This window comes from Ambystoma mexicanum, chromosome 7q (assembly GCF_040938575.1).
Source record: "Ambystoma mexicanum isolate Mex_15411 chromosome 7q, UKY_AmexF1_1, whole genome shotgun sequence".
Taxonomy (NCBI): domain Eukaryota; kingdom Metazoa; phylum Chordata; class Amphibia; order Caudata; family Ambystomatidae; genus Ambystoma; species Ambystoma mexicanum.
This window is the reverse complement of record NC_090941.1, coordinates 256,100,040-256,172,128: the sequence shown is the minus strand read 5'-3', so window position 1 is coordinate 256,172,128 and position 72,089 is coordinate 256,100,040.

Below are 72,089 nucleotides of genomic sequence, written 5' to 3'. Positions count from 1 at the left end.
TGCTACTTAGTCGATGCATGGGTCATTTAAACAATCACTACAATTGTGACAACTACTTAAAATGTCTCCCTAGTATCTAGCATGTTAGCAGTTTCCACTATGCAGACTGCATTTCAACCATTTCCATTGAGCAGGGAGAGTTCCACAGGCTCCTGTTTGGGCCCTGCACAGGTACAGCTGGTGTGGTGCCCCGAAACAGGCGTGAGTTGCTGAATATGTGGTATATATGTGGCAGAAGAAATCTATGAGGAGCAAGTGGTCCAGAATCATAACTCAGGGCGTTCTCTGGACTATATGTCTGCAGCTAAAGTGATTTTGCTGTAGTGGGCATGGCACACATGCATGCAGATGCGGACGAACAACAGAGAGAAAGAAGTGCTGGCAAAAGAAATATTAGCGTCTGATTCCTGGGAGTGCAACTAATCAAAGGTTAGCAGTGAGTAGCAGGGGGCTTCAGAAGGAAAGTGGATTAAGAGGATCTTATGCTGCACTGAGATTAGTTGTGCCATGAATATAGGCTTGGCATAATGTCAGAGGTTGGCAGAGATTTGTTGGTGGACTCTTTTTCAGGAGAGGAGGCACTCCCCGTCTCGAAGCCAACCAGAGTAATGAAGCAACTAGAATTGCACATTTGGGTTCCAAGTATGGTTCCTTATGAAGCCAGACATTTAGTAAGGTATATTTACCAGGCAGAGACTGGAAAATCGCAGGGGTGGTAACATAAGCATTCATTTTGAAGAGAAATGTACAATCAAAACCGCCAAAAATAATACAATAACTAAACTACAAAAATAAATATATCTTATGGGAATATATCACCTAACATTGGTTGAGTGAGAAATTGGAGTTATGTATTTCTTAGCGGAGAAATGGGAATAGATCAACCAAAGATATATATTTACTGTGGGAATATCAAAATCCTATCTCATCTAATGTTAGTCTAATGGAGGGGCCATCTTCTGGCACTGATATCTTACGAAGGAATGGTTGCACCAAGGAAATGGTGCATAGCTCTCGTCAGTAGGTGTATGATATTCTTTCATGCCACCCAGAGCTGAAAAGAAATGCTAAAACTGCATCAGATCCAGATACAACAAGTTATTTCTAATTGCCAGAAAAAGGTTTAGGTTCTCCTGAGTAGGTATAACTTTAGATATAACTGTATAATTGAAATACATTCTAATGTATGCATAGCCTCAGACTGGCACAATAGACTTCACCATGGAAAATCCTGCCGAGTACCTGAGCCAGCCCTATGGAGATAAAAGGAAATATTCCAAATGACTTAATGATCTTAAGCAAGACCTTACAAAGAGTATAACTAGGATGCAAAGATATATTGATGTTCTGGAGAAAAAGTTAAAACATTGGAAGATGCAGCAGAAGGGAGCAGTGAAACATAGTAAGGCAGGGACGTCATTTAGGGTAGCCAGGGGTCACTTCTAAAACCCCTGAGGTCCAAGCACCAGCCTGACTCAGTTGTATTCCTCTTGTAATATAAACCATTAAAAGATTGTTATAAAAGAAAAAAAGCCCATATGACACATTTCGCAGCGTGCTCGCTGCTTGTTCACATACAAATGTTTCAAACACCAGGGTGATACATATACTCTTTCACATTGTTAGTCTCCATGGTTTCCACTCTGTGATTGTGCTATATCCATTTCCTCTTTTCTCCACATTATACACACGAATACCATGGCGGCCATTTTGAGCTAGTTTTCGAACCAATACTGGTGCGCTTGTATAAATTTAATCATGGCATATTTTCTCGCTGGCAAATATGATTAGCCATTTTCAGAGGCTATTTTCCTGTATAGAAAATATGGTTTTACAGAAAAGGACAATTACATGTGTGTTCCTAAAATATATCAAAGCCATGACTGCAATAATTATTGTACATTTAATAAAAATATTTAGCACTTGAGAAATGCTTTACTCATAAATAAAACCAAAACAGCAGTTTTTTTCGATATTATGATCATAAAGTGCTTAATGCATTTAAGAAAAGGGTAAATAATACTGTTCTTGTTTTCATTAAAATTGTAAGGTGCTTAGTGCATCAGAAACATAACAGTGACAATCGCTATTTCCTTGATAAAGTGCATAGTGCTTAAGAAGTTGCATAATTTGTTAGCAAAAACATAGCAGCAATTCTTATTCTGCTTATAATTTTAAAGTGCTCAGTGCATTAATATAAAAATGTAGTTGCCGAGATGTGTTCTTTTCTAAATGTAAAAGTGCTTAGTGCCTTCTTTTAGATTATAAATCATACAATGCATCATACATAATCATTGTCACTGCATTAAAGGTTTGTATTAAGATGGGATACTCTGTGTCATTGATGCCTATCTATAGCAAATATCATACAGAATAGACTAAGCTTGCCTTAAAGTTTAGACAATGGTCTTATATTTATACTCAGGATACCAACTATCACCAGTATTGCATTTCTCCACCACATACATGTATGTCATGACTCTTTTTGCGCAACACTAAAGGATTCAAAATAAGGAACACACACAAGACTGTGCTTTACCACCTAATCACCAATAAAAACAAAATATTCTGAAGTAAAACTACAACCAGACTGTAAGCAAAAATTCTGACAATTACATCAGCATCAATTTGCTATTTGATGATGGAACACACTTTTTTCCTTTTTTGTTTGCTTTTTTGATGATTCTGAGCCATGCTATATGTTGACGAAAATAGAGACCTGTTGGGAAAAAAAGATGTTAGAAACAGCTACTCTTGCTTCAGACTTGTATGTCCATTTTAAGTTCCTAAAAACGTGTACAATTCTTCATCCAAATTGTGTCCCTTTGGCTTTTTGGTTTCAAAATCTAGAATAAATCTTGTTTCCATTTGTCGAAGTTCCAATTCTCGGTTGCCCCCTCTGGGGTTTTCATTCACATAATGTACACCGAAGAATCTGAAACTTTCAATTTTGCCTCCATGGGCTTCTTTATAATGTACTGCCATTGGATATGCAACTTCAAAGTTCTTAATTGCTCTCATGTGCTGGAGAATTCTCAATTTTAACTTTCCAATAGTCCTTCCAATATACCATAACTTGCACAAGCACATGAGGGCATATACTACAAATTCCGTGTTGTATGTAATTCTTGCCTTTGATTCCACCATATGGCCCAATACTGGATGTGTGTAGGTGGTACTGTTCATGGCGTATTGGCAGGCTTTAAAGAAACCATTTCCGTTTCCGGTTAACCATGTACCGGAATTTGGTGTTTTGGTTACAGGTGGCATATAACTGCTAACAAGTAGATCTTTAATGGAACAAGACTTTCTCTACGTAATGTTGATCCTTTCTCCAAGGTGTGAGGCCAGAACTTCGTCTGAACGTAGCACATTCCAATGTCGCTGGAGTATTTTACATATGGCACCGGAATGTGTGCCATACGTTAAGATGAGCCGAATGGCATTTTCTTGATCAGTTTCTTCACAAGCTCGATTTGTTGAAAGTAATTCTGTACGATTAAGATTTCGAGCCTTTAGATACGCTCTTTCCAATATGGCTTTTGGATATCTTTGTTTCTTAAGGTTTGTTGCAGTTAGTCTACATTCTTTATCGAAGGAGTCCAGATTTGAACAGTTTCGTCGAATTCTGACAAACTCGCCATATGGAATGCTCCACTTCAAAGCAGTAGAATGGTTGCTGCTTGCTAGTAGCGGCATATTGGAGCTCATCGGTTTCCAATGGAGTTCAGTAATTATTTCATGTTGATTTACTTTTACTACCACATCAAGGAAAATGATTGACTCCCGACTATGTGTTTCTGTGAAGTGTAAGTTCAGATTGTTGATGTTCAAAGTTTTCACAAAGTCAGACCAGTCTTTATCATCTCATTTCCATATATATTTAAATGAGGCTCCAGGGCTGTAGCCAGCAGCATGTGGCTCTTTGTGACTGGTTTTCTGATAGCTATAGCCGGTAGGACAGCTCATTGGGTTGAGCGCTCGCTGCTGCAATGTGTGTGTGATCTGCAGGTTTCAGTGTCGACTCCCAGCAAGGCCAACTCAACCTTTCATCCTATTGAGGTTGATGAGTACCAACACAGGTTGGGTGATATTGTATGTATATTTGTCCTATATGAAGCACTTGCGCGTAAGTGCTATATAATAACACATCATTATGGTTTGGCCTTGAACGTCTGATTGCATTCACATTAATTTGGTAATATGGGCCTATACGCACTGATATTAATGATACATATGGTCATCCATTCCTGTATGAAATGTATATCACTTTACAGTGATATCGTAACCAAACAATGCTATGTTATACCACTTCCTGTTTTATCAAGGGGTGAAAGGTCATGTTCCATCTCTTCCCATGATGTTACTTTGGGGTAGGTTCAAACGGCATCACTTCCTGTGATGTCATCATAGGTCAAGGGGCATGTGATGTCACTTCTGCCACACCTGGCATTTTAGTGAAATGACATCCCTTTAGTAAGGTGCAGGAGAGGCTTGAGGAGATGGAAAAACAAATGGCAACAGTCAAATGGGGAAATATTGAAATTTGATTGAGAAAAGATATCTTGCAAAATAAGGAGGAAGATGTTGATTGTTGAGCTGGGAAAGGATATTGTCTTAATTCTGATGAAACAAAGCTGTACAGGCATCTCCACCGGAAACTAACCATAATTGCATAACCTAGAGAAATGTTCTGCCAACTTCCAGAAGCCCTGGTGCAAAAATTCATTGAACAAAGCTAATACCATACAACCTTGCACTAGTAATGGTGCAAAAGCTTCCGAATATGGCCTGATTTCTTTTTTCACTAGGGTAAACATTGCGCTATTGCTAATACCATTCAAAATTGCACTTGCACAGTGCAAGGTTTCAGCACTATGAGCCTGGTTTGTACTTAATAAAATAAATAGTCTTCCTGTACCTGAGTGTACTATTTAGGGTATCACCTGTCACACCTACCTTTCACACCTACTTAGATTGCCATGTCGACCACTCCTCTTCTATCCACGACCCCCAAAGAAGGGGAAACTCCCCCTTCTGTAATTGCTATTCTGCTTTATACTCAGACATCATCCTGGTCCATAGACTTTCAAACATGGGAAAACTCCATACCCTTTTTCTACTGTCAAGTTTCTTTCAATCCTTGACTCCACTGAACCAATAGCGATCCAACTACTTAATTAGTTTTCCATAAGACAGGATCCTTTCCAAAGTTCTCCCAAATCACCTCCTTCAAGTTCCTAGCTACCATCTCTTCTAAAATGTGAGTCAGTCCTCAGGCATGAAGGCATGAAGGCAATCTAGTAATGCAAATCGTCCTGGTTTGATTAGACTTTTTCAATGTAAGCTATATTTTCATTTGTTTCAATCACTTGTAAGTAGTGAAATTACAATTTTGTAAATTATATATTTTGGAGTCACTGTGAGAAGTTAAATTTTCTAACGTTTAACCTCTCAGATTCATTCTATCAATTATGAAAATAAGATTTGCAGACAATGGTCGATAGAGAAGTTCCAAAATGTGAAAAAGGTCAATTAACAGAACATTTTAAGTCATTGTACTGTTTTTATGTCACTCAAAACCAAATGATTGTTAATGCTTATATATGTCTCTATATTTATTAGTAATTCGTAGGTGGAAGTCAATACACAAATTATCTGGGGATAAAATGAATGTATTCCATTATCTGAAGTGTATTCGTGTATGTTCATAGTTTACGTTCACTACATCAGGATTTTGTGAGGTTCATTTTAGGCCAACAGATTTCAAGTTGCTCACCTAACAGGATAACAGGAAATGCTAAGAACACAATGGACATGTGTTTAGCAGCTGGAATGTTGAAATGAAATCACTGGTGCATTACAAAGTTGCATTCCATTACTTGAGCAGTTCACGAAGATGGGAAACTAGAACCCCAATAAATACACTCAGGTATGACATTTCACATGTAATGTTACCCTATTTATAGAACTTACAAAGTTAAGGGCAGATTTACTCATATTGGTTGCAAAGCAGTAATTACAAACTACACACAGATATTTGATACAGGTTCTTCATTTGCTGCGCCATCTTACTGATGTTAACAATGACAGCTCGATACATCAGATCAAACGGGTGTAAAATAACAACTACAATACTTTGAAAGCAGAAGAGATCGGGGTTGCCGCCAGAAAAGAAAAAAAGATGGAACACAATTGCAAACTTTAGGGAGACTAGAGTTAAAGAGAATTAAAGGGTATTTACAAATGAGGCAAACTAAAGTACAGCCTCAATAAGAAACTTAATATAAGAACTATGTGAAACAGTTCTGTGACAGATTTCCCTCTACTAGATAATGCCTCCCTGGTTTTTATAACAAAACAAAAAATGGCAGGATCTCAAATTAATGGATTTTGCTTGAAAGGTAGACCTATTGATCCACCTTTCATTCGTGAAAAAAACATCTCAGGGAATGTTATTTTTGTTTCTACATTATTTATTTAATTAGTTATGTATTGTTTATAGTTCAAGCAAACTTTTACAACAGTGAACAACAATCATCAGTGTTAGTACATAAAACATTTATCATAAAACATAAAACATAAAACATCATCAATTACAATGCTATAATATAATTCATTACATACATATATTGTTCTAACATGGTGATTCCCGGCATAAATCAGATTTCATCAACAATTATCATAAACTCTTAGAGTCCAAGGATACAAAACATTGTAACTTGAAATATGCATTTTTCAGCTAATACAGGCATTTGATACAAATTTAAACCCCAGTCTACACCAATTATATAACATGAGAGTAAAGAGCCAAAAGTTAACAGTTCTTATTTACCTGTAGTAGTGTTAATAATGTCATAGTCCCTATCCAGACATGATATAATGCAATAATCAGACCTTCTGATGATGTTTTTAGGCTAAAGAGCCAAAAATAAATGAATGCAATGGAAGCATATTCGTGCACATATTTACCGTACATTTACCGTACATACACCTGTAGAGTGGAATGAGTTTCGGACATTCAGTCAGTATATGTCTAAAAGATTCAAAATGTCCTTGAATTTCAAATATACAGCAGTATCTTAAATGAGGCACCAAATTCCATTGTGTGTCAAAAGTAGCTTGCACCGGAAGTTGATTAAGCCGCATTAGAAGTCGGAATGTGTGTACAGCTGGACATGGGCATGTTACCAAGTACTTTTGGGGACATTGGTAGGTGTGCATAATTCCTTCTAGGTGCACATAGTTATGTTATCTAGCTATATGCTCAAAATTGTCAGTCCAATCTTTCATCTGCGATTTATATTTGAAGGGCTTTTTTAATTGCCTTATATATACCACCAGTTAATTGATCTAATGACAAATTAAGTGCCGTATAAGATTCCATGCATAAGACCTCATGCCTTCCGTGGTTATTTTTATTTTTAAAGTCAAAGACAGTGTTTCCCATTATACTAAGCATCTTGCTAACCGGATGATACAATGCTTTCAAGGGAAGCAAGTCTCTCTGGTATCAGAGAATTGCCTTTATAGATGTGATCCCAAATTTCACTCTTATATATTATATTTGGCACGAGGAAAGGAGATTAAGTATAGTCTGCCAAAAGAAACCCTCAATTTTATCAAGCCACAACATGTTTTCAAGGGAGAGAGCTTCAAGGCCATAAATCAACAATGGAATACACCATTGGGTGTAGAGTACCAAAATGCCCTTCAAGGTATACCCAACATACTGATGAACATAATTACATACAAGCATTGTAATATGTCTAGCACATTGGGTTTTTCTCTCAATTAAAGATAGATAGCTAGGTTTAGTATCCATCTCTACTCCGAGATATTTATACAAATTCGTATAATCAATTGTTCCCCAGTTTATGTTCATTACAGGCCTATTCACTTTCTTAGATGTATTAAACATGGTCTTGATCTTTTTTAGATGTATATTCATACCATGTTCAGTAGAGAATCGGTTGAATTGCTTTCATACCCTTTAACGTATGATCTACTATCACAAGGTCGTCAGCATACAATAGTGCCGTGACCTTGGTAGTGTTGAATCTAAACGGGCAGTAAGCATGTTTTTCAAGGCGCCAAATCAATTCTGCCATATACAAATTAACGAGAAGTGCAGCTTAAAAACAGCCTTGTTTCACTCCCTTATTAATTTGTATTAGGCCAGATAATCTACCTTCATTATCAAGTCGAACACGGGCCAAATTCTTTAGGTGTAACTTTTTAGGATTTCCAATAACCATGTCAGACACCCATTGGACAATAAAATCTCCCATAGTTTATTATGGTACGGTAACATAAACAGATGGGTTTGAATGCTGCTTAGCCACAATAATAATGACATAGAGAAGTCTAATATTACATATTGTGCTGGACACAGCTCTAAATCCAGACTGAAAATGATGGAGTATTTTATTCTCATCCGTCCAGCTTTGCAGATGTTTTAAAAATATAGCTGCAAATATTTTTTTCGTTTTGTCCAATATAGAGAGAGTCCTATAATTTTCAGGCCTGTTTCTAGAACCGGCTTTGAACACAGGAATCAAAATGGAGCGTGTCCACGACTTAGGTATTAATTTTTCAATAAACCCCTTTTTATAAAGAATGGTTAGGCCCAGAGACCAGTTTATAGGATCATGCTTAACAACAATTGAAGCTAGGCCATTAGGCCCAGGAGCCCTCGAGTTATTAAGCATGATTATGATTTTAATTATGTCACTTCTATCAGAAGCCAGGCTTCTGGTATGTGGACTACTTTTTCTTCTATTTTATTATCATACATGTTCTCTGAGATGAATTTAGCCCATATATCCTCTCCAATTGCATTTAGGGGCTGGGGCAAACAATCGCCTCTAACCTTATTTAGTACTTTCCATATGGATCTGCTGTCTCCTTTTTGCATGGTTCTGATCAGTTTCTGCCATTTAGAATTAATGTTTTCAAAGCGGTGACGCTTACACCAGTCTCGAAACCTATTTTCAAGAGTTTTCTTTGTGTAATATATTCAACCCACACAATAGAAGACACTTTTAATTGTCAAAGTTTACAGGGATGAACGTGTTTTTTAACCACAAACTCTCTATCATAGGGAGATACATGTAACGCTCACCTGGTATCCACGGGGACGTCACTCAGCCTGTTCTGACCTCTTACAACCTCGAACCCTTCCCTGGAGTCTACTCGACTGGAGACTGGGCCTGAAACACGGGATTGGTAGAGTTTAACTCCCTATTGTCTCTTTGTGCTTGAACCCCTTCTTCCCCGGGGTCCAACCCTTCCCTTTCATCCACAGCTCACCTTGTTTTCTTGGAACGTGTGCTCTCCATCCTGCTTTCAGTGCATGGGGCGCGTTGATTGATGCAGGCTTGTTGCTGCCTAGTTACTTCACTGGCAAGAGTCTGACAGGTAAGTATAATAAGTCTTTTGAACAGTTCTCTAACTTCATTCCTTTCCTTCCTTAGATGATGGCCGGCGTCCAGGGATGGCGACGTGCTGCTGAGATGAGTAGCACTGAAGGTGAGTGAGAGCGTGATGCGCAATGCAACCCTTTCGTATTTGTATTGAACTGAGTTCTTTTTCTGTGTCTTTTAGGTGCCGCAAAGTTTTCAGCATGGATGCCGGTTATGAAGAAGAAATGCGGTGAGTAAGCGCGGTATGCGACACCTCTAGATGTTTCCACGCTAAACTGAAGTGTCTTTTCCCTCTTGCAGATGGATGAGAAGTTCCGGAGACAGAGTTCCCGCAGAGCAGCTGGGATTCAGGTAAGCGTTTGAAGCTCGTACAGTCTTTAAAAATAAGCGAAGATTTGCTGAATGCTTACTAATGCATTTTTTCTGTTCTTTTCCCTTTTCTTTAGGAAGCAGCGTGCCGGGATGGGAATGACACTGCCGAAGATGCCCGCAGAACTGTTCCTAACAGTGTTCTTGTTCTTGTAGGAGATGAGCGCAGAAGAAAGATGCAGGCCTCGGGGGCGCTTTTGCGCACATCTAAGATGGCCGCCTAGGTGGAGAGCTCTGGCTCGATCAAAATCCTTTCATCTATAAATCCTTCCAGTTCTGAATTGGCAGACGTACGGTTGCAGAATATCACGGGGGAAGGTTCGTAGAAGACACCCTGTGAAAATGGAGCACGTGGACCCCGGGCCAACGGAGATATCCGCAGGTGCAGCTGCAGCGGCTGTAGAGCCGTGGAGTGACCGCCCATGGGTTCCAAGCGACTTCCACTCGAGCCCGGGGCTCGCAACGGCGGGTCGGCCAGGTGGGGGAGGGGCAGCCTGCCAACACACAAGCGCTGCCGGAGGGCGGCGGCGCTCTGCTTTCTCTTCTCGCCTGTGCGAAGACAAGTACTCGAACATTCCTGCACCAGGCTCGGGGCGAAAATATCCTGCCAAGTGCTCGAGGGTGCGCCGCGACAGCAACGTGTTCCCCCTCGGATCCGGATCCCACCTGCGGCTAAGTCCAGCTGGGACGTTGCTGATGAAGTAAGTGGGCTGCTGGGAAGGGGGGACACCAGGGACCAGTGCCTCTGTGCATGATACATCTGGGTCCTCACGAGAGTGGGGGAGAACGTTACAATATTGATATAGAGGAAGCTTGCCACCACAGCACCATTGAAGGTGGGGGAGACGCTGCGGGAGGGAGCGCAGCCTGGTGCCGATGATCATTTTTTGAAGCGGTACACCCTGCCCCCGGTGTCTCCCGGGGATACAGATTACTTGGCGCTGTGGACGAATACTGCGGGAGACTAACAAAAACACCCCTGGGGGTGAGAGTGTACGTCTGGAGTGAGGCTGAACCTATCCCCACACCTGCATTGCGGTGCTCCCGAGCCTGGATGTGGGGCACAGGCTGTGCTGCCACCATACAGCATAATCCGACACTGGTCGCCAGCAGCATACATACGTGGGAGAACACAGCCCACCCCAAAAGTGACAACGTCGCCGAATAGGCCGCACTGAGAAGAAAGCTGTAGGGGGAAGAAAGACTGGCCCAATGGATTCCTTTACCAGCTCCCAGCCACAGGAGGCATCAGGAGGGGTGGCACAAACATCTGAAAATCAAGACGCAGACCCTTTGGACCGCTTGGCAACAATTGTGCAAAATGAGTTCCTGGCTGTCAACGTCAAGTTGGACGATATAGTGGTGACGATTGGGTCCCTGAAGGCCCGGGTGCAAAAGGAAAGCGCACGCATTTCGGAGGCGGAAAACAGAATAAGCTCAAATGAAGATGTGATTTCTCAGCATGGACAAGATATAGCCCTGCTTCAGACCGAACTGCGCAAAACCCAGAGCAAGTGCGAGGATCTTGAATCTAGGTCCCGCAGAAATAATATTCGCATTGTTGGGGTCTCGGAATCATTTGGCAAGGGCTCCATGGAAAGACAGGTGGAAGAACTACTGAAATTGGTGCTGGGAGCGGAATCCCTTTCGAACCACTTCTTCGTTGAGAGAGCTCACCGTACACTTGCACCTCTTCCGAAGCCGGGAGCTCCACCCCGCACCATCATTGCGCGCCTTCTAAACTACAGGGATAGGGACACAATACTCCGTCTATCCAGAGAAAAAGGAACAATACATTTCGAAGAGAACAGAATTCATATATATCCTGACTTCTCTGCGACCATACAAGCGCAGTGCAGGTCCTATGAAATGTTTAAGAAACAACTACAGCTCCGTGGTGTCCCTTATGCTTTAATTTTCCCGGAGAAAATCAGAATTCAACACAGAGGGAGAGCCCACTTCTTTGAAAACCCTTCCGAGGCCATGGCATATGTGGAGGTCTCCATTCAGCTGCCCGCTAGAGACCGAATGAGGGATCAAAATGCGAGACCCAATCCTGGCGAGAACTGAACTGATTTGGCGGGCAGATGAGTCTGCGCCTTCCCTGCAGTGACTCTATGTCTTCATAAGTCAGCACAACTGAACTCGGAAGGGGGAAAGTTGCACTGTCTTGGAATGTAAGAGGATTGAACAACCCAATGAAGGCCAGGAAGGTTGGCAATTATGTTTCTAGACATCACCCTCAAGTCGTGATGCTGCAAGAAACTCATGCAATTGGTGCAGTGAACGGAAATGTGATGCCCAAATGGGGGGAAGACACGGTATTATACAAATTACTCGTCTCAGTCCAGGGGGGTTATCACTCTCATACATCCCTCCCTGGGGTTCCCAGACTTCTACTTAAATATATATGACACCCTTAACAAACTTGACACTTCTTCCATAATATGGGGGTGGGGGGGGACTTTAACATGGCCCTGGACCCTACAACAGATAGATCTACTGTGAAAATGAGGACACCAACTAGAATGGCGCTGACGCTGGGGCAGCTTCTTTCACAAATGGCACTAATAGATGTACGGCGCACATTACACCCAGACGTTAGACGGTATACCTACTATTCATCCGTCCACGACAGTGAGTCGCGAATAGACTATATTTCTTTACATCACAGGGCCTTTCCGAGACGCTGCACAGCTGTGAGATTTTACCTGGTACACTGTCTGACCACTCCCCAGTCACACTGGAGCTTTGGTTGAGAGATGTTCCCAGACCAGCTAGGAGATGGAGAATGCCGGGTGGGATGCTTAGTGACCCTGGGGTAGTAGAATCCCTACGCAAGGAAATAACAGAATTCTTTACTAATAACCTTGGGTTGGTGACGCGGGTCTCCACTGTCTGGGAGACTTTGAAGGTCTGGGCTAGAGGGGCACTCCTGTCGAAATCTACTGGCTTCCTGAGGGGAGTGAGGAGGGAGCTGGAGGAGGTAGAAAATGGCCTAATCAACCTTGAAGAAACCTATAGTCGCACACATGATAGGAACATCCTAGCCGAAATCCATGAACACATCCGTGATTTCAATGACCTGGCCACCAGAGAAACACAGTATATGGCATCCCCGTCCAGAGCACACAGGTATGGCGTGGGCAATAAGGCGGGTAGAACACTGGCTAATCTGATAAAGCAGAAGCGACAGCCACAACCTATTACTAGTATTCAAAATGTGAATGGCGAGGTCAAAACAAGCGAGGTGGATATAAGTGGTGAATTTGCCCAATTTTATCAAACACTGTATTCCGACAGGGATAGCAAAACGACCACTGAGATAATGGCATACTTAACATCGTTAGGGCTCCCACAACTTCCACTTGAAAACAAATTGGCCCTAGATCAACCAATCACTGTGGAGGAAATGGAAGAGGCAATCATGGGGCTGGCTTCAGGCAAAGCACCGGGTTCTGATGGGCTGGGGCTGAATTTTATAAGGAGTTCCGCAAGGAGCTAACTCCCGTGCTACTGGGGACTTGGGAGGAAGCCCTAGAGAGAGGCATACCACCACCGACAATGAGGGAAGCCATCATACCTGTATTACCTAAACCCCGACGCCCACCTAGCGACATGTCATCATACAGGCCCTTATCACTTATCAATGTCGATGCCAAGATATTTGCCAAGGTTCTGGCGAACCGGATGGCACCATTGGTCTCGACATTGGTCCATCCTGATCAGAATGGGTTCATTCCCCTGCGATCCACTGCATTGAACCTCCGTGGATTATTTGGTATAATGGCCCAGATTCATCATGGGAGGAGTGCAGCTGCCGTTGCCCTTGATGCCGAAAAAGCGTTCGACTCTGTGTCCTGGAAATATCTCTTTAGTGTATTGGAAACATTTGGGGTGGGACCTACTTTCATTGGGTATGTGCGGCTGCTCTATGCCGCTCCAGGAGCCAGAGTATGCAAAAACAGAACCATCTCCGAGATGTTTCAATTAGGGAGGGGCATAAGACAGGGATGCCCCTTCTCGCCCATTTTGTTTGCCTTAACAATCAAGCCAATGGCAGCTGCTGTTAGACTAAGGCATAGGGACAGGGGAATAAACATGAAAGGCGCAATCCAACTGATTTCGCTCCATGCGGATGATACGCTCCTATACGTCCGCGAACCAGAAAAAAACATAGAGCCCATTATGACAGACATACATGAGTTTGCAGAGTATTCGGGGTATATCATCAACTTAGCCAAATCGGAAGTATTTCCTCTCACGCCCTCCACTGAATGCCCTACGAATATGTGTGGCCTGAAAAGATCAGAACAGCGTATCAGATACCTTGGGGTGCTAGTGTCCAGAGATAGGCAAACCCTTTATGCAAATAACCACGAGAAGGTGCTGCAGACGTTGAGCACTAAGCTAAAGATCTGGGGATGCCTCCTCATATCCTTATATGGCCGAATCACCTTGCTCAAAATGATAGTCCTCCCCAAACTATTATATTTTTTTGTAAACATACCAATATGGCCAGGCAGAGACTTTTTTACTAAGCTACAGTCATTAATAGTAACCTTCATATGGAATGGTAAGGCGACGAGAATTGGGTGGGAAAAAATGACAGAACCCTATGACACCGGAGGTATGGCTGCTCCAGACTTGGAGCTTTATTACCTGGTTGCCCAGGTGCAATTTGCAAAGTATTGGTATGAGGACTCTGGGGAAACACCACATACATGGGTGGAGGCACACACTATATCCCCAGTGGACATTAGGTCAGTCTTATTTAATACAAGACACAGGGACACTTGTGATTATGACCCGGTCAGCTGCACGGTCCGTGCTTGGGGCGCATTGTTTAAGAGGCTAAAGCTGGAGACACCATATAACTCAGAGGTCTCCCTGTGGACTTTACCGGGTATTCCCCCCACGTTTGATGTGGGTATTCAGGAGGTCTGGGACCCCCACATGGAAATGAGGGTGGGCGATCTGTTTATAGATGGCAAATTTGCAACTAAGGAGGACTTTGTGAGAGCGATGGGGGGTGGACCACTCAAAATATTGCAATACTATAGAGTAAGGGCCGCGTTTCAGAAGAAGTGGCCAATGTTCCCAGATGAACCTCCCCAACACCCCTGCACACAGCTCATCACCATGAATGCCGGTCTGGGTATCTCTAAATTGTATGCAGCAGTGCAAACCCACACCCCTATAATAAACCAGGTCAAAGACAAATGGGAAACGGACCTGCAAATGCCCATCCCGGAAGATAAGTGGAGCAGATATTGGGCACTGACGAAAAAAGTTTCATTAGATGCGGGTCTACGCTTGATAACATTTAAACTCTTAAACAGGTTGCATTACACACCGGCTAAGCTGGCAAAATTTGGTGCAGAGCATGGGGGGGGAGTGCCCCAAATGCGGGGCTCAGTCTGCTGGCTCCTTTCACATGTACTGGGAGTGCCCTGCCCTTCTGAAATTCTGGGGGGAGGTGGCTGAGCTATTGGCTGAAATCACGCAGATGCCCCTGCAATTAACCCCCCACAAGTACCTGTTTGGAGACATTGGCAAGTACTCGGAGAAAACCAGGAGACTATTTAATGTGGCGTGCGCAGTGGCAAAGACATCTATCCTACAAACCTGAAAAATGTCCACACTGCCAAGCATGACCACTTTCCTTCGCAAACTGACATATGTCAACGAGTGTGAGGAACAATATGTTTTGACTCTCCCGGGGGCAAGCCGGCCTAAGGACATATGGGGTCCATTCCGTATGTATCTATGTGATTTGCGCTCAGATGATGAATCCCTATAATGTCAGTTGCAAATGTCTTTTTCTTTTTCTGCTTGTCGATTTGTGTGAATTGGTGGGAGAGAGTTGCTGTAGCTGTCGAGACCACAGTTGTTGAACAATAAAAAGAGTTTAACAAAAAAAAAAGAAAGATGCAGGCCTACTGGAGACCGATCCAAACACGGTGAGTGTCACGCTACAGGTGCAGAAAACACAAAGCATGTTTCTCAGCCTGGGCGTGGCTTAAATAGTCTCTGGGTATCCCAGGTGTCTCTGGGCTGAACCACACCCAAAAGACTAGACTGCACATGCAGTTCTGGGAACCAAAATATGTGGGGACATCCATCTTGTCCCCATCAATGCACTACATGTCCAATCCCCAATGTTATCCTACGGGAGTGAGTGAGTCTGGTGCCACAATTGCCAAGTCTGACTCCAAGTGGGTCTTTGGAGGGATGGAGAGTCCCTTGAGGACCATGTAGGTGATTGTGGCCTGGCTCCAGCCTGACATCTTGGAGAGCTGGGGACATGAGGGGCAGGAATAATCATAACAGCACTACCCCCAAGGCCCCTCTCAACGTGGCTCTTCTGTCTGGTCCTGGTTTGTTTGGATGATTTTGATGAAATCGTCTAAGTAAGCGAGGTGCATAGATGTACTCCCAAGGCTCCCATGTCCTGTCTTGTGGACCATATCCCTTCCAGTCTACTAAGTAATATAATTTGGATCTGATGTACTTTGAATCCAGGATGTCCTTGACTTCGAATTCTGGCTCCCCGTTGACTACTATTGGCTGCAGTGGCGTTGCTACCCGGGTCCCAGGTTGAACACGTTTAAGGAGAGACACGTTGAACACAGGATGAATCTGCATGTCTGACGGAAAAAGCTAGTCTGACCGCCCCAGGATTTAGCACTGAGGTGACAGTGAATGGACCCAGGTATCTTGGATGGAAGGTTCGGGTTCCTTTAATGGACACGTGTTTAGACGCCAGCCAGACTTTGTCTCCCACCTGGTAGTTGGGGGCCTTTGCTCTGTGTTGATCAGCAACATTCTTTTGGTGATTCTTAGCATGAAGTAGGTGTTCAGCTGCCCTTTTAAAGGTTTGAGAAATGGTCGTCTGCAAGGTTTTGACTGCTGGCATTTCCAGGTTTGTAGGAACGTCCAACTCAGAAGTACGTGGGTGCCTGCCATGCATGGTATAAAAGGGTGTCTGCCCAGTGCTGGTGTGCAGGGAATTATTATAAGCATATTCAGCTATCCATAATAGGTCGAACTAGCTTCCTTCAGCTTGGTGTAACATGCAACGCAGATACTGCTCGAGCGTCTGATTTGTCCTCTCAGTTTGACCATCTGTTTGGGGATGGTGACTGGTGAATAGCTGGATGTCGATCTGGGCCATAGAGCAGCATTTTCTCCAGAAGTTAGATATGAATTGAGTACCTTGGTCTGAGACTAAAACTGAAGGAAACCCATGGAGCCATACAATGCCTTCAAGAAATACCTTTGCCAGAGTGGAAGCATTTGGGAGCCCCATAAGAGGAATGAAATGTGCCATTTTTGAAAATAGGTCCACGACCACAAGAATAGTGTTAAACCCTTGACTTGGTGGTAAGTCAGTAAAAAAAATCGAGGGACAACGTGTGCCGGGGTGCTGGTGGGATTTCCAATGGTTGTAATAGCCCAGCCGGTTATTTCGTTTTACCTTGGCTAGGGTTTTAGCAATTCCGGGGTGGCCCTCGATCAAGGAATCATGATAACCGGACATGACTTGTTCTCGTAGTTCTTGGTTTTTTAAGAATAAATGATTCCTGAAGTAGGGCAACTGATCTTTTATCATGTAATGTTCTCCTTGTTCACTCCACACTTGTAATTGCTCTGGACACATCAGGTTTTGGATTTCTTCATGTAATTCCTTCTGAGTTATGGTTGCTGTGATTCCTAGGAGCTTGTCACTCGGGATGATTGCTATTGGGTCAGGGGTCTGATACCCTTGCTCTTCCACCCCCATACGGGAAAGGGCTTTGGCCTTCCCATTTTTCACCCCTGGTCGAAATGTAATAACGTAGTCATATTCAGCAAAAAAAGAGCCCAACGTAGTTGTCGTGAGGATTGGGCCTTTGCTGTTTTTAGGTACTGGAGGTTCCGTTGGTCAGTTATTACGGTGATTGTGTGTCTGGCGCCCAAGAGGTAGTGCCGCCATGCCTTAAAGGCTGACTTAATGGCCAAGAGTTCTTTGTGATAGCGTAATTGAGTTCAGGGGGTGTGAGTTTACACGACATAAGGCAACAGGGTGTAACTGCCCCGTTTCGGGGCTTTTTTGTGAGAGGACAGCTCCCATAGCCATGCTTGAGGCATCCGTTTCCACCAGGTATGGGAGATCAGGACGCGGGTGGCGTAAGATTGGGGCAGATGTCAATCTTGCTTTGAGTTCCTGGAAAGCTTCCTCGGCTTCTGTTGTCCACTGGAACTTTTTTGTTGCTTTTCCTTAGCAATGATGTGATGGAATGCACGATTTGCGAAAATCCCAGGATGAACCGGCGGTAGAAGTTTGCAAAACTAGCATACTTTGAACCCCCTTGAATGAATTTGGGAATGGCCAGTTCAGGATCGCATCTACCTTGTGGACATCCATTCGGACTTGTAATGAGCACTTTTCGAGCTTGGCGTAGAGCTGGTGTTGAAGGAGTTTCTCCAATACGGATCGGACGTGTTTAACGTGGTCCTGCTTTGATGCAGAATATACTTGAATATTGTAGATGTACACTAGGGCACAGACATCAATTCCCGTAGGACATCGTTCATGAAGTATTGAAATGATGCAGGTGCGTTGCAAAGGCCAAAAGTCCTTACTTGATATTCGTACAAGCCGTATTTGGTGCGAAAAGCGGTTTTCCATTCGTCCCTCTGTTTTACGCGGACAAGGTGATATGCCCCCCTCAGGTCTAGTTTTGTGTATATTTGGGAATCTTTGACTTGATGAAGCAATTCAGGGATCAGTGGCAGGGGGTAGCGTTTTTTACAGTAATCTGGTTCAGTGCGCGAAAGTCGATGCACGTTCTCAAGTCCCCCTCCTTTTTCGGTACAAAGAATAGAGGACTGGCTGCTGGAGACTTTGAGGGACGGATGAACCCGCTGGCCAGGTATGGGTCAAGATAGGCCTTCAGGTGCTGGTTTTCTGGTTCTGTGAGTGCGTAAATTCGCCCATTCGGATTTGTGCGCCGGGTATCAGGTCGATTTGGCAATCATATGGTCTTTGCGGTGGCAAGGTATTAGCCTGTTCTTTCTGAAAGACATCTTGAAAGTCCTGGTATTCACTTGGTAGGGTGCCGATTGCGACAGTCGCAAGCGTAGAGGTTCTGGTGTCTATTGGTTGTTTCTCTTGGCGATAAGATGTGTGGGCGCAAGTCTCGGGAAAGGCTAATTCTTTTGCTCGCCAATCAATTAGAGGATTGTGAGCTACCAACCATGGCATTCCCAAAATCAACCGGAACTGTGGTGCCTTAATGAGGTCGAAAAACGATAGATTCTTGGTGTCCATTCCGGCACAGAAGGGTTAAAGCTGCAGTGCATTGGGATAATGGACCAGGAGCTATTTCCGTGCCGTTGACAGTGGTAACAGTGTCGGTGGTTGATTTAGGGCGTAACGGAAGCCCCATCTATGCCGCAAGATCCTGATCGATGTAATTCCCAAAGGCTCCACTGTCAATGTACGCTCTTACTGCGTGCATCCAAGATGGTTGTTGGTGATTGATTAAGACCACAGATGGGAGATCTGTAGTTCACTTTCTTCGCTCGACAAGTGGACCCCTACACTTGCCGGGCTGGGGAGTTTTCTGATTCCTTGATGGTATCTTCCTTGTCCGTGGCCCCTACCGGCCTCCTGGGTGGCTTCACAGGGCACTCTTTAAGGAAATGACCTGACCTTCCACAGTACAGACATAACTGCTGCTGTCTCCTTTTATCCCTTTCCGCTTTAGTCAAGGGGGATCTGACCCTCCCGATTTGCATTGGTTCCCCTGAACCTTCCGTTGTGTGGGCAATATTGTCCTTTGAACGCGCATACATAGGGCGAGGGTCCGGTCTGGTTCGATCTGCTCTTCGGTCCTGCAACCTATGATCCAGTTGAATAACAGGCTCAATGAATTCTGAGCAGTCTTTCGGGGGGTTCACTGCTTGTGCGAGAACATCCTTGAGCTCCCCCCGCAACCCCTGATGAAATAACATAGTTCTCTTCTCCACTGGCCATTCTGCTTCAACTACGAGTCTATTGAACATGGCTATGTATGTTAATAGGTCTTGATTCCCTTGGCGTAGGTGTCAGGATTAGTCAGGCGAATACAAAGGCGGCGAATATGGCAAGGGAAATGTGCACACAGGAACAACGACTCATGTATGCTAGAACCCAGGAGTGCAAATAGAGTGTGACATCAAAACCAATATATGAAAAGGGATGTGGGGTAAGCACCTGACCGCGAGGAAAGTCGGCAAGCGCCTTACCCCCAATTGCTGTTACAGGTACTAACAGCGCTAAACCCACGTGGAGGGCAAGCAATGACAGGATCTGTGAACTAACACTCTTGATGGTATTAAATAAGGGAACTAAAGAACTGTACTCACGAGGACGAGATAAGCCTCTTGAATGTCAGCTAGCCCACGAATCCTGTTGATGAAACTGGGACCCCGAAAGGCTAGAACAGCAATGGGAGGAAAACTAAATACCTAAGTTGGAATAGTGATTACAAATTAGTGAGGAAAACATAAGCATTCACACAGGAGCTAGCTACAACCGCACACCACACCTAATAATCAAATGGGAAATAAATGCAGAAGTGCTGTGGAAAACATGGAATGGATCCCAATAGAAGTAAGGATCAGGAGCATGGAAAAACGAAATAACCAATGCAAACTTCTCCCTACCCCTCCAAGGAAAAGACAGGAAGCTAATCTAAGAGGAAGGCTAAGGCATACGGGTTTACAGCAGCGAAGGACAGAGTCAAAGAAATATAGAACACAGACAAAATTGGCTGCATCTAAAAGGGGAAAGCACTGAGAAATGCTGCCTGCAAACAGAGGAAGACAAAAAGGGAATCAAGGGAGCAGAAATCAATTAGCGCATGAATCCGAGACTCAGGGCGGAGGAACAAGAAAACAGGAACTAGGAACTAGGTACAAAGACAAGGAACAAGGAACAAGGGTCTAGTCACAACAGGAACACTGCAAACGATGACCAGCGCTGGACGGAAGTAAGACTGAGGCTTTTAAAGCTGCTTAACGAGCACACGCCTCAGGTGTGCTGATTGCTGCACCTGCAGCCACAGCTGTTGCCTATCCTCCACCCAACCTTGTCCTGCAAGGGTGGAGGTGGAGCAGTGGGCCAGGCATTCTGGGAAGCATAGTCATTTGGTTAAAGAAGCATGCTGGCAACCAAAAACCTGGAATGGATCCGGAAGGGAAGTAGCTTGGAAAATAGGGTATTAGCGCTCCCAATTCATCACAGCACCGTAGCATAAGGTTCGGAGGAAAGGTCCAGTAGGGAATATACCCCAAATCATGGCCCCCAAGTGGTGGGAACGGGAGCGAAGGGAGCGAGTCGTGACAGTATACCCCCTCCTACGGCCGTCTTCGGGTGCCCGCCACCCGCACGAGACATCTTCTTTCCATGATGGGAGTGCTTTTTCTTTGGAGGTGGCACTGATGGAAATGGTGGCCTGTGGGCAAAGGCAGATGGACTTCCATGATAGGAGTGCTTTGTCTTTGGAGGTGGTACTGATGGAAACGGTGGCTTCTGGTGAGGAAGAGACTCATGGTTCGAAGAAAGGCATGAAGGACTTGCAGGACCTGAAGCAGAGTTGGAAGGTCCAGGAAGCTCAGTCACTGGGAGTGGACCCTTATAAGTCTTTGAGGAGGGAGGCAGGCTGGTGCAACATGCCTTAGACAATGGTAGAAGCCCTGTTAGCCTTACTGCCGAGAGTGGACATGTAGGAGGTGAGGAAATTGCTGGCTTCAGGAAAGGTTTATGTTGAGCCATTAGAGAAGGTGGCGGCTGAGGTAGAGGTTCAGATTTTCTTCTGTCATCCATCTGGGAAAAGGCTTGTGGTTGAAAGTGACTAAGGTTTGACTGCACATGTTCTAAGCCTTGGAGACCTGAAAGTCCAATGGGTTGTACAAGGCTGGTACTCCTGGTGACAGTCGTGTAACCACCTTGTTGCACGTGGGATACAACAGCAGGGACGTTTGGCATACTGATAGGAGTGATAGACGCAGTACTTGGTATTTCAGGCACACTCGCGGAAGGAGCAATAACAGACACATTTTGAACTGCAGCAGTCATTCCCTTCCTTTGGCTACTAGCACCCAACTGGTGCTTCTTGGCGGAATTCTGTTGCACAAGTCCTGTAGGTAATACGCCGGTCTGCACCACCCCCTGTGCACACCCAGGTGAGTGGTTCTGACTCACCACTTGGTCCAGCTTGATGACTCTGAAGCGGGAGCTGGCAAAAGTCTCAAACTCTGATGCTGCATTTTTAGGAGGCTCTGATGCTAAAGTGAAACAGTTGGGAGAATCGTCTTGTGGAATAGGCAGGCATTCTGGTGCTCCTCCTGAAGCAAAAGAAAGGCAAGCTAGACGTTCATCGACAGTAAATGGTTGGGATTCAGGAGGAATCGCTGGAGCAGAAGAAAATACAGCAGGATCTGATGGTGTAGACAGGTATACCTCTGATATTGGCAGCGAGGCTAAGCAGGATACAGGCGTCTCATGAACTGAAGGCAAATACTCAGGATACTCCGGGACTGAAGACATGCACTTTTGATGGACTACCGGAGGCTCTAAAGCTGAAGGATGATCTGCAGGATGAGTCACTGTAGCTGAAGACAGGCAGGCCAGGGGAAACCTTGAGGCTGAAGGCATGCAAGCTGAAGCAATCTCGGTTGCTGGATACAAACATGTCCAGGTCTTTGGGATTGGCTCTTGAGTAAATGGCAGACATGGCAGCGGTTCATTGGTTGAAGACACGTGTGCCAAAGATGACTGCAGGGCTGTGGATTGGATCATAGAAGAGTCAATGGTTGTAGGAGGACAGACAGAAGTCTCAGAAGTTGACAGACACATTGGTGGCTCAGTAATGGAGGGCACCTTTAGGGCAGTAGACTCCTTGGCACCAGTAACCAAAGACTGAGCTGTACCCTTGCAGTCCCTTTCTTTAGTGGGTGACACAGTGTCTCTTTCTTTGTAGAAGTCACAATCAACCAGTGGAATCACCATAGTAAAGTCTCTGTTAATCAGGATTTCGTCAATTGTCCATTCCTCTGTTTTAGCTTCTGAAAGAGGCAGATTATCAATCAACAGTTCAGGAATCGCCTGCCGGTTTTTTGGTTCTGTATACTGTGGAATGAGTCCATCAGAAAATGAAATCTGTACTGTCTCTGACTGTTCGTATTGATCAGAATTGGCAGAAGGAGAAGTGAACTCAAAGGTAACATCGTTTTCCACATCAGCCTTAACATCTACTTCAGTCTCAGCAGCTGTATCAAGAGCAGGGCCTAAGCCTACTGTAGTGACTGAATCTGTGTATGCCACCATTGTGGATTGTGTTTGGAAATCAGAAGCTTGTATGTGTGCTAGCTCAGAATTATGACAAACTGCTACACAGGAAATTTTAGGTAAAGGAGTGGCTTGTAAATCTTCAGCTAACTGCAATCCCTGACAAACAGCAGAACAATTGTTAGAAACTGTGCCCAGATTAAGCGCTGTGCTAGACGAAAGACCTTCACTCCCAATAGATCTAACATATTGACAAATATCATGGTTTACCAAAGTCTCTGCACTCAGGGGCTGAGCAGTGTTCACTTCCTCAACATCAACAGATAAAGTCTGAGGTGTATTCAGTAAAGTGTGCAAGGTTTTATTCTCCTCTTGTAAAGAAATGAATTCTTGTCTTAGCTCCTCAAGCTTAGCTCTTAGCATGCCCTGCATTAACTGTACATCACTATCAGTAGGCACAGGGGGAGGCATAGTGGCATCAGGGCTGGATCCTGCACTAGCAATCTGGATGTGCACCGATTGTTCATTGTCCTCTACTGCTTGCAGGTTCTGTGATTTATAGTTTCTCTTACCAACTTGGTCTGTGTTTCCCTTAAGAAAACTATTGAAATTAGACCTCTTGGCATTAGGGACTACAGTATGTACCTGTGCAAAGGAGTATGCTTTAGACTGAGGGTAGAAAACAGAAGTTATGCAAGGAACCCCTCCATTCTTTATGTTTGTATCATGAAACTGTTCTATCTGAGGTGAAGCACAACTGGAATCATGGGGTTCAACAACAGAGGTACTCTTGTATAATAAGTCTAACAGTGTGTTGTTTTCTGCGGCTAAGGCTTGCGCTGACATAGAATCGGGATCAAAACAAAAGATAGAACTAGGATCAGGCAATGTAGGATGTGCCATCCTATGGGAAAAATACTTTGCACGTAAATGCCCATTCGTGACAAGGAGTTAATTTAAGTCAGGACTAGTGATTTGATTGTCACAGGTAAATGTAGGGGAAGCTTTCTGTACAAACTTGTTAGAGGCCTTGCTGCCTTTCTTTCTTAAACTTGCCATATTCAATGGGAATTTGGGCTGGTCATTCTGTCAGGATTAGTCAGGCGAATACAAAGGCAGCGAATATGGCAAGGGAAATGTGCACACAGGAACAACGACTCATGTATGCTAGAACCCAGGAGTGCAAATAGAGTGTGACATCAAACCAATATATGAAAAGGGATGTGGGGTAATTACCTGACCGCGAGGAAAGTCGGCAAGCGCCTTACCCCCAATTGCTGTTACAGGTACTGACAGCGCTAAACCCACGTGGAGGTGTAAGGATATTTGGCGTGTTACAGTACAGAGTACAGTAATACTGCACAAGTAGCACATTTTTTTTTTGCAGCACCACCACAAGGGTGCGGTGCATTGCTATAGGGGTTACCAGATTAACAAGGAAAGACAGGCTATTCAGTCAAAAACGATTTTAACATATAAGATGCAAATCTATTTTTACAGTTAAAAGCACACGTGCTCATTTAAAAATGCACACTATTTTTCACCTGAAATGCCTATATTGCTAGAGACACATTTGAAAATTAACAGCTAACCTATTAACAATTAACCTGACTAATAAAACCTTATTTAACATAACCCACTAATAAAATGTGTTCTCCACTGCAGAATTAGGCATACTCTGAAAACCATTTAAATGCGTGTGCAGATTTTTTCTTCTCTTCTCTGCCTGATTCTCCGTGTTTTTGTGCACAGTAACTGCAGGAAGAAGGAAGTCAGATTTGCAACAATTGCAAATGTATAAGCGAAGCTATTGTTGAAGAGTAGGAGGATGAGAGATGATGGATTTCATTGGGACACGTCATACAGAGGGCTGAGAGGAGAGTTTTAGTGGGCAGTATCAGGGAAAAAGACAGGCAGACATCTTTCTGCACTATTGGGGAGAAGACCTGGCTGTGGGGCTCCTGACTGAATGCAGATTCCTGTGTCCTGCTGCAGTCGAGATTGGGGAGAGCTGAAAGAAGGACCTTTCCACTGGCTGAGGCATTCCTATCTGCAAAAGCTGAGAATTCCAGGCAATGACTCCGGTTTGAGAAGGCAAGCGTTCCTTTTTGCTGGAGTTAATCCAAGAGGGCCACATTCACAAAGAGAACAACTAAAAAGATAAGGTAATGAGAAGTGTGGGAGCTGAGTGTGTACGGTAATATGCAGTCAGTGTAGGATTCCTGTGCGTGTCTTAATCAAGTGCTAATGTTGCAATTTGAGTTCTGTTCTCCGCCACTCTCTTTGCAGAGTGTCACAGACAATGCTTTGACTGTACCATTTTATTTCTGTAAAGAATGAGATCGTTTTTAAATACAACTTTTATAATACAGAAAAATATTTGAAAACAGACGGGTGATGTTTATTGTTTACCATTACAATGCTGATGATGTGGGGAGATTTTTAAACAGTGCAATGGTCATTTTAAGACAGATGTGTGCATGTCAAAATCAGTATGAATAATTGTGAGTGACTGTAGCATAGCTTGTTGGAGGTACATGAGCCAACGGGAAGAGAGACTCTCTGAACATAGCTCCCTACCGTATATAAGGTATTGGAAATTACCACAAGACTACCACATATAGCTCTCTGTCGTAAATAAGTCAGTGAGTTCGCCCATGGTGGCATACCAACACTATCACTGGAAAATGTGGTATTCCTAGAATGCAGGTCTGAGGTCTCTCTAGTGATCACACGAAAAATCTAAGCAAAGATAAGGGATTCTGGACATTGGGGCCACAAATAAAACAAGGGAATTATGCTCACCAAAATACCACCAACCACGTATACCAAATATGCAGGTCTGGGTGCTGAAATAATGCATGTCCATTGTATTATTGTTGCACATGGCCAAATCTGAATACAAAGAGTGATTATTGCTAAGTTATTTTTCGGCGGTAATAAAATACCGTCAGGCCCCAAATCTCCACAAAATACCCTACAGAGGGCAAGCAATGACAGGATCTGTGAACTAACACTCTTGATGGTATTAAATAAAGGAACTAAAGAACTGTACTCACGAGGACAAGATAAACCTCTTGAATGTCAGCTAGCCCACGAATCCTGTTGATGAAACTGGGACCCCGAAAGGCTAGAACAGCAATGGGAGGAAAACTAAATACCTAAGTTGGAATAGTGATTACAAATTAGTGAGGAAAACATAAGCATTCACACAGGAGCTAGCTACAACCGCACACCACACCTAATAATCAAATGGGAAATAAATGCAGAAGTGCTATGGAAAACATGGAATGGATCCCAATAGAAGTAAGGATCAGGAGCATGGAAAAACGAAATAACCAATGCAAACTTCTCCCTACCCCTCCAAGGAAAAGACAGGAAGCTAATCTAAGAGGAAGGCTAAGGCATACGGGTTTACAGCAGCGAAGGACAGAGTCAAAGAAATATAGAACACAGACAAACTGGGCTGCATCTAAAAGGGGAAAGCACTGAGAAATGCTGCCTGCAAACAGAGGAAGACAAAAAGGGAATCAAGGGAGCAGAAATCAATTAGCGCATGAATCCGAGACTCAGGGCGGAGGAACAAGAAAACAGGAACTAGGAACTAGGTACAAAGGCAAGGAACAAGGAACAAGGGTCTAGTCACAACAGGAACACTGCAAACGATGACCAGCGCTGGACGGAAGTAAGACTGAGGCTTTTAAAGCTGCTTAACGAGCACACGCCTCAGGTGTGCTGATTGCTGCACCTGCAGCCACAGCTGTTGCCTATCCTCCACCCAACCTTGTCCTGCAAGAGTGGAGGTGGAGCAGTGGGCCAGGCATTCTGGGAAGCATAGTCATTTGGTTAAAGAAGCATGCTGGCAACCAAAAACCTGAAATGGATCCGGAAGGGAAGTAGCTTGGAAAATAGGGATTTAGCGCTCCCAATTCATCACAGCACCGTAGCATAAGGTTCGGAGGAAAGGTCCAGTAGGGAATATACCCCAAATCATGGCCCCCAAGTGGTGGGAACGGGAGCGAAGGGAGCGAGTCGTGACAGTATACCCCCTCCTACGGCCGTCTTCGGGTGCCCGCCACCCGCACGAGACATCTTCTTTCCATGATGGGAGTGCTTTTTCTTTGGAGGTGGCACTGATGGAAATGGTGGCCTGTGGGCAAAGGCAGATGGACTTCCATGATAGGAGTGCTTTGTCTTTGGAGGTGGTACTGATGGAAACGGTGGCTTCTGGTGAGGAAGAGACTCATGGTTCGAAGAAAGGCATGAAGGACTTGCAGGACCTGAAGCAGAGTTGGAAGGTCCAGGAAGCTCAGTCACTGGGAGTGGACCCTTATAAGTCTTTGAGGAGGGAGGCAGGCTGGTGCAACATGCCTTAGACAATGGTAGAAGCCCTGTTAGCCTTACTGCCGAGAGTGGACATGTAGGAGGTGAGGAAATTGCTGGCTTCAGGAAAGGTTTATGTTCAGCCATTAGAGAAGGTGGTGGCTGAGGTAGAGGTTCAGATTTTCTTCTGTCATCCATCTGGGAAAAGGCTTGTGGTTGAAAGTGACTAAGGTTTGACTGCACATGTTCTAAGCCTTGGAGACCTGAAAGTCCAATGGGTTGTACAAGGCTGGTACTCCTGGTGACAGTCGTGTAACCACCTTGTTGCACGTGGGATACAACAGCAGGGACGTTTGGCATACTGATAGGAGTGATAGACGCAGTACTTGGTATTTCAGGCACACTCGCAGAAGGAGCAATAACAGACACATTTTGAACTGCAGCAGTCATTCCCTTCCTTTGGCTACTAGCACCCAACTGGTGCTTCTTGGCGGAATTCTGTTGCACAAGTCCTGTAGGTAATACGCCGGTCTGCACCACCCCCTGTGCACACCCAGGTGAGTGGTTCTGACTCACCACTTGGTCCAGCTTGATGACTCTGAAGCGGGAGCTGGCAAAAGTCTCAAACTCTGATGCTGCATTTTTAGGAGGCTCTGATGCTAAAGTGAAGCAGTTGGGAGAATCGTCTTGTGGAATAGGCAGGCATTCTGGTGCTCCTCCTGAAGCAAAAGAAAGGCAAGCTAGACGTTCATCGACAGTAAATGGTTGGGATTCAGGAGGAATCGCTGGAGCAGAAGAAAATACAGCAGGATCTGATGGTGTAGACAGGTATACCTCTGATATTGGCAGCGAGGCTAAGCAGGATACAGGCGTCTCATGAACTGAAGGCAAATACTCAGGATACTCCGGGACTGAAGACATGCACTTTTGATGGACTACCGGAGGCTCTAAAGCTGAAGGATGATCTGCAGGATGAGTCACTGTAGCTGAAGACAGGCAGGCCAGGGGAAACCTTGAGGCTGAAGGCATGCAAGCTGAAGCAATCTCGGTTGCTGGATACAAACATGTCCAGGTCTTTGGGATTGGCTCTTGAGTAAATGGGAGACATGGCAGCGGTTCATTGGTTGAAGACACGTGTGCCAAAGATGACTGCAGGGCTGTGGATTGGATCATAGAAGAGTCAATGGTTGTAGGAGGACAGACAGAAGTCTCAGAAGTTGACAGACACATTGGTGGCTCAGTAATGGAGGGCATCTTTAGGGCAGTAGACTCCTTGGCACCAGTAACCAAAGACTGAGCTGTACCCTTGCAGTCCCTTTCTTTAGTGGGTGACACAGAGTCTCTTTCTTTGTAGAAGTCACAATCAACCAGTGGAATCACCATAGTAAAGTCTCTGTTAATCAGGATTTCGTCAATTGTCCATTCCTCTGTTTTAGCTTCTGAAAGAGGCAGATTATCAATCAACAGTTCAGGAATCGCCTGCCGGTTTTTTGGTTCTGTATACTGTGGAATGAGTCCATCAGAACATGAAATCTGTACTGTCTCTGACTGTTCGTATTGATCAGAATTGGCAGAAGGAGGAGTGAACTCAAAGGTAACATCGTTTTCCACATCAGCCTTAACATCTACTTCAGTCTCAGCAGCTGTATCAAGAGCAGGGCCTAAGCCTACTGTAGTGACTGAATCTGTGTATGCCACCATTGTGGATTGTGTTTGGAAATCAGAAGCTTGTATGTGTGCTAGCTCAGAATTATGACAAACTGCTACACAGGAAATGTTAGGTAAAGGAGTGGCTTGTAAATCTTCAGCTAACTGCAATCCCTGACAAACAGCAGAACAATTGTTAGAAACTGTGCCCAGATTAAGCGCTGTGCTAGACGAAAGACCTTCACTCCCAATAGATCTAACATATTGACAAATATCATGGTTTACCAAAGTCTCTGCACTCAGGGGCTGAGCAGTGTTCACTTCCTCAACATCAACAGATAAAGTCTGAGGTGTATTCAGTAAAGCGTGCAAGGTTTTATTCTCCTCTTGTAAAGAAATGAATTCTTGTCTTAGCTCCTCAAGCTTAGCTCTTAGCATGCCCTGCATTAACTGTACATCACTATCAGTAGGCACAGGGGGAGGCATAGTGGCATCAGGGCTGGATCCTGCACTAGCAATCTGGATGTGCACCGATTGTTCATTGTCCTCTACTGCTTGCAGGTTCTGTGATTTATAGTTTCTCTTACCAACTTGGTCTGTGTTTCCCTTAAGCAAACTATTGAAATTAGACCTCTTGGCATTAGGGACTACAGTATGTACCTGTGCAAAGGAGTATGCTTTAGACTGAGGGTAGAAAACAGAAGTTATGCAAGGAACCCCTCCATTCTTTATGTTTGTATCATGAAACTGTTCTATCTGAGGTGAAGCACAACTGGAATCATGGGGTTCAACAACAGAGGTACTCTTGTATAATAAGTCTAACAGTGTGTTGTTTTCTGCGGCTAAGGCTTGCGCTGACATAGAATCGGGATCAAAACAAAAGATAGAACTAGGATCAGGCAATGTAGGATGTGCCATCCTATGGGAAAAATACTTTGCACGTAAATGCCCATTCGTGACAAGGAGTTCATTTAAGTCAGGACTAGTGATTTGATTGTCACAGGTAAATGTAGGGGAAGCTTTCTGTACAAACTTGTTAGAGGCCTTGCTGCCTTTCTTTCTTAAACTTGCCATATTCAATGGGAATTTGGGCTGGTCATTCTGTCAGGATTAGTCAGGCGAATACAAAGGCAGCGAATATGGCAAGGGAAATGTGCACACAGGAACAACGACTCATGTATGCTAGAACCCAGGAGTGCAAATAGAGTGTGTCATCAAACCAATATATGAAATGGGATGTGGGGTAAGCACCTGACCGCGAGGAAAGTCGGCAAGCGCCTTACCCCCAATTGCTGTTACAGGTACTGACAGCGCTAAACCCACGTGGAGGGCAAGCAATGACAGGATCTGTGAACTAACACTCTTGATGGTATTAAATAAGGGAACTAAAGAACTGTACTCACGAGGACGAGATAAACCTCTTGAATGTCAGCTAGCCCACGAATCCTGTTGATGAAACTGGGACCCCGAAAGGCTAGAACAGCAATGGGAGGAAAACTAAATACCTAAGTTGGAATAGTGATTACAAATTAGTGAGGAAAACATAAGCATTCACACAGGAGCTAGCTACAACCGCACACCACACCTAATAATCAAATGGGAAATAAATGCAGAAGTGCTATGGAAAACATGGAATGGATCCCAATAGAAGTAAGGATCAGGAGCATGGAAAAACGAAATAACCAATGCAAACTTCTCCCTACCCCTCCAAGGAAAAGACAGGAAGCTAATCTAAGAGGAAGGCTAAGGCATACGGGTTTACAGCAGCAAAGGACAGAGTCAAAGAAATATAGAACACAGACAAACTGGGCTGCATCTAAAAGGGGAAAGCACTGAGAAATGCTGCCTGCAAACAGAGGAAGACAAAAAGGGAATCAAGGGAGCAGAAATCAATTAGCGCATGAATCCGAGACTCAGGGCGGAGGAACAAGAAAACAGGAACTAGGAACTAGGTACAAAGGCAAGGAACAAGGGACTAGTCACAACAGGAACACTGCAAACGATGACCAGCGCTGGACGGAAGTAAGACTGAGGCTTTTAAAGCTGCTTAACGAGCACACGCCTCAGGTGTGCTGATTGCTGCACCTGCAGCCACAGCTGTTGCCTATCCTCCACCCAACCTTGTCCTGCAAGGGTGGAGGTGGAGCAGTGGGCCAGGCATTCTGGGAAGCATAGTCATTTGGTTAAAGAAGCATGCTGGCTGCCAAAAACCTGGAATGGATCCGGAAGGGAAGTAGCTTGGAAAATAGGGATTTAGCGCTCCCAATTCATCACAGCACCGTAGCATAAGGTTCGGAGGAAAGGTCCAGTAGGGAATATACCCCAAATCATGGCCCCCAAGTGGTGGGAACGGGAGCGAAGGGAGCGAGTCGTGACAGTAGGGACAGAAGTTCGTTGTCTAATGCCTGCCCATGAGTACGACGGGCGAATAGCTTTTCCATCTCCTGCAGAAATCTCCTGCAGTCATGCAGCAAAGGACCGTCTTGGGCTACAAAGGGTACAGATCAGTCCGCGGCGCTACCACTTAGGTAGGATAGCACAAAAGCAACCCGTGATTGGTCATTCGGAAAGGCCCCCGGTCTACAAAGGAAGTGCAGGCGGCACTGTTTCATGAACGTTGCAAACCTCTTGGGATCCCCGTAAATTGTTCGGGCGGGGCCAAGGGAACTGCCCCAGGAAGGGTTATCTGAACAGGATTGGCTGATGGTGCTGGCATCGAGGGCATGCTTCCTGGCAATGGTGCATGCCCTGCTTGTGACTGGAGAAGTTGCCGGCTCAAATCATCAGTGCGTTCTTTGGCTACTATGAGCTCTCTCCTCAGGGTGTTGGTCTCCTGCCTGGCTACATGTACTTTGGAACGTAGCTGTCCCAACATGTGGGCTAACTGGTCGGTTTCTGATGTTTCCATGATGCCCTGGTGGATTTTGATGTGGGGCTTTGTGTTCTGTAACGCTCACCTGGTATCTACGGGGACGTCACTCAGCCTGTTCTGACCTCTTACGACCTCGAACCCTTCCCTGGAGTCTACTCTACTGGAGACTGGGCCTGAAACACAGGATTGGTAGAGTTTAACTCCCTATTGTCTCTGTGTGCTTGAACCCCTTCTTCCCCGGGGTCCAACCCTTCCTTTTGATCCACTGCTCACCTTGTTTTCTTGGAAAGTGTGCTCTCCATCCGGCTTTCAGTGCAGGGGCGTGTTGATTGATGCAGGCTCAATGCTGCCTAGTTACTTCACTGGCAAGAGTCCGACAGGTAAGTATAATGAGTCTTTTGAACAGTTCTCTAACTTCGTTCCTTTCCTTCCTTAGATGATGGCCGGCGTCCGGGGATGGCGATGTGCTGCTGAGATGAGTAGCACTGAAGGTGAGTGAGAGCGCGATGCGCAATGCTACCCTTTCGTATTTGTACTGAACTGAGTTCTTTTTCTGTGTCTTTTAGGGGCTGCAACGTTTTCAGCGTGGATGCCGGTTATGAAGAAGAAATGTGGTGAGTAAGCGTGGTATGCAGCGCCTCTAGATGTTTCCACGCTAACCTGGAGTGTCTTTTCCCTCTTGCAGATGATTGAGAGGTTCCGGAGACAGAGTTCCCCCAGAGCGGCTGGTATTCAGGTAAGCGTTTGAAGCTCGTACAGTCTTTAAAAATAAGCCCACCGAGTTGTGACATCTAAAAGTAAGCAGACATGTCCCAACTCGGTGATACCAGTGTCAGACCCAAGTCCACAATAATCGTCCTAAAGACGGCACCAGCACACCATTTGACAACTGAGTGCCAGAAACACCATTTTTGTGTCGACTAGACAGATGTGAGATCAACTGGACCACATTCTAAGTCACTATTTTTACTAACCCATACCACAAAGAAGTGAATGTAAAGAATTAATGTACTAGACTGTTTAGAGATGCCTTAAACATTGCACAACCCCGGTAACAACGGGAAGCAAAACGTCTTGTTAAGAGTTGTGTGACGCTATTTTAAAAAAATCACATGAATAAAAACTGTAATTACACTACATAAATATTTGGTGTTCTCTTATATACAGACGACTCGCAGTGATCTGTTAAAAGTGTGCTGGATCTATCACCGGCCGGTGATAAACAGGTGGGGTAGCCTGAGTTCCCTTTTTTCTCAAATTGTCAATCCCCTCAAACTGGCTCCAGCCTGACATCTTGGAGGGCTGGGGACATGAGGGGCAGGACTCATGATATACATGAGTCTTACCTGATACAACAATCAGGGTGCCACGAGTTAAGGCCACTTCAGTAGTCCATTTACTAATCAAGCTCTCGATTTCATTACAGTCTAGGTGGCCTATTTCTAGTGTTAATCCACCCAGGAAATGTTGTATTTTCTTATACATTTTCTGGATTTTAATTTGGTTCCATTTTATTTTTCTTCCAATGTTTGAGTCCTCAATATTAGTGGGACCCTGAATAGTTGCGGTCAGCAAGCACAAAAGTAAGGTTGCTTCAATCAAAAAGTGATCCCTATAGGATAGCGGAATGACTTCAAAGTCACTCATATTCTTGAGGGTGGTGGTATTCCCATATATGTAATCAAGAGTGGCAGATCTCTTGACATTGCGCCAGGTGCACTTGCCTGGATAGTCACTTGCAGTTCTTCCGTTGAGGGGCCATATTTCCCAATCTTGCAAATAATTAGACCACACTCTGCCTCTGGCATTTCTCTTTTCTTTAACCATTACATTAGTGGGAAGGTTGATATCAAATGCCACCTTCATAGTAGTAACCCCACAAGAAGCATTGAAATTGCCACCAAAGACAACATCATTGCCCTCAATCATACACCATTCAGATAGTACAATGTCTAAAAGATCATATATGTTCATCATGCGCTCTTTAGTGGGAGGGTCATAAATATTTATGACCAAGATGTTAAGAATGGCTATACCATCTTTCGCTTTAATTTGAACAGCTAACACATATTCATTGTCGGAAGAGAGAGCGATTTCACTAGCCCGAAAATCATGGCTGATACCTATGAGCAAACCACTATGTGGCCTTTCTCGCCTTTCTTGCATTTTGCTGGTATATACAAAGAGTATCTACATGAAAATCATTCAATAGCCAAGTTTCCTGCAAAAGGAAATGGGATATTTAGTAAAGCCATCTAGTGAACCACCTACCCTAAGAAAATGAGTATGACCTTGGGTGTTCCATGATGCAATTTTGATCCCTTATGGTTGAGAAACTTCAAATTGCCCAAGGAATTTCTCAAGCCATTTCCACCCGCTTGATTTTCTGTAGAGCTTTCTGTTTCCCCACTTAAAAGAGGAGCAGTTTTTGGCTTAGAAATACCACAATGATCACAAGGATGACATACATTCGAATCAGGAGTTTCAATATCAAAGTGATAGCCAAGGAAATTCAGAGATTCCTCTTGGGTACGAATAAGGGTAGCTGTGGTGGGAAGAACACAATGGACAAGCATTATACACCAAACTGCCGTTTCAAGGGTTGCACAAACTGAAAATCGCAAGATTTTAATATGCACAATGCAGGAATCTTCGCACAAATTTCAAGTAGAAAAGGTCTATCAAATGGTCTCTTAGTGCGTTTGTTCATGCTTTCACTAATGGTAACCACTATATTCTTCAGGGAAGTTTTGCGATCTCTAAATGTTTCTTTTCCAATAGACACACTTTCATGAGAGTTTTTACTCAGTTGTCTCTCTCGGAGATCTTGGATGTTATTACTGTCAATTTCTAAAGATGATTCATCTTTGTTACTATGAGTAATAGGAACTGTGCCTTTTTTTACTCTTTAACTTTGTCATTGGTGGCCAGCCAACTAGTCAGAGTCCCTAATTTCGCAGAGGCCCTTTTTTTCTTCCTATTAACGCGCTTCCTAAGATGTTTTGGTTTGGCTTGGTAGCTATTAGTGACGTAACCATGGAATTCAATGCTTGGCTGATGTCATTTAATTCATCATCAGTACTAATAAGTAGTACAGAGGGCGGCCAATGTTGTTTTCTTTGTTTCATTTGCTTTCTTCTTCGTTTGTGATTTAAATATGTTAAAGGAGATTCTGTAATATTATATGAATTGCCCACTTCATTAGACTCCTCAGGTTGAACCAAAGGTACTTGTTCAACTATTACTTCCCTGTGACTATCAATAATTTTTCTGTCAGAGGGGTATCCTTAGTTACAATTAATCATTCTCACATTTGACAGTTTTTTTGAGTTTGGTAATAAATCTGATCAGTTAATTTAAAATATTTAAGGCAAAATGTAAAAGCCCAATCTATGGGAATGGTGTAGTTGTGTTAGGAGTAGTTGCTTTGTCTTTGGTAATGGGTTGAAGTTATTCTGGGTCATTCCAATCAGTGATATTAATAACATCACTCTGCCCAGGCAGTGCAGGCGTCTGATAGCTTTGTAGACCAGAAAGAAGCAATAAAGTGGGTGTGGTAGACAAATGGGGGGAAGGTTTGTTCAATGAGTGCGATAACTCATGAGATTGTGCATTAGAGGTGTCATGCATGCAGTTTGCCATAGCAACTTCAGCCTCTGTCTTCGCGTGATTAGTGCTGCAAAGGCGGTAGCATTAAACCAATCAAGAATTATCATCAATTGATTTGATGGTTTAGAAGGAGAATTCAAGTCACCCAGACCCACTTTGTGTGGATGAACCTCTACTATATGACAGAGCAGGCAGAATGGCCTTCCCTCGGTTGAGCCACCGTTCCCCATTTGAAAAAGTCAGTAATCTGGGCAGAGTCCCGATTAGGTTTATTTTTACGAGTTCATGCATTTAAGTTAAGGGAGGAAGATGGAGAGATATTTACTTTAGTACGATGTTCATTGTTAGTAGGTTCTCTCTCCTCACACTGGTACCCAGGGCATTTCCGATAAGGTTTGCTTTTCCTCAAGTTGTAGCGTTTGGTTTTCATGATAGTCTTTCCAGGCATGCTAATAAACAAGGTTAAATGTGCTTACCTCAAAAGGAAGTAGGAGATTCCAAATATTACTCTGAGTTCAAGAAGGGTTTTACCCTCCACTCGCCGAACACTGCCAAGCACACTCTACCCACACTCCGCTCACTCTCAGAGTAGAGAGGGTCCGGCAAGAGCGTCCAGTAATGATAGTAGTAGAAAGACTATCCGAGTCTCGGGAACACAGATGAAACGTTGTAGGTGCTGCCACTGCCACTACCAAAAACACTCTACCGACACTCCACTCATGCTCCGCGTGTTTGGCTATGGGATAAAGAGTGGAGAGTGTCCCGCAAGAGTGTCCAGTAATTAAAGTAGTAGAAACACTATCCGAGTCTCAAGAACACAGAGGAAACGTTGTAGGTGTTGCCACTACCACTGCCAAACACACCCTAAACAGACACTTCTACCTTATAAACAGGCCTGCCAGATTAAATCTACATATTTGCTTTGTATGTTTTTTTGACAGATAGTAAAAGCAATGGCTAGACAGCATGGTTACCTAAACAGAAAGTTACTTACAGCAGTGGAATGTATATAAGACCTACTGAAAGAAACGACAGTGCATACTGATATTTGGAAAGCACATTAATTGTATAAAGGTATCTATTTCCACCCCTGATGCTTGTAGTCCATATCCAATACTCAGAGAAAGTGTGCTATTAATTTAAATGAGTGCTAAACCCAAAACACACTAATCAGAACAAGCTTTATTTTAAAGATGTAGCCACTTATCAACAAGTACATTCTTGCATTCTTGCAATCCTGGTGGAAGTGTCCTAACAGTTTTAACATTGAAAACTAGACACATGTCAACATAAAGAATCTTGTGTTAAAAGGGTTTTATTCTACTGTGCCCAAACCTCAAGTTACAACCAATTTCATAATATTTTAATGTGCACACTCTGAGGAATTCTAACATAGGCACAGTGGGTGTGCGTTTCCCTGTTTAAAATAAAAACATTTTTAATTAAATGCAAGGATGGTAGACCAAACTCAGGAAAATGTGTGGGGCTAATCCACACACATTTTCCTATGCTCACACTATGGCAAACGCATAGACCTGTGCCTGTGGGCCGTGTACTCTGGGTAGACACGGTCCACAGGCACAGTTCGCCATGTCATATTTAGTTGGGAACAGGCAGGAGTACAGTGTGTCATCTCCAGAAAGAGGGGGGGGGGGCTGTTAGGCAGAATTCTATGCAGTACCCTTTGTGAACACCACACAATTAAGACTACAAGTGACAGTACAGATTCACCTTTGGTGCAAGCCTGTACTACACAGTAAAAGTGGTAGCAATGGCTGAGAAGCCAGAGTTAACTTCAGAGCTAGTGAGCAGTATCAATAGTTACACAAAGGACAGCAATTACTTTGATTCAAACAAACACTGACTCAAGGTTTCTGAGTAAAAGAATATACATTTATTTACACATCAGTTGTATAACATCTCACTAAAGTAAAGCAGTTAAAAAATCACACTCTTAATACACCACACCACTCCCAATAGTTTCCAGACAAGTTAAGCTCACAAAATGAAGTGGGAGCAAAATGGCACTCTAGTAATTTAAAAGGGAGGGAAAGACAAAGTTAGTTCAAAGAGTAGAGAAGGACAAGCCCTCGGATTGGAGACAGATTTCACACACTTTCAACGCGGCTGAACGAAATGAACAACCGGATTAGCACAGTACCTTTAAATGGAGAAGAAGCTGTAGCTGAGGTGGACGTTCCTGGCGTTCCTGCAGGCTCACGGTTCCTGAAGCGACTGTCGGACTAACATGAAGTAGGAAGACTGGAGGGTCCTGCACTGGCCAGGGAAGAAACCAGCAGCAGAACAAAGCAAAGAATAAAAGGTGTGCTCCTTAAAATCCAAGCAGGGTCCGACCTTCCTGGCTATCCGGTTCACTGTAGCTCTGTACAGCAAATTCAACCAGAGGAGGGAGTCTTGGCTTGCAGTTTTGGCAAACTGTTTGGTTCTACCAGCTCAGGGGAAGAAGATTCCTGGAAAATCTCCTCTGTCATTAGAGTTTAAAGGTTCGGACCTGCTGCAGCTCTTCATGAGGCCGTACAGTCATGGTGGGGACCATAAAAAAATGTATATGTCTACGGGTTTAAGTTTGAGGCTACCAAGATAGCCTAAAACAATACCAAGGTTATTTAAGATAACCGCGGTAGGAACAATAGGGTAGTTACCACTGCCACCAGCCAAGTCTTGATGAAAAGGGAGCAAAACAACGCTCCAAGAGAAACAGACAAAAGGGATACGTATTAACCCTTTCCTGTACTCCATGTAAGATGGTTTGTACTGGGTCTGTGGATTTTAAAAAAAATAATAAAGTCAATGGCAACTTTACATGTTCTGGGAGACAGTAGTCAGTCCCAGTAAATGGAGCATGAGTTGGGAAGTTTAAAAGACAATCCTGTGTCACTGCACTGAAGGTGCTGTGTAACACACAGTAAAAAGATGATGCCTGTGGAGTAGGTGAGGCTCCACAGTCTATGAACACAAACATGTTAAACACACACAGCAAAACACATGTAAGAGTGGGAAAAAAGACTCACACTCTTACCAGAAAATTAATCCTAGAAATCCAGCAAAGCTGCTGAGGGACTCAGTAGGAAGGGAAATTAGCCATTCTGGAGAATTCTCACTAACAGGGACCAACCTTACCCCTGCCATGGCCAGCCTAATTATCTATCAAAGGTTCCATGGATCGCCCTGATCTTTTCTTGGGCCCTGCAATGGCACTGATTATCATACTGATAGAGTTTCCTTCAAACGGGCCAACAGAGGGGCCTGGCTGCAGAGGTTAACACATGAGACAAAACAAAAAGAAACTTTCATATGCACCTGTGTCACCCAGAAGCCAGCTCCCACCCTCTGCATCATTGATAGGGAGCTGTCATGTCTGGGACTGCATGTTTACAGTAGGCCTCCCCGGTAGGTGGACCCCATTCATCAGGTACATGAATTTGATTTGCATGAGCCAGAGAGTCTGGTTTTGCCACACCTTTAAGGGGGACATGTTGCTTTAATCAGGAATCACAGAGAAATCCATTAACCAGAGAGACTCTTTGATCAGCAACAGGCAGGGAGATGGGTGGGATTTAGTATAACACATTTTCAACCCCTTACCTTTTCAATTGCAAAGCACTCTGGTTATGACCTCATATATACAGGAAACTGTTGATAAGGACCCCGGGATTGGTTCATTATGGTAGGCTTAGCCTACACCGATCAATGTGGCCCACTAGGCTTCAAAAGAGGGCTGAGCCCATATTTTGGCAGATAATCTGAAGACTTTGTAAGGAGTAGCAAGAAGAATTCATCATTGAACCGTGGCTGAAGGTACAGTCTGCCTTACATCTTCCGCCACTGAAGGAACGCTAGCACCTTCAAAGAGGGAAACAAGATCCCTCCCCTAAACATCTCCAAGGGAACAGAGGGAGATACCAAATCCATAAGACCCTCTAGCTGCTGCAGAAGTGGTACCCAGCCAGCACACAGCGCGTCCTGCTAGGCACTGAATCAAGCTTCATAGGTAGGAAGTAGCAGAAGGTCTGTGAACCCGAAAGCAAGGACAACGCCTACAACAGACTCCTCAGCTGACCTGTGTCAAGCCGTAGTTGCTTTAAGACATCTGATATGTCTCAACCAGTGCTTCAGAACCACTGATAAGCACTGTGACAATGATTCCTGACACTGAGTCACTGTGTAGGCCAGCCTGCAGCCATTCATTCAGATTCACTTGCCGTCCCATCTTGCCACCTGATACCTGCAGCTGACTCCCATCTTGAACTATGTTACAGAAGCCTGCAAAGCACCCTGAAGTTGACTTGATCCCATTGAGAACCAAGAACACCTACAACACAAAATACATTGTGGGTCGCTCCCACTGGTTCTTACCGGAAGTCCGTTAAAGGCATATTAAGACCCATGTCTTCCTTTGTTCTGAAGCCGAGTAACCTGAACATATTGTGGTTATTAACCATACCGACTGCCCTCCTGTTAGTATCCAGAGTGCAGCCCTTTTCCTTCTTTGAAACTGTCCTCTGCATTCTTTTACAGGGTGGGTTGTATTTCATTCACTGCCGGTTGTGATATAAATAAAGTAGATGTGTTTTGAGTCCCTTTAATCATTGGGTAATAATTGTATTTTTGCTGTGTTGCAACTAACCAACGAATCACAACTGTTACAGTGAAAAGCCTGCCGTTTGCTCCACATTACCAAAATTGGACAAGTAGGTTTATAATTTGCGTGTTATTCCAATCTGTTCGGATCTCTTCTTTTCATATTCACCCCTGGACAAATGGTGCCCCGGAAGTTCATTTGTTGCAAACACCAAACAATATAAATCAGATTTTCAAGTTAACTACCATGAACAGTTCATTTGGCAGTGCTGCCATAGGGTAATACCATACAGAAGACTATCAGCACCTCTAAAATTCATCAAAGGTAAATGACAGATTTGGTGAAAGTGTCATGTTACTAATTGCAACCTGATAAAGCTGACATTCTCTCAAGTTGTCATGTGGACATTTTTTAACTAATGAAGCCTCATGTTAGCATCTACTGGCAATTCTAAAATCTTCTCATGTGTTGCAGAAAAGTTATATCTGCCTACACATTACATGATCTGCCTAAGGAGGATATTGTGATGCATAGACATTTGAAGAAATATCCAGTTCTCATTTATCTATTAAAAGCTACTATGTACTCTTCTACAACTCATTGGCTGAACAGTTGAAAGAGTAATCTGCCTGAATGTGTTCCCCTCCTCTAAGGCTGGTAGAATATGGTCTAGTGCTAACTAACTAGAAAACACTTTCTACAACTACAGTGAGGCAGCGATGATCCACTGACATGTGGAAGGACTGAAATTGTTGGTCATTGTTGTTCCATAAACATGAGGATGGGCAGGAAAACAAGAAAGCAAACACTGGATGAGGGCTTTTGTTCTTTAAGAGAAATGCATGAGGATCACCAAGAAGCAGTAATTAAGAGCACTCTTTCTAAAATCCTGGACCAAACTCCCTGCATTTTTTTTTTCTGTCTCACCCACCTTCTCTTGGAACAAGGCCTCTGAGCATTGCTTTAGAAGAGGGCAGGCAGTTTTGTAAGAAGTCATCTTGATTAGATATTTATTTTTAAATGAACAGATAATAGAAACATGAGAAAAGCACATCAAACTCAATTTGAAGACCACAACAAAATGCACAATAGATTTTGGTAATACTGAGTTAAGAATACAATCCAGCCGATGAAATATTCCACAGGAAACGAGAAGAGAAAAAGCTATTCCACCATAAAAAAAAAGAAAAAAATCCATAAAAGTTTAAAACAAAACCATCACCTCCATGGTAAACTGCTCCACCAAGAATGAACAATGTAAAAAGTGCATCATCACTTGATTAACCTTGCATGTGCAACACACAAAGGGAAACACACCATAACAATACACTTAACAAACAATTCATTTGAAGACTGGTCATTTACAAAAAATAACTACTGTTGATTTTGTTCTATAAATTGTAGAATGTTCCAGAAAATTTTATACATATATTTTTTCTGAAACTGTAAAAATAATAATATTTCTAACATGGTTTTACAAATTATTTTATGTAAAACATGAAGTGTCTGCTAGAACAAAATGATACAATAACTATTTACTTTATATTTTATGTTCAACTGCACTTAGAACCACCAATGCTTAGATTAATTAAATAATGAAAACACTGTATTATTTGCTTTTCTACTTCCAGTTCTACCGGTGCACTGATTAAAAAATAATACACCCTCTAGTGGGCTTGACAGGCCATTAATGCAACAGTGCCCAAGTTGTAGGCTTTATGGACCCAAAGATCTTAAAGAGGAGAAGAGAATTACCTGTTGATCCTGTGGTATCAGGGGTTGGGCGGTCTAGTGTTTGGGTTGAGGGCAACACCAGGGAGCAGAGTAGCAAGACAAAGTGACATCTCGGACAACATTGTCTCCCTTGATCCAGCCTTGACTGATTTCTGCAATCTCTCCTTTGCAGCTGGATCCTTCCCCTCACTCCTCAAGCACACCATTGTGCACCCTCTCCTCAAAAAGCCTTCTGCTGTCCAAAAAATGAATGCCCTGTCTTCATTACACCCTTCCTGAGCCAACTCTTGGAGAATCTGGCCATCTCCCAGCTTAAACACCACAGTTAATCTGTTGGTTGTCTCCATGACCGCCGGTCTGGCTTCAGAGCTGCCAGAGGCACAGAAACTGCTCTCCTGAACACCTGTGAAGACTTTCTTTCTAATATCAATCCCAACCCTTCTCCCGTTCTCAACCTTCTTGATCTTCTGCCTTTGATACAGTCAATCATGCCACCCTGATAAATTGGCTCTATGATACCCATGGCATCACAGACCTGGCTCTGGACCGTGTGACCTCCTTCCTCTCGGACCAACCTTCCCAGGTTCAACTGGGCCCTTTTCTCTCCACCATCTCACTCTTGACCTGTGGTGTCCCTCAGGTCTCTATCCTCTTGCCTTGGCTTTTCAACATTTATCTGTCCCCTCTAGCACATTTGATATCCAGCTTCTCTCCTAACATCTAGTGTTATGCAGATGACATGCAGCTTACCTCCAAGCTTCCTCTGCACACTCCTCTTAATCTCTCATTCCTGAATGTCTTTCTGCCATCCAGGCATGGGGCACTGCCAACAATCTCTGCCTTATTGACAGTAAGACAGAGCTCCTTATCATTGGGACCCCTGCTCGCTCTTTCCCTCCTGCACTCTGCCCACCCTCCATGGGCCCTCTGCCCTCACCTTCCTGTGAGGACAAAACCTTGGGTTCATCTGGGACTCCTTTCTCTCCTTCTCTCCTCACATCTCAGACCTTGCCAAGAAGGCTCACTTTCAGCTGCATCTCCTCAGAGGCATTCTCCCTTTTCTCACATTCCCCCAGAAACTCAATGTCTCCAGAGCTCTGGTCCTCTCCAGGCTGGACGACTGCAACAGTACCTCAATCTGTCTGACTCCTTCCTTCACCTCCTTCAACTAATTCAGAACAGGACTGCAAGACGTATTCTTTGTCTCAAGTACAGGGACTGCATCTCTCCAGTACAAGACCATCTGCATCATCCTCCACAAGGCTCTCTGGGGCCTGGGACCCCTCTACATCCAACTCTCTCTCCCTAAATACCTCCCTGCTTGAGCCCTTCAGTCATCTAGCTCTAACTCTCTGCAGATCAGACGCTTTTCCAAGCAGAGAGTGGTGAACGATCTCTCCCCTCCGCAGGTGCCTCCCTCTGGAATGGACTCACAGCCCCTCTCAGACTTGAGCCGGATCTCCTTAGGTTCTGAAAGCTTCTCAAGACCTTCCTTTACTCCTCTTCATTCCCTCCCTCCTCCCATGCTAATGTCCCCACCAGCCTCTTGACTGGCTGTCCAGTTCCTTCAGATTATTACAGGTCACCAGGCCCCCCTAGTCCAGTCTACCCCTGCACCTGGTCTCTCCTGGCCCACCTCCAACCTGCACTTGCCCTCCCAGGCCCTTCTCCTGTACTAGCGAGGCTGGACCTGCAAGCTTGTAGATCTTCTAGACCCTCTCCTTGCACTTAGCTTGTGGACCTTTCTTCCCCGGCACTCTCTTCTTTCCCCTAGCTCTGTCTATCTGGCCTCCTCTGGCATTCACTTTTTTTCTCTCTGGCCCTACCACCCTGACCAGCACTTCCTCACACCCCTCTCCCCTGCACTTCTGTTACTGCACTTGCACATTCCAAATGTCATGTGATAGTTTTTTTTGTCGTCCCTGTTCACACCCCTCCTGTCTTGCTGTGCCTTGAAACACATTGTGTATAAGCGCTTTATAATTACCGAATGAATTAATAAATAAATAAAACGATGCTGAGGAGGAAGATTTGGCAAATTTGATATTTATTTGCCCAGCATATCTACACCTTAGATTCAGATTAGTGCCCTTCTAAAGAAATTAAGTATTTGCACAATATTGCCCAAAACACTATTATTTATTAAACGTTGAGAGCCCACTAATAGCATGGACACTTTTCTCCTATATACATAAAGCATGGAAGATTCAAGGTTTGTCTTATGGAGATTTTCAGGGATATTTTCCTAGGCTGGAGAATTATTTTGATCATTGTCCATTGGAGGAATTTTGAATGTATGTGTGAAATCTCCTTAAAGCACTGGCAAATTAAGAATCATGGAGAGGCCACAGGTAATTCAACGTCCAATATCATGAAATATGTCATTAAATGTTTTGATTTTTCTCCATTTAGAGATACTGCCTTAGGCTGGAGAACCGTTTTATTTCTTTTCATTCTATGTGTTAATTTTTTACTTTATATTTGAAATCTCCTTAGAGCACACTGGCAAATGAGAAATAATGGTGAAGCCATGTCTAATGAAAGGTTCAATGTAACACAATGTAGAATTCAATGTTGTGTTCATTTTCTTGATTGCTACAGTTTCTTTTTTTAAAAATGTTGTGTTGATGATACTCTTTTATGTTTCTCTTGTCTTGTTTTAAAACTTTTTTTACATGATATTACTGGTTTATGGAGTATCTATTCCAAATAAACAAAAATGATGGACTGACTTACTGACTGAAGAGTAGTGAGGGGTGAGGAGACAGGAAGGATAATGTGAGCATGGTAGATGGAAGAGAAATTCAAGGAGGGAGTGTGAAAGGCTCAATCCCTACCTAGATCTCTAATTGTAATTGTAATTGTTTATGTGTATAGTGCTTATACACAAGTGAAGTGCTTCAAAGCACTTCATGGCGGGAAGGGAGCAATGGAACACAGTAGTAATTTTTAGGCCTTGAATTTTCCAAATGATGTAAAAGAAAAATAACCAGCGTACTAGGCCTGACAGCATTTCTCCTAGTGCAAATGCAAGCAGTGTTTCAGGCACCATCAAGCTAGGTAGGGATGACAGAGGGGGGACAGGCAAACAGGTGAGGAGACAGAAGTGCGAGGGAGTGGGAGGGGGACAGATGTGTCCAGTCATGTAGGGCCCTGGGTTAAGTGCAGAGAGGTTACACATCTGGTTACCCCTCAGAGTTAAGTGCAAAGAAGTACTCCACTTATGGAATGTATACTAAAAGTGCAGTCGTGCTGAGCATAGTGAAAAGACTGGCTGGGTTTCCTGGAACATGTGGGGCTCTGGAGGTGCACCAGGCGACCAGTCAGCAAACTAAATAGAGTTAGGGAGAGAAGGAGGAAGGAAGTAGGAGATAAGGGAAATGAGGTTAGCATGGGAGAGGGATAGAGAAAGAGGAAGAGAAGAGGAAGGTCTTGAAGAGTTGCAAAACTTAAGGAACTCCAGCTCAAGACGGAGAGAGGCGGGGAGGATTTTCCAGAGGGAGGTGCTTGCAGAGGATGAAGATCTACCCCCAAATCTCTGTTTGTAAAAGTGGTTCACCTGCAAATAATTGGAGAAGGATGATTGGAGGGCCCTAGTGGGAGAGTATTTAGGAAAGGAGTGTTAAAGATAGTGTGGGTCCCGGCCCAAGAAATCCTTGTGGACTATTCAAAGGGTTTTGAACTTGATCGTTATAGCCAACGGGTGCCCGTGGTGGGATTTCAGAGCAGGAGAGATGCGGCTCCTGGGCTTCAGGCCAAGGATAAGACTTGCGGTTCTGTTCTGAATTAGTTTGTAGCAGACGGAGAGTGGAAGTAGGAAGATTGAGAAAAAGGCTGTTGCAGTAGTCCAGCCTAGAGAGCACCAGGGATCTGGAGATGGTGAGTCTTTGGGGGAAAACCTCTAACTAACTTCTGGGCAGAGTAGGGATATTCTTAGGAAGTCTCTGAGAAAGTCTAGTCAGGAAAGACATCCAGCCTTTAGGTCCTCACATTCATTGTAAGGCAGAGTTTAGACAGTAGGGCTGAGTATATTCACTATTTACTAACCTGGGGTCATGTTTGCCTGGGGAATGGAGGTGGTGATTTGTCAGATGAGAGAGAGAGAGAGAGAGAGAGAGAGAGAGAGAGAGAGAGAGAGAGAGAGAGAGAGAGAGAGAGAGAGAGAGAGAGAGAGAGAGAGAGAGAGAGAGACAGCCATAGGGTCCATGACAAGTTCAATAAAAACCCTTGAACTGTCTCTGCAGGTTGGAGTGATTCTTGTGCCATCTGTGACAGCATTTACTAACATTTTTTAAGGACTAATTGTTAAAATGTGTTTTCCAAAAGTAATGTAATAAACTCTCTCACAAACTGTGGAAAAAACATATTCACTAATTAATGTCATTGATGCACAAAGGTTATGTCTGTACGGTAATATTATATGTATGAGGTGAATTTGGAGAAAATTGGGTGTTACAACCTTTGGATTGGGACATTTGCTATTGCAATGGTAATCAATGAGTGGATTGACCATGGGAATTCCCTCACCCTGCCATGACGTGTGTAGCATCCAGCGGGTGCAGAGGGCACTCAACTGTCAAAAGAGGGTAACGCTTTCAGGACCTGACCTCATGAATGTGTCCCATTAAACATGGTTCCCAAACCATTGGGATTTTGTCCTGTGTAGACTCCTTTTTTATGGGGAAAACCTATACATTTCCTGATTCACATGAAAGGGAACCAATTAAGTCCAATGTATTCCTTCCAATATCTCTCATTGAAAGCCACCTATAGATAGATGGCACATTTTAAATGGACAGATTACAGGTTTGGGTACAGAGTGGAGTGGATCCTCTACCATGCTGAGGTAAGCATCATGGAACATTGAGGCACAGTGGAGAATTAGCTCATGTGAAACCTTACATTCATTAACTATGTTAGGGAAAAAGAGGAGGCACTCCATCTGCTATTTGTTGATCTTTAAATATTGATTTGAGTCTATCAGCTGGGAACAATATTGCCCTTTTCAACTGGGTTGAAAGTGGGGTCATCCTTGCTAGACTCAATCATTGGGCCTCATTACAACCTTGGAGGAGGACCATGGTGCTATTAGCACCATGGTCCATGCCGCTAAGGTTGCAATTCCGCCATGGTGGATGGCGGAATTACCGCCCCATTCCAAGGTGAGTGATGTGAGTGGGGCAGTAATTCCCCATTCACCAATGGCCCCTTCCCCATTCCCATTTTTGCCCCATAGGGCATAATGGGAATGGGGAAAGGTGATAATTACGGCACCGTAAATTACGGTGCCGTAATTATCGCCAAGGTCCCTTTGCGACATGGCTTTTAACGCCTGCAAAAAGCAGGCGTTAAACAGCCATCCCGCAAAGGGAACCTTGTAATCAGGCGTTAAGGGTCGGCGCCGTTTACAGCGCCGTAAACCCCTTAACGCCTGAGTCGGAATGAGGCCCATTGTGTTGTATTCAAATAAGATGGCTAAGTTTGGGCATAACCCCGGGTCAGACAAGGGTGGGCCCTAACATCAAAAGTATATTTATAAACACATGTTCACCAAAGAAGTCTATTTTGGTGCTAATAACAAATCTTTATTGTTGCTCAGCTCTTTTTTATCAATCTTAGAATGATGAATGTCAGCGTAGAACTGTCTGGATTCAAAGCTGTGCATAAAAGACCACACACGTATCCCAATTGTGAATGCATCGCTCCACTGCACCACTGACCCATTATCACTCATTATTGTTCATTTTCCAAATCATTGTGGTAATGCACACTGTGGTAAGTCAGAATCAGGAGACGACAAACAGCATGATGATTACATTCTTTCTTTCATACATACACAGGAGCCTAAGCTGTCCTTATCTCTAGTATTTGATGGCCTGTTTTAAAGGAAATGAAAAAGAAAAGAATTGTCCAAGAAGTGATGTGTCAGAAGGTCCCAAAACAAAGTAGTCCTTGGTCAAACCTAAGCTACCTTGACTCCTGAACCTACACATATCCAAGAAATGGTTAAGTTATAGCATAAACAGATATGGGCTCTAAGCCAGTAAATAAGTGAAGGCTGGTTTCCTACTCCCCAGCCGTGTGAGGTCTTTACAGGACTCCTTGCCCGATACTTATTCAAACCTGTAGAAAGAATGTTTTGTTACTTGCTTTCCTCTGTTATGCAGTGCATCAAATAACACCTCTCGGAAGATTGTTCCTGGTTTACCCGACCTTGGGGTCGGATATTATTTATCCACCTTGGAATCTTGTTTCTTTCACTCTGTCTGGCATTTTGAATGCCTTCACACCTTTCTCTGGGATATCGTTGGATATCACCACACCTTGGCTTTGCATTGTTCTTATCACGCAGTGGTGTCATGCTCCTCTTCCACCTGCTTATTGTCTTGGTGCTTTCACCCCGCTTTGCTGGTTTGGCGTTGTGCTATTTTGACACTGTTCAGAGACCTCTGTGCTTTCACAACTGCTTGGCCCCCTTTTTTTATCAGACCTGGTTGGGGCTGATATGCTCGTTCCTCTACATGCGGTCTGCTTGCTCTCACCTTGGCTTGGTGTCCTCTTGATAGATCAGCAAGGAATATCGAGGCTTAGTACCACCAAAAATTGAATCTGCCAGTCACAAAGTCAAAGTTATGAATATAACTTTATTCTGTACAATTTCAAATATCAAAGCAGATAGCTATCTGGCTCCCAAGCGCCTCACAGTGTGTACCAGCAAACACTGTGAGTGGAGTGAGTGCTGGTCATCAGAAAGCATGCAGTATTTATAAACAGTCCTTGTCATAGCCCAGCCCTTCTCCAAACTAATAAGTTACAAATTTGGGTTTGTGCCCAGTTCGCATAACAAATGTAACAATATTAGTATAAACTTTTGACATGTTGTCCTATCCTTGAAGATTCAATGGTGGTGTGGGTTCTCCAGCTTAGGTTGATCCTAGTTTTGAGAAACAAATTCAATAGCTTATTGCTAATGCACATAGTTTTAGTTTGTCTACCATTCCGTTCTGATGTTTGTATATGGCTGATGTTTTTAATGCAGACAACACTTTAAATTGAAGTTCACTGTAACTCCAAGGTTCCTTAAACATACTGGCAAACTGTGCTGTATCCAGCTGTGTAGATCTTTCCGTGTTGCTTGAACTTTCGGATAAGTCATGGTCCAAGAAATGCACAAAGGATTTCTTCCAAAACTCACAGCATTAGTTACTTTGCATTGTATGTCACTGTTTGAGGGAGGATGAGTCTGTAGACATAGATAACACTTTGAATGAGAGTTCATTCTGACTACAAGGTCTCTTTGCACAGAACAAATAGTCTGCTCTTGGCAGCTCTAGTGTTGACATAGGCTCAAATGTCAGTCTGCTCTGGCAGCTGAAAACATGGTTAATCATTTCTGAACAGAGAGCAAGAGTCAGAACCAAAAGGGCAGATGTTTTCCAAAATGGCAGCGAAGTCAATTCTGTCTAGATCTAGTTAAGCATAGGTTTTTAATACAAATGCAAAATGGCTTAGGCCAATGTTTATAATCAGGCAATATTTATGCAAATATGGTTTAACACTCTTGCTCCCACACTGGCTTTGGGTCCTCTGGGTCTCATCCCTGCTTGGGTGCTCAGTATTCTCACCCCTGAGTGGGTCCTCTTTTTCTCATCCATGCAAGGGCTCTGCTGGTTGTCTACGCTGGATTTGGGTCTACTGGGTATTCTGGTTCTCACCCCTACTTGCAGTCTTCTTGTGCTCACCCCTGCTTGGGACTTTGCGGTCCAGTTTATTCACCCTGGCTTGGGGTCCTCTTCCTCACACCCCTGTTTGGGCTCTGCTGGTTCTCCACCCTGCTTCAAGGGCATCAGGTTCTCATCTGTTCATGGGCTCGTCTTGCTCGTCTTGCTCTCACCCTGGCGGTCATCTGGTTCTCACCCCTTCTTGGGGTCTGGATGCTCTCGACCTGAAAGGGATCCTCTTGCTCTTATCCTGACTTGGGGTGTTTTGGTTCCAACCAGTTTGCCTCCAGAATGTCACATGCTTGTTCCGCTTCCTTTTGTTGAGACTGTTCAGGCTGCTGGTGCAAACTACTCTATGCTACCTGGCTTCTGAGTCATTTCTGTGTGCATATTCACAGTTTATGCTCTGGGAGGAGGTGGTGGTGTTCAACCGGCCTCTCTGTGTGTGGTCCTGTCAGGCCGGACAATTGGCCTTCCACTGCACACCTTCTTGGTGTAGGATTCACTCCCCTCCAAGCTCTTCTGCGGACCGTTCTCTCTGCGCTGTGGCTGATTTCTCTCTCTGGCTTAATTCCTGGTAAATCCTCCATCACTCTCTTGGTGAAGGTATGGGACTTTGGTATTGTAGTATTGGGGATGGGGGAAGTATTTCTCTCTAGAGAGAGAGAGTTCATTTCCCCAATGGGATTCCACTTGCAGTGTCCTGTAGCGGGTATTAAGCTTAGCGGGATTACTTCCCTCATTCCCAAAGGAGTGGTTCACCCTCCTTGTCAGAACACCCTTTAGTTTTTCCTCAAGATGCATTGAGCTTGGATAAAAGAGGTTTATTGTGCTACATTTCATAGGTGCATCAAGGTGGCCTGCACAAATAACCACTGTGACTCGGGATCTAAGTCCAAGGGCGTTTATTGACCTTCAATGAACAGAATGGACACTAAATCTGAGTGTTCTCAGAGGATCTCAGAGTTTGGGATTTTGGGCACTGGGGCCATCACTCTCTAGCTCGACTTCCCCCTCCTTTTCCCTCCTCCATAGCCCAGCATACACATCCAGTGCGCGCCTCTGCACTGCGTGTCGCCACCGGTAGCCCATCTCTTTTTTTTTTTTTTATTACGTTTATTGAATTTTATAGAAAACATACAAGCAACAAACTTATCAGCATTGTAATCGTAGAACTCATTGCATAGAATCCACACCCCATATCCATCCCCAACCTTCACAGAATCTAAAAAGCAAAACAGGCCAACTTATTATCACATGTCATCCAAAAAGCCACCCCACATATCATCAAACAATTTCAACTTTTTGTTCCTGCGAAGGATAACCTTCTCAATTCTTGCCACTTGCCTCAAGTCCTCCACCCATTCTGAACAGGTCGGTCTCTCATCACATTTCCATTTTCTCAAAACAATTTTTTTCGCAGAATTTGTAGCCCTAAAAAAACAGCATTTCTGTGGATAAGTGAGATCTTCCACTTTATCATCCTCACCCAAGATGATAGTGTTATAATCAAAATCCTCTTGCAGTAATAGAACCTCATTAATCTTTTCAGTGACACTCCTCCAAAATGTCCTCAGTTCATAACAGTCCCAGATCAAGTGTTCAAAGGAGTCAACATCATGCTTACACCTCCAACAGGACTCTGAGTCAATCATCCCTCTCGCATAAAGTCTCTGGGGAGTCCAAAACACTCTATTAAGAATTTTGATTTGGCGGCATTGTTCTCCAAGATTAATGGATGTCAGAGTTACGTTTTTACAAAGAAACCTCCACCTCTCCACAGTCATATCAGAGCCAAGGACCTCAGACCACTTAGTTAACAACCCCTCTGCTGGCATGTACTGTTGGCTCAGATTTCTATATACTTTGGACGCCATACCACCTAATGTCTTATATTCAGGTACCCATAACTGCCAACCACCGCCATCAACAGTTCTCTGGTTCCGCAGCAAACCTCTCAATTTTCTGTATTCACCCACTGTACAGTCTCTGAGATCTTTAATTTGTGAAAGTCTTCTATAGCTGATCCATTTGCCGTCTTCCATCAGATCACTCAACCATAGTACACCACTCAGGAGCCAGTTCAACCACAATAGCGGCCTCCCATTCAGCAAAATACCTGGATTCAACCAGATAGGGATGTAATCATTATCATATACCTTACGCTTACTTTTCTTCCATAGTTCCCTCCAACAAGTTCTCAGGAATCTTGTCGGCGGAAATGAGCGATAACCAGATCCATCCACCGTGGACAGTATGGCCCTAGGCGGCAACGGAGAAGAACTACTTGATTCCGCCAGCGTCCAAACATCCTCCGAATCTTCAATAAATGGAACCAGATGCCTGGCTCCAAAGGCCAAATGATAATTCTCAAAGTCAGGAACCCCCAAACCTCCACAGTCTTGGGGCAGCTGCAATTTCCACAAGCTGAGGCGTGGCTGTTTGTTCTCCCAGAGAAAAGACTGGATTAAACTCTCAATTTTCCGCCAATGGCCCTTCTTTACGTCCAGGGGAAGCGCACTGAGCACATAGTTGATTCGCGGTGTTGATGTCATTTTGATGGCATTCACTCTCCCCCAGAGACTCAATTTAAGTGCATTCCATCTCTTCAGGTCCACCTCCAAAGATTGAATCACATGTGTAATATTGACATCCATTATTTTCGAGACATCATTCGTTAGCCAAATCCCAAGGTATCTCATCTTATTCGGACACCACTTAAAGGGAAAACCCTGCATTTTCAAAACAGTGCAAGTGGTTGATGCCGGCAGCGCTTCCGACTTGGTCCAATTGATCTTGTATCCAGAAACCTTGTTGAACACATCGATCAACTCCATCAGCACAGGAATGGAGCTCTCCACATTCTGAACCACCACCAGCATGTCATCCGCATACAACCAAACTTTCTGGGAGGCTGCACCAAAGCGTACGCCCTCAATTCTATCCTCTTCTCTTATCCTCACAGCCAGCAATTCCATGGCGATCACAAACAGAATTGGCGACAGTGGACAGCCTTGCCTCGTCCCTCTCCCAAGTTCAAAAATGCCCGAGTCCATGCCATTAGTCCGAACACAAGCAGTCGGCCGGGAATACAGCAGTCTTATCCATCCGATCATGGTATCTCCAAAACCAAAGCCTTTCAATGTACTTAAAAGATATGTCCATTCAATACGGTCAAAAGCTTTCTCAGCATCCAAGGACAACGTCACCACATCATTATGGTGTTCTTTGCTTTCATACAGTGTCAGCAACAATCTTCTCACATTTTCTGAAACATGTCTGCCTTTTACAAATCCAGATTGGCCTACATCTATGATATCCATCAGCGCATTCTCAATCCTCAAAGCTAACGCCTTGGCGAAAATCTTGTTGTCCGTGTTCAATAAACTGATCGGCCTATAGCTGCCAGTTTTCACTGGTGATCGTCCCTCCTTCAGAAAAACGGAGATTGAAGCATGTCTTGTTGAACTTGGAAGGCACCCATTCCTCAAAGAGGCGCGCAGCATCTCTAGCATCAAAGCAAACACCTCTTCTGGGAAAATTTTGAAAAGTTCAGCTGGTAGCCCATCCGGGCCTGGACACTTCCCAAAATTCAGCGCATAAGCAGCCAACCTGAGATCCTCCACGTTCAAATCTCTTTCCATACACTCCAAGGATTCCAAACTCACTTTCTTCAGATGGCAGTCATCAATGAATTGACCAATTGTACGCTCAGATAAGTTGATCTCTGAAGAGTACAGGGTTTTATAATACGACAGAAATGCTGCATTAATCTCCACAGGATCAAAAGTCACCAACCCATCCTGTCTTTCCACTGCATTGACAGATCTGCCACTGTCCATAACCCTCAACCGATGTGCCAGAAGTCGATACCATTTTTCTCCTTTTTCATAGTAGTTGCTTTTGGTTCTAAAAAGCAACCACTCAGCCTTCGAAGAATACAAATCTTCCAATCGTCTCCTTTTCTGCTTCAATATTTTAATAGTCTCATCTGAAAAGTGTTGCATATTATTTCTCTCAAGATCCTGAATGTCCACAATGAGCTTTTTCACTTCTGCATCTCTCATTTTTTTCTTTTTGCTGGACAAACCAATCAACAATCCTCGCATATATGATTTGAAGGCTTCCCACACAAACTCCACCCTGACTTCACCAGTCCAATTCACAGATATAAAGAATCTCGCTTCTTGAACCATTTTGTCCACAATTTCATCGTTGTCCAAGAGGGAGACATTCATCCGCCAGGTGTTAGACCTAGGAACCGGGAAGGTCAATCGCAAGTCTATGGAGATTGGAGCATGGTCCGAAACAAGTAGTGATCCGATGTTACCCCTTTGGAATGATTGTGTACAGAGGCCAGAGGTCATAAAGAGGTCAATTCTCGAATAAGCATTATGCCTTGCAGAGAAGAAAGTATATTGTCTCGTAGAAGGGTTTTGCAATCTCCAAATATCTGTGAGGTTCCATTCATCAATTAGTATCTTTAATGCTGTTCTTTTCAGAGCGTTGGCATTGTCCACACCCCCCACACTTTTATCAAGTCCAGGTTCTAAAACCACATTGAAGTCCCCTCCCAAAATCACATTAATCGCATTTACATTCTGCAACATTTGCGTTAAAGCTTCAAAAAAACTACCATCACCCCCATTCGGAGCATATATATTGCAGAAACAATACTGAGCATCCTGAATATGTGCAGTGACACATACTATCCTTCCATCCCCATCCTTCACACACTTCACCCCAGTGATCTGGAGATTCTTCCTAAAAAGAATACACACACCCCTAGAACCAGTAGTGAACGATGAACCATAAACATCACCAACCCACTCCTTTTTCCACTTATCTATATCCGCATCTAACAAATGAGTCTCCTGAAGCATCGCGACATCCACCCCCACTTATCTATATCCGCATCTAACAAATGAGTCTCCTGAAGCATCGCGACATCCACCCCCATCTCCCCTAGTTTACTCAAAATCACCTTCCTCTTGACAGCACAATGTGCACCATTCACATTCCAAGATACCACTCTGAAATTCCTCTGATACGTGTAAGACATTGCTAGATCCCGTTTCCCAATCCTTGCAATGAATTCACAAGACACAATACTACCTAAACCTATAGTCAAGTAAAGAAATAAAATAAAAAAATAAAATAAACACACTCCTGGGCTTGAACCACCCAACCATCCAGAACATCCCTTCCAGCTACACGCTCAAAGGGACTACCCCCCTCCCTCCCTTAGGTCAGCCTATAGAAAGCCCATAAAGGGTGTCACAGACCACATTTGGTCAAATTCAAATGAAGTTGAAAATACAATTTGGTCTAAAGGAATTCCCACAACTCTCCAGCAAATGAAAGCACAAATAAGAGCATTCCTGAATAGATGCAACATCCCCTACTCAAAAACGCTAAATACCACACCATGTGTCAATCACATGCCTAGACAAAACCTGAATTCTCTTATTATAACCATCAACGAATCACACTAATCCACCTACCGTCACAACCATCAGTGTAAACATCACAAATCCCAACTACTGCGGGCATGCTGAGCAATTGAGCGTGAATCATCACTAGAAAGTGTGAGCAAGTGTACAGAGAGTTGCAAAATACCTGTGTCCCTGCACCCTACCAAATGAGATTAGAAGCCAGATACATCATTAAACTTTTCCATGGCATTCACACACCAATCCATGACTATCCCGGTAGCCCATCTCTTTAATACCAGGGGGCACACAACCATGCTCTCAACACAGCACAAACGGTACGTGCGCCCGTGTTATCTTTTTTATCTGGCCCGATTGGCCTGATTAACAAAGCATTCAATGCAGCGCAAAGAAACACACATTGTAGCTGCTGCGCTGCGCCATCACAATTGGTTTGACGTTCATCTTATTACAGAGAAGTGAAGCATGCAGCCAGAGGCGTAAGGACCCTGCCCGTCCAACAGAGTCGGCGTGCAATAATACGGAGGACCTGCTGGCAATGAGGACAAATGGGCCACTTTGCACTTGAAGCTTTGAAATGAATGAAACATTGTTACTGTTAAAATAATAGTCCGCTGTTAATAATTATTATGGAAAGTGTACGTGTAGATAAATATTTAGTGAAATACCAATCTTGAACCCGTAACTGCATTAAACTTGTGAAGGACAACTACCATGGTGAGCCACAGTGCTGGTGAAGGTGAAACCGCTTTAATGTTGTTTATAATATACAGGCAAAGTGTATAGGCGGGTGGTAATGCTGAAATAAACAGAGGGCAGGAATGTTTTTTGAATCATAGAAGAGGCATTTTTCTTTTGGATTGTGGCTAGTTGTTATACTACTGGACTTGTAGTTTTATGTGTAGCATTTTTGATGTAGGACTGCAAGCCCAAAAATGCAACGTCGAAATGAGGTAGGGTAATGCCAAAAGGTTACTAGTGTTGTTTATTTTATCTTGCGTTTTGAGGTAGATGTAATGTGTGGTTTTTTTTATGCAAAGAACTACTGACATGGAGCAACAATGAAGTAAGACGAACACATGATTTTTCCATTGTACGTGCTTCAACGATCCAGCTTTGCAGTTGTCCTGTGTGAGTTGAGAACAGGTGAGAAGGCTATGAGCACATAGCCAGCCAGAGGTAATTAGATGGCTGAGCAGGCTCGGAAATTAGCAGCGAGTTACATGGTGCAGCGGGTCCACAACTTGCAGAGAGCAGAGAAGGTACGGTGGGAGCTGAGCTTGTGGGTACAAATATTTGGGCCAGATTTACATAAGCATTTCTTCAATGGGGAACTTCCATTTTAAAAAAAAATGATTTGTAAAGCAGGCTTCCCAGCTGCTAAAAGCAAATAAACAGTAAGCATGCCTGAAAAACATTACCAGCCTAAATTGCTAACATTATTAGGTCTGCATACCTTTCATTGCCGCATGTCCCCAACACTTTGCACCTCTTTCATGCTGGAGAAAAGCACACTGCGTTGTTTGTGCGTCTGCATGGCAAACCCACCTCCTAATCCAAAAAGGCCCCACAGCTTCTTTTTCTGGTATTAGCGTGTGCACATAAGTCCCCTGAACACATGCTAATCCCATTACCTCCACGTCCACTCTTCCTTATCCCAGTACTTACACCATGAAGCCCCTGCCTCCGACACAGGATCTTCTTCTATTTCTTTTGTTCTTTTTAACTCCTCCTCTTCACCCACTTCATCCAGTTTTTATTTTCCTGTCCCCGCCAGGTTGACCCTTCCCGGCACGGGCTATGGGGATCTACAGTTGCTGGTTCCCTGGTGGGGCTGTGTGGCAGGGCCTCAGTTCCCTACAGGTGCAGCGTGCTCCCAGTTACCCTGCTGGGCTTGGGCTCTGGTTGAGCATGGACATGAGAGTTGTCCCTGCCCAGGCTGAAGTAAGGGGCTATGCCGTGGTGTTGTGTTGGGTTTGGGCCCTGTGGATGCCCCCGGGCTGTCCATTCAGCAGATCGGTGCTGTTTCTACAGGATATATGCCCGTGGGACAGCTCTGGCAGTCTGATTGTGTTTTTGCCAATCGGGGGCGGGTTGGCCCTGCCTCTGTGTGGGGGTTTATTAGTGTTTCTCCGGCAGGGGCCTGGAGTTAAACTCTGCAGTAATGGCCCGTTGCCAGGGGATTAAGTATTGTTTTCCCTCATTGGTGGGTTTCTCCCATTCATGGAGTTAAATATCAGGTTTTAACAGTTTTCTGGCGTTCCTGTTCGTGCTAGGTTTGTGCTTCTGCTTACACCATGGGAAAGTGCACTGCTAAACTCAGGCACCTTAACCTTTCATATTCCTCGTCTTCGTCTTTCCCTCTGCTTCGCAGGAGGAAAAAGAAAAAGGCAAGGCAAATTTCCTTATCCAGGAAGGAAATTAAAAAGTTACTTCGGCATCATGGCCACATGCATGGGCACAAGTGCCGGCGTTGCTCGTCTTCATCATCCTCCTCTTCTGGCGTGGAGTCCTCCTCTGCCACTTCCTGTTCCTCATCAGCTGATGCAGAAGGGAAATATCTGGACAGGGAAGAGGTGGAGGAAGTGCTTGCACAAGTTTGGGACTGCATTGGGTTTTCGGAGCCCTTGGTGCAGGTGGATGGGGCTAACCCCTCTATTCGACATTATAAAGATACCTCAAGGATGGGGTATCCTTTGGTGTTTGACATCCAGGCTAAAATCCTTGGTGAGTGGCATGATCCGGAGGAGATTGCCATGCCTCACTTTATGGCTAAGCTCTACCTGTTGATGGGTGGTGAGAAGGTGCTCTCAGACTCTGTTGAAGTCGATGACATCCTCGCTAGTTTGGTGTGTCGCTCCACTATGTCGGCTGAGGAGGTGGCTGTCCGGGACCCAGTGGACCGTAGGGTGAATTCCAGCCTGAAGAAGTTTCATGCTGGTGCACATCTAGCCCTCAGGGCAAATACCTACGGCTCCTGCACTGCGGAATAGTTGTTGAGTGGTTTCAGGAAGTTGAGGAATGCTGTGGAAGGGGGCTCTAAGTGTGCCCCGCTGCTGATTGACATGCAGCAGCAGATTGAACTCTTGTCCGATCCGCCATTTGATGGAGTGCTTGGCTCAGCCATGGCCATGGGTGCTGGTGTGTCAGCCGGGAGGCAGGTGCATATGCAGGATTGTAGGGTTTGCAGAAGTTGGCTGCCGTTAAACTTCCTTTTGACGGTTCCAAACACTTTGGTGAAGTGCATAAGGTGTTTCGTGCTGAAAAACACGCTGACAAGTTACAGCGGAAGTCTACCTTGACGGTCAAGTAATCTTCTTCTGGTACAGGTAAGGAAGGGGATCTGACAGTCATTCCGTGGTTCCTCCTCCTGCTCCTTTTGGAGGCTCTTCTCTTCTCTTCCGGGCCTGGCCCCAAAATCCTGATGGTTTGGCCAGGCTGGTGGGCAGACGTCTTTGGCTGTTTTTTTTCCAGTATCGGCCCAATGGTGTTCAGTTTCTTGAGCTGTGGACACTGTTATCAAGTGAACTTCATGTCTCCCCCTGTCCAGGGTTGCATGGTTCGAACTGTTGTTCCCTGCTCATTACCCAAGAGGTTGAGTATGTCGACAGCTCTGTCCGAATTGTTACTGAAGGCAGCTATCATGTCTGTTCCCTTTCTGCAGCATGGTCTGGGTATTTACTCCAGCGTGTTCCTGGTCCCCTAACCTTCAGGGAAGTCTCGCCTCATCTTGGACCTCAAGGCTCTGGACCGCTTCTTCTGGAAAGAACACTTCAAGATGGAGACTTTGCAGAACATTCTCCCGATGTTGCGCAGGCGGGACTGGATGGCCTCCCTGGATCTCTACGATCTCTAGGATGCATATTAGCACATGACTCTACGCCCCTGCCAAATGAAGTTTTTCCGATTTGCAGGGGGATCTCAGCATATTCAGTTCTGAGTGCTCCCTTTCAGGTTGCGCTCGGCCCCTAGAGTGTACACCAAGCTGGTGGCTCCCCTGGTGGTGCATCTTCACCTGAGGGGCATTCAGATTTTTCCCTACCTGGATGACTGGTTGGTCAAGTTGGCCCTCCGGCAGAGAGTCCTGGCTCATCTCCTTCTGGTTTGCCATGCATTGCGGGACATTGGGTTTCTGGTGAACTCGCCGAAGTCTCATATGGAACCCTCTCAAGATCCAGTTTTCATTGGGGCATAGATTTGCACCAGGATGGGGAGGGTTTTTCTGTCCCAGGAGAGGGTGCAGTATCTGCTGTCTGCTCTGGACAGGCTTCTCAGGCAGTGGTGTGTCACGGCTCGCCTGTTGCTCATGCTTCAGGGGCACATGGCATCTTGTGTCTCCCTGGTTCCTTGGGCTCATCTTCATCTGTGTCCTCTGGTGTCTTATCTGCTCGCCCACTGGCTCCCGGCTTCTCAGGCTTAGGAGACCTTGATCCCGGTGTCTCCTGCTCCGAAGGCCTCTATACTGTGGTTGTTGCATGTTCCGAATAGCCAGTAGGGTTGTCTCTGGTCTGCGCCCCTTTGAACACTCTAACTACAGACACCAGCATCGTTTTGGCCAAGGGGTTGTGGGCTGTGTAGGGGGTCCATCCTTCATCCAATTGGAGAGAGTTGTGTGCCATTTTCTGGGCCCTGTTATACTTCAGGATGTTTCTGGAAAACCTGGCAGTGTTAGTCCAGATGGACAATACCACAGTGTTGGCACATGGCAATCATCGGGGTGGGGGGGGGGTCTGGCTGCTCTTTGAATGCTCTGGCAGCTCAGATAGGTTCCTGGGGGAGTCACACCTGTTGTCCCTGGTGGCTTCTCATGTCAGGGGGGTGGAAAATGTTCAGGCAGTTCTGATCAGCTGCCAGTTCCCCTCCTCTTCAGAGCTGGTTCTGTCAGACAGGGTGTTTGCAGAGATCTGTATCAGGTTCGGGCTTCCAGTTCTGGATGTCTTTGCCTCTCTGGGCTCTGCTAAGGTTCCTCTCTTCTGCTCCCAGTTCCTGGCTGGGGGACTTGGGGGGTGGATGCCCTTGCTGTGGAGTGGCTTTGGGGTCTCCTTTATTTGTTCCTTTCCCTCCCCCATCTTCCCCAGGTGGTTCAGTGCATCAGGGAGAGTGGTTCTTCTGTGCTGTTGGTTGTTCCGTTCTGGCCACACCAGAGCTGGTTCTCCTCCCTGTTGGAGCTTCGGTCCCGGGGAACCTTGGTTGATTCCGAGGAAGCCTCATTGCCTGCAGGCGGGTTTGGGGTCAGGCAGATTGAATGGGCAGTTTGGCTGTTGCACGGACTCAGTAGATCTCCCAGGGGTTTTCGGTTCTGTGGTCGAGTCTATCATTATTGCTCGTAGACCTTCTACTCTGAAGGCGTATGACAGACACTGGGATCACTTTCGTTATTGGTGTGGGCGTTCTAATTTCCCCCTCCTGAGTTCCGGTCTGCCCGCTAATCTCCAGTTCCTCCAGGAGGGTTTTGACAAGGGCCTAGCGATCTCCATGCTTCGCTCCCAATTAGCCTCCATTAAATTCCTCTTGGGGGACTCTGATGGCCACCTGGGTGGGGAGGTCTTGGTGATGAAGTTGCTGCGGGGTCTCTCTTTTTCCGTCCTTGTACTTATAAGTGCCTTCCCCTTTGGGATCTCCCTCTTATCTCGAGGTTCCTTCAGGGGCCTCCCTTTGAGCCCCTGTCAGAAATTGACATTAAGCACCTTACACTTAAGACTGCTTTCCTGATCGCTATTACTTCTGCCCGTAGGCTGGGGGAAATTGGGGCTCTGTTGTGTCACTCTCCTTTCTTGAGGGTTCTACCAGACTCTGTGGTTTTGCAGTGTGATCGGAAGTTCCTGCCTAAGGTGTTGTCTCGGTTTCACACCACTCAGGATCTGGTTCACCCTGGGTTTTTCCAGGATCCACAGATGCCATACGAGGTGTCTTGGCATGCCATTGATGTGCGGCGGGCGATTATGTGGTATTTGGCTGGTACTGTCCCTTTCCTGCAGTCTGATAGTCTCTTGGTTACTTTCGGCCTTGCTGGTGCGGAACGGAAGGCATCTGTGGTTTCCATTAGCGGGTGGATCTGTGATGTTGTCTCCATGGCTTATGTGGCTTCTGGCCAGCCTGAGCCTGCCCATATTCAGGGCTGCTCTACTAGGGGTCTGCTGCTTCCTGGGCGGATGCCAGGGGATTTTCTCTACAGGAGATTTGTAGGGCAGCCACCTGGGCTGATCCGAGCATCCTTGTCAACCACTATCGGTTGAATGTCTCCCACTATGGGGATGGTTCCTTTGGGGTTGGGGTTTTGTCTGTTTGGATGTGATTTTGGAGTGATTAAAGGTGTGAGTTTTTGTTCTGCACTTTTTGTGTCTGTGTCTATTCAGGACACTCCCCGTTACTGCTATGGCATGCCACATGATGTAAGCGCTGGGACGAGGAAGAGTGGACGTGGAGGTAAGGCTCTGATTACTGACCAGTAATCTTTATTACTCCTAGTCCTACTCTTCCACGTCATTGTACTGACAACCCTCCTCTCCCTCCCTGCGGGGGAGGTACCATGCTCCGGCTTGGACATATTAAACTGGATGATGTGGGTCAAGAGAAGGAGTTATAAAGAACAAAAGAAAAAGAAGAAGGTCCTGTGTCGGAGGCAGGGGCCTCATGATGTAAGTACTGTGACGAGGAAGAATAGGACTAGGGGTAATGGAGATTAACAGTAAGTAATCAGAGCATTAGCACATATGCGCGACCATTATCGCCGGGCCAGAGCACAGCTCCAGTGCATGCCTCTACTCTGCATATCGCCACCTGCAGTCCGCCTCTGTCATATCAGGGAGCACACAACCGTGCACTCAACACAGCACAATCGGTATGTAGTACGCCCCCATTACGTTTGTTAATCTGCCCCCACAAAATTCTGTAAAAGGGCATGTATGCATGCACATAGCACAAACCTGCTTCCGACCAACTAAGCACGGGGTAGGCAAGCAGATCCAGCCATGCCATACAATAATAAGAACGCCCAAAATAGGATGGACTATGATACAAAACACTTATAAATAATTTGTGCGCCCTCAAATCGAATTCCTTTGTACCGCTGAAACTGTTAAGTATTAGGCGTTAGTATTAATAAAACTGAACGTTACGCAAATTATCATCCTTAGAATAATGAAATATTCCCTAAAATTTTCAGAATTATAACGTGTGTCCGTGTCATGCCGGTAACACATGCATGTCTACAGTGAGTGCTAAACCTGCTAGGCTAACCCGCCCCTCAGTAAGTTGAATAGGGCGAATCTTTACACAATCTGTATGTCAGTCAGACAAACTAAACTGTATGCGACAAAAGTAACTATTTAAGTTACATGATAGACGATACATTAGGCTTTGAACTTGGTGACCTTGAAAGAAAACACACGTTGACTGACCATGCATATTTTAGCACAGCAAATTCATCAACGAAAAAAGTGGATACAAGTAGAAATATATTAAAGTTGATTAATGTAGATTTGTGAGTGTATTGGTAAATGCTGCATGTTCACATTAGCCCAGGGTTTAAGAAGAGACACATCCGTGTGTATAATATTGCACTAGCAAGACTGGAGCGTAATGCAACAATCTGCCAATACGAATTACCATTGCCAGACATTTATAATAGTCCTTTGCATTCGTGGGGAAAACATTGACGCCAATGTAATTCATATGTTGCTGCCTATCTTGAAATTCACACTATAGGTGACCACCGGAATCATTTTGCAACACAAAACTTCCCATGTGCCAACGGACGTCAGCAGTTTTCATTAAAAAGTTAAGGCAGCGATAATCACTCTGTTCCCAGGGAGTTGCAAGAATGTGATGAAACTGTTGAATGACCCCTGAACTTGTACAGCTGCCATTTCAATTAATCCTGATTGCCTTCATACCACGGCATGGCTCTTAGGTATAGATGAAAGGCGTATCAGCTAGTCTGCAGCTCATTAGAAGCAAACAGTGAATTCCGCAATATCCAGTGAAATAATGCAGAGTGTACTTTTTAGGAGGCCATACAGAAAAACGCAAGGACACAAAACACACGACTGGGGCATTTTGTCGCAAACGTTGAACATGCTGCTGTTAAAAGAACAGTCCCATATAAAGATTAAGTTTCCAGTAGCCTTCATTCCACATTATAACTGAAAGACAGTTGCCTCATTTCGATAATGTTCTTACAAATATGCTTCAGTATACAACGTTGTTTCATCCTAATCAAAAGGTTCAAACGCGGAATAAATTAGCTGTTTGAAGAAAAGTAAACATTTCTTTGAAAATGTACTCGTGTGAACAGGTCATCATTATGTATAGTGCAACAATTATATAATATATAGTGGAATTACCATACAATATTGATACGTAAAAACAACTGATTGCGATCTATAATCTAACATTCATGTGCAGCAGTATATTTTTGAAACTTTGTCAGTGGAATGCATTAGTGTCAGTTCTATAACAAAAGAAAGGTATAAATATATAATACATTCAATGTAAGAGGAACACGATCTTCAAGGAGAGTACAATGAAAGGATGCAGTTTTGCAACAAATTCACATAATGGACCAGATTTACAAAAAAGTTGTGCGTGGCTCAAAAGCACTTTGCGTCAAAAAAGGCACTACTTGGCATGCAAAACTACATCCACTGATTTACTGATTTCCCTTTGCGCAGGTTCCCAGCTCTATGCGCCATGCCCGAGCGCCCTGTGCAAGGCTTGAGGGGATGGCCAGTGCAAAGAGCAAGAAGGGGTTGGAATATGCAACCGTTGTCATTAAAGTAGAGAAATGGGGATAACATGAGCGTGGGGAGGGAGGCACTGTGCAAATGTACAAACATGCCCCATGAAGTGCAAACAAACTCGTATTTTCAGATTAACTTGTGCATCTGCGCAAACTATAAAGGATTCCAATTTTACAGGTGCATGTTACCAGCCACAAAGTGAGACTGCACCATGCAATCCTAGGTTAAAATCCACTGTGCAATTGTAGAAAACCTTGCGACCATGCCCGTTCCTGCATTGCTCGCATACCTACTGCTTTATGGAAGGAGGAGGAGAAGGATGAGGAGGGCCAGACTCTTCCATATGTGCACAAGAATAATTAGCATTGCTGATAAGGAAGTGTATGGCACATAACGCTTCCCCTCATATGTCATCCTTGAATTGATCATGTAAAGGGATAATGGCTTGTGTCCCCAACCATGTGCTCACAGCCAATACAACCCTTGGTGAAAGTCCTAACCGCCGTTCACTTCCGGGGGACTGGCAGATTCCAACGGACCACAGTCATTGTCGGGGTATCTCACAGCCTTCACAATCACGCTGCCTCAAACAAGTGCTGGGCTGCATCATATCACGCACGCACAGCCACACAGACATGCCATTCAACTTGCAGGCAAGGCAAAGAGTGGCACAATAATTCTATGCAGCTGCCCAGTTCCCACGCGTACTTGGGGCAATTGAATGCACATATGCAGCACGTCAACCCCCATGAGCCACAGAGCTTATATATCGCAATCGAAAAGATTTGCATTCACTCAACATGCAGGCCATCTGTGATGCAAAGGGTCACATAATGCATGAGAACGGAAACTACCCTGGTGGCACCAACAATAGCTACATATTATGGCAATCCCTCATCCACCAGGCAATGGTCTCGGGAACGTTCGGCAACAAGTGGCTCATTGGTGAGTATCAGTCAGCACTCACACTGAAAAACACACAGATTGTGGATCACATCCATTACAGACTACTATAAAACCACATACCATAACAAAATTCACAAGCGACATTGCTTACCCGCTATCACCAGTCTTGATGATGCCTATCTGAAATACCACCAAACCAGCGTAGGCACACTACAAGGCAGCCCAAATTGCCACCATAGGCATAGTTGAACGCACATTTGGAGCGCTGAAACAAAGTAATATTGCCTGGACCATTCAGGTGGAGTATTGTTGTATGCACCAGCTGTTGCATGTAAAATCATATTGGCATGTTGCATTTTGCATAATTTAGCCACATGTCGTGGCATACCAAAAGAGGTGCATTAGGAGTTGCATCCGCAGACATAGGCAGTACCCATACCTTTTAGCAGGCCAAAGTGTGAGGGGTCACCACATACGCAATCCCATATTGAGCTACATCCATAGCCCGTTATGGACACATGAACCCTCAATACTTAAAATTGTAATTGACTGATTGTCTCCCTGATAATAACCATTTACCATTTAAATGGCACTGAATGTGGATCCCTTCCACCGGTGGAGGAGCCGCAGAGTTGGGTGCGGCAGGAGGTGCCAGGGTGGTGGGAGAACTAGTGTTTGCAGGTAGCAGCTGCCCAAGACTGATTGGGGGCCGTATGAAGCCCACTCCAGCAAAACAATGCAGGTGCAGCAGGTGGTCTTGTGGGGCCCGCCCAGCTCATCATGGACATTGAGTTCATCAGCAGGGTTACGTGAGTGCAGGTGCTTCCACAGCACCCTCTCAGGGGCCAGCCATAGGGTAGCTGGGCTCTGGTGCCCCGGTGGCGGGCAATACCCTATCAGGGCAGTGGGCTGCAGGGCCAGGGAACATTGCTGAAGTAGGTGGTCCGCATGGCACGGGACAGGGAATTAGCACACAGGGTGGACTTGGCCTGGCAGTGCACAGTCAATCAGTCACGTTTGGGGCTGGGGGAGTATCAGGGCTGAGTCAGCATAGCGTAGCAGCAGCAGCATTGGGAGCAGAAAGAGTAGGGGTGCAAGAAAGTGGGGTGCATATAGCTGCATGCACCTCGGTAGGAGATGCGTGGGCTCTTCCATTCCCCATCATCAATCCATCATGCATGCTCACATGGCACTTAGCACCAAAGTAGAAGGAAAATATTTTGAAAGATAAATGCGTGGACACATTCCCTCTGCTGAACTAAACAGTATCAGAGTAGTTAAGAATGCAAAGGGGGAGGCACGCAAAAAGAATGTGAAATGTGTGACACACGCAGATGCACGAGCTATCAATGGATTCACCAAAGTAGGGTATCTGAACATCACCCTCATGGTCCTGGACCTTCACCCATTTCAAGCCTGTACACTATTTCCAATCCAGCACAATTTCCTACAAGGAAGTCACTTCACAGTCATACATATGGATCCTACTGTGTGTCAATAGGCACATCACAGACCAGAATGGTACGATATCAGCAGAACACTACTATGCTGGAACATCAATGTGGAAGGAAGCAGATAGACCTTGGCTGGCTATATCTCATTGTCTGTGTCTGTTGTCGCCCCCAACAAGACACTCTACTGTCATGGTCACTCCACAGGCTGCACTACAGCAACTGAGCCTCACCTGCGGGCCAAATATTACAAATGACACCAGGCTCCATACACTTTCCACTCACAACCCTACCACAGACCGTGTGAACTGCTTCCCTCATTAACCTCACCAGGTTGCCAGTGCATACCTTGATGAAAATAGGCTGTCCACCACTCCTCTGCAACATCCCTCCTCATGTGTGTGCCCGGTACCCTAAACATGTACAATTCCCTTTGATCATATCTGCTCCATAACACCCAGTAAGCTCACCAACAGCAGGGGCACAGTCTCCTGTCTCCCTCACACTCAGTATCCTCCAAAATCCCAAGGAGAAACATAGGATCGGGACTGCTGAGTTCTGGTGGTTCCACCATCTGCCTCAATGTGACTGCAGCATCATCATCGTCATCATCATCCGATGATGCCTGTGCATGCTGAGGATGGTCTGTAACAGCAGTGCGTTATCACTACCTACAGCAGCCCGGCCACTGCTGGTGCCTGTATGGGTATCACCTACAAAAAGACAGACAACAAAAGTCAGCAGGCCATCTGGATATACACATATGCTTCACAAGAAATGCATGCAGAGCAAATGGACCACCTACACATGCATCAGACTCCCAACATGGGCATATAGTCATGTTCAACATCCATGGAAACCCTAGAAGAAGCACCATGCCACCCCAGACACCCCAAATCGGACATACATGATGGCAGTGTAATACCGATGAGTAAGGAAAGAGGTATCCATACAACTTGGACATGTCTTGAAAAGATATCATGAGATACTTGGAGTCCACTGAAAGTGACCTGCAGACATCAGTGTTGCATATTTTGGTGATGCAAGTGCAATGTCCAATTCAAGCAAACATCATCAGTTTGCCAAAAAAGTCTTAGCAGTCATTTAATTGCCAGCAAGATTGGATGCGTGTGGCGAATGTACATGTACGAGCATGCATCATAATTTATACAAGTGAGCAGCATCATGTAGCTACACTGACGGAGGAAGTAAAACTTTGATGTTGAGGCTACAGAGGAAAAAGGCAGGGTGTTATGGAGAATTCACAAAAATGTGTTAATTCCCTGCAGCTTAGATACACACAGCAACTTTGCTGGATCTTGAAGACTTGTTTTTCTTAATCTGGAGAGAGTGCGACCCTTTTTCCCATTCTCTCATGTATTTAAATGTGAATTTTACCTGTGTTTCTTTTTGGTTATGGAGTCTAACCAACTCCATAGGCATCATCTTTTACAATTGTGTCACACAGCACCTTCAGTGCAGGGGGACAAGGAAGTCTTCCAGACTTCCCAAGGTTTAAATACCTTCTCTGGGATCAACTACTGTTTCCCAGAGCAGTAAAGTGAAATTGACTTTACTTAGCATTGTACTTGCTAGACCCAGCCCACCCTATATTACAATAAAGTGCTGGAGGGGTTACTTAGTATCCCCTGTGTCTAAAGGCTCATGTAACATTTTTTATGTTACCCTTTCCTCAATTGACTGGCTGGTGGCAGTGGTTTTGTTTTGTACTACCTTGGTTTGCATTTACCGTGACCATTTGCGGCTCTGGTAAAGTAACCGCTGGAGCAATCTTTTTCAAAATGGCATCGAGCCATATTTTCTAAAATGGTGCCTAGTCTTCTTTTTTCACCTGTCTTTCTGGGAAGTTCCTTCTAGAGAGTTTCTCTGTGCGCCAAACCGGTTTGGTCTCTTTGTTCATTTGCCTTTGGCGGGCTTCAGGAGTGAAACCCTCCTCTGGCTCCATAGTGTCTGGGGTAGGCAGGAAGCGAGGGAGGTACTTGAAACTCCCTGTGCTTAGTCTCCTAGGAGACCTAAATGCACTCTGTGGTGATTGGCTGGCTGACTGTCCGGCAAGGACAGCCACCCTGCTGGGTGAGCAACAGCTAGGCTGGAATGAATGGGAAAGAACTGAATAAAAGGCAAGTCTTTTGTCTTGGAAGGCAGAGTTGACCACTGGACAAAGGAACCGAAGAAGAGCTTGAAGAGGACGGCTGCTGCAACTCCTGGACCGTTGGTTTGCCCGGTGAAGCCCTGCTGCAGGTCTGAATCACCAAATTTCAATTGACAGATAAGCCCCAGCAAGGATGACTTCTCCCTTTGAGTTGGTGGGACCAATCAACTCCAAAGTAAGCCACCTGGAGACCCATCTTGGAGCTGGTTGAATTTCCTCAGAGTTGCTGCAGGAACCGTATAGCCAGGGAGAGTGACACCAGATTGTGTGCTTTACTGTTAAGCTGGCCAAAAGCTTTTGGAAGATCCTCCGGACCAAGCCTGAGCCCCCTCAGCAGAGTGTGGGACCCCAGCAGTATGGACAGTCCACCTTGACAGCCAGGAACCACAGTTATTGCTATATGCTGTACCGCAAGGAGCTGAAACGCGAAACAGCCACTCAAAGTAAAATTTGCTGGTTGCCAGTTTTGATAGTGCCAGTGCAGTGTGGAGTCCCCCGACGTCCTCCCTGTTGTCCCACGAATGAGGCCCAGGAACAGTGAGATCTGCAGAGCTGCACAGGAACAGAAGTCATCAGCTGCATCTTTTCTTCTTTACCAAGGTACTGTAAAACAAGTTTAAGAGAACTTACCTCTTACTGTGGAAGTGCTTGTAACTTCTGCAACTCACAAGTCGAATCAGCTGTGTCCCTACATTTGATTCTTCTTTTTATCAAAGACTCCTAAGAACTTGTGCAAAGATGTTTCCATTTACTTACCTGAGGTGCTGCATCATATACAAAGACTTTTGCCTATTGACTTAGGCTTAGCCTATTGAATTGAATGACTCTTCTATTGCTATCTGGAAGCATTTGCCCTGCTTAACAATTTGATGATCTCTTGTGTTCTAATAATCTTTGCCTTTTACCAACTTTTTAAGAGTGTTCTGAATGTCAACAGTGAGATATTAATGTCCAGAGCACCCTTGTTACTGAAGTCAACTGTGGGCGTAGGTTGTGTCTGTGGATCATCCCAAAAGGGTCTTGTGTGATTCCGAAACTTATAGTGTACAGTATTAAAGTATATTTGTGTGTTACTAGTATGTTGCTCCCTTCTAAAAAAGGCTTTATAACCGACTGATACATACATTAATAATTGTTTATGCAAGGAACCTTGAGTGTAAGAGTTTATTTGAATACCTGTAACTGTGAATCTTAGTGTATCTCCACTACTGCTCACATTTCCCCTCTTGAGATAAGTCTGGCTGCGCAACAAGGTACCAAATCTGTGTAGTACAAGCTAATACCAAACTATACTCATAGTTGCTTGTAGTGTTCCCAGATGGTACTGCATTCAAACGTTGCCTAACACAGGGCAATATATTGCAGGTGTAGGTGTGGTATTTGGTTGTAAAGCTAAATGTCATAATCAATGGAACAACCAAGTAGGTAAATAATGCAGGTAGGAGTATGAAATGGAGTCATAGGGGCATTGCTGTAAACACAAGGTCTGTGGGGCATGGTGGCAAGAGACCGGCTATGTTGATTCCATCCCTGTAACCCGTTTAATCCAAATGCAAGCCTCAGTGTGTAGCTGTGGCTATGTTCCGTCAGTGCCCTGGAAAATCCCCCTACAAACCCTGTGGAGAAATGCAATGCCAAGGTTACAGGCAGCTTCCTTGCAAAGATCACAGTCAAGGTGATATCAAGGGGTAAATGCGCACATAATGATAATGATAATGATAATGATGTGTTATTTATATAGCACCTTAACCCAAAGTGCTTTACAGACACATATTTACATACAATATCTCCCAACCAAAATTGGACCTCATTTATCGACCATGGACGGATGAAAGGCTGAGTTGGCCTTGCCGGGATTCGAACCTGTGACTTACAGATTATGCTCAGATCGCAGCAGCAACCTGCTGAGCTATCTTACCGGCACATGCATCATAGACATGTCTGGCCAAAGACTGACATGGATGTCACCTGTGTGCACTTTCATGGACAACAGAGGATGGACAGTCCAAATGTACCTGCAACATGACAAGAAATGACTATGATGTCTGCCGCCAGCATGAGAGCTGCAGTGGATATCACCCCCCCCCCATGCTTTTCACTGGCATTGCACTCCTTCCTAGGTCACTGTCTGACCGGAGCAGTGAATGATTCACACACACCTTATCTATTACTGCATGAGGAGCCATATGATTGCAGCCAACCTTGATAGTACACCCTACACAGGCATGGCACTGATACTGTGTGCAGTGATACATATCATGCAAAAAGTGCACATATTGGCATGTTGCCAAGGCCATTCACGAATACACCTGTATGGTGCATTTTGTGCTCATTAAAATATTCAGTGAGTATTTGCAACTCCTCTTCAGCAAATTTGTCTTTCCTGCTTTGCCCCTTCTCAGGAACCTGTGGCTTTCCCTGGGTCGGGTGAGTTTCAGTGCCCCTTTCATTTACAGCGCTGCTGCCCATCTTGATATTGGTGGATCTCCACTGTGTGGTGGTACTGCTGTCTTTCTGGCATGTTTGGCTGTTTGTTTCCTCATCTTCCCTGGTCTTCCTGCCTGCCAGTTTCCCTCCCCTCCATGATAAGGCTGATGCAGAAGATTATCAGCAATTCCTTCGTATCATTTATCACTGCTTAAACTCAGGCCCTGCCTGTCTTTTTAAATTCCAATATGCTCAGCGTCCTCCTTCCATTAGGATTATGCAGCACAGATGCATTTTGTGCATGTGCCCACTATTCGTAGTAAGCTGCGCGTGTGCAGTTTGTTCAGTGGGACACACATAACTCACGTGATGCAGGCCTTGCTTGATTTTCCAGCTGATGCTACTCCATGGTGATGGTGCTTCTACCTGCCACATTCCTCATCCTGCTTCCTGCATTCTGGTCCTAATCCAGCTCTGCTTGCCTTCACACTCATGCAAATCGGCTCCTCAGTGCAGGTTAGTGGGGGAAGTGTAAAAGAGAAACTAGCGGTTCTCTGGCTAAATCCAAGAAGGTAGGAGCGGTATTGCTGAACAGATGGGGGAGGGGGAACTGCTGTGGGAGGCACAGTGCATGGCAGGCCGGTGCTGGCCTATGGATTTCTATGTCCATGTGCCATGGTAACTGGTGCTTTGTGTAGTCTTTCGCTTTCAATCGTTCCATCATGCATATGGCAACCTCTACTGCAGATGAAAGTTGTGTGTTTGCAAGGTGCTTAAGGTGGTAAGGCTGCAGAGCCATTTACGGCTGGACAGTGTGTGTGTGTGTTGTTTGTCCATGCCTGGGTGTCACTTCTGACATTGGCATTGCCTGATTGTCCAGGCCCAGCTGAATCAATGTTTGGCTGAGGTTAAAAAAAGAAATGCCCCAGAAGCTTTTTTGAGCCTTTAAACTGAAGGCACGCTCTGTAAAGAGCAAACAGAGTAGTGGTACATTGTACGAATTATGATTTTACACTTCCATCTCTGTTAGAGGTGCATTCCAGACCCACCAGAATCAGCTGAACCATTTCTGCCACCACTACTAACACTTCCAAGGTTTGCGAGGATGAGGACTGCAACCTTAATGGGTGTGTAAGTTGGCATCCTTGGGGAGCAGGTGCTGTTACACTATGGCTCCCTCTTCCATCCAGAAAAGCAGCTTGGGGCCGTTGGACGTCAGCGGATCTGGCAGGAGATAGCCACTTCTGTCAATGTAGATGGGGTGGCAGTCTCTACCCCAGAGAACATCATCAAGTGCTGGGATGACGTGCAGAT